General features: G+C 45.1%; 1 protein-coding gene across 1 annotated transcript; it reads left to right on the top strand.

Annotated features, from left to right (window-relative positions):
- Positions 1-23,638: 23,638 nt before the first annotated feature.
- On the top strand, positions 23,639-70,285 carry LOC135913383 (uncharacterized). Its single transcript, XM_065445980.2, has 5 exons — positions 23,639-23,843; positions 47,662-47,729; positions 51,310-51,391; positions 67,247-67,362; positions 69,948-70,285. Exons 1-5 carry the CDS (start codon positions 23,780-23,782, stop codon positions 69,996-69,998), a joined length of 381 nt encoding a protein of 126 aa, XP_065302052.1. The 5' UTR covers positions 23,639-23,779; the 3' UTR covers positions 69,999-70,285.
- The last annotated feature ends 1,804 nt before the right edge of the window (positions 70,286-72,089 follow it).

Below are 72,089 nucleotides of genomic sequence, written 5' to 3'. Positions count from 1 at the left end.
CCTGTTGGAAGAAAGTGTGCAACGTCACAAAAACAACCCAGCGAAATTACGTCTTCCTTCAGTGAACGCTAGAAGGTTGTACGTTATGCTGACTCACGACTCTTAGTTCTGCTGTGTCTGACAAATTATACCATATTGGAGCCATATGCTACATTTTCGGATAAAGCACTATGGTCGAAGTAATTTATAGTGGCACATGTTACATGACTTAAGTCCATCTTTCATATCTAGATTCGTGAAGTTCTGTGACTGTGAGTCATTGCGTGGGAGCCTACGTGGTTAGATCAAGGGGCCGGCCGGAATTGTCTAACCATGTTGTTTCCATGATACACAGACATATTGCATCAAGTTGGCTCACTTTCTAGCCTTTAAGGTATACACTAATCTTTGTGTCTTCATTACACGGCTAAACATTAGCTGATTTGAACACCAGTGAAGCTTGTCAGTAATAAACAAAGTATTAGTAAAATGTTAACTTGGAAGAACGTTTACTCTTTGAGTTAGAATGTCCCTCTCCATTACATCACGTGTTTCTGACTTCCACCCTAGATTAACATGCGCGTAAGACCTCTGTGTTCCAGTCACGAATCATATACATTTAGTAGCGCCGACTCACCGAGTAAAGCTACCTGTGACTTGAAGTGATCCCCAGGTTGGCAAATATTGGGGCTAATTGCCTGAGTTGCACACTCAGCGCGTAGTTTGATCAATTTTATGGCTATTTTTATAGCCCCTTGGCACCTGTACGAAGCCTGAATATCTGTTTTCGATCAGTCGTGGAAGTGCTGACAGCCGTTGTAAGTTCCTTTTTTTTTTGCAACTAGTTCTTCATACTCGGTAAATGCGTCAGTACTGTACGCTGTACATTGTTTTGTTTTCGATTGGTCGCTCGAGCGAGTTGTCTCCGTGAAGCGGTGAGACCCCGATCTACGCCGTGATGCAACAGGAACACGACGAAGCTGTCCGCGAACACGCTTTGGCACGCACGTTTTGGCCAGCCACATCACGCGTGAAAATTCCACGGTGCGTGCTCCGCGCAGACCCCGTGGTTGGGCTGGGCTGAGCCCGGACCCGTCGCCAGACGCATATGAGTCACACTGTGGCGGGGTCCGGCGGGGGCCCCGTGGCCGGGGTTGAAGGGGAGCCGCTGAGCCCGGAGAAAGAGAGATAGAGCCGGCTGATGGCGGAGGGCGTCAAACCCGGGGCCTTTCAAATGCGCCGGGGTTATAGGTGGGTGGTGGTGGTGGAGGGGTTCGGTTGGTCGAGCAGGGGTCAAAACACGGGCCGCGTGCGCGTACAGCCCAGAAGCGAATACACGGTGGGGTGGCCCCGGCTGCAAGAAAGAAAGAAAGATAACGAGGCGCACTGGGGGCCGGGGAGCCCCGGAAGAGCGAAGAGCATTGAAGAGAAGGGGGGGCGCACTGCACGTAGCTTGGGGCTCGCTGTCCGACCCCTCGGCTGCCTCGCCGCCGTCCGTCCGTCGCTCGGCGAACGTCGGGGGCGCCGTGGGAACGCGCCCGGCAGCAGCAGCACAGCGGCGGCAGGGGCGGCCCCATTCTGGGCCCAGGGGTGGAGAGATTTTCGGGGCGCCCTGGGGTTTGCGTCGCGGTGGTGGGGGCAGATGGGCGAGTTGCCGCGTAGACACGCTATAACCTCTCCCCCTTCTCTCTGCCCCGCTCCGTTTAGTATTTACTCCTTGGTTTTGTCAGCCGGGGGCTGGCGGGGGGGTGGGGGGGTTGTAGTGGGGGTAGGGGGGTGCGTGTCGGGGTCGGGTTTACGCATGCCATCTGCGGCGCCCGGGGGCGGCGGCGGCGTCGTCTTTCAGGCGGCGCTGCTCGCCGTCTACCGGCGGCGGCGGCCAGTCACAGCGTCTGTGTCTGCATCTGCGCTGTTTCGTGCCGTCCCTGACCATGCATGCATACATACGCGGTTTCGGGCAGCGGTCGAGAAGTGCTGCACTTTCTCTCGCCCTTGTGCGCAGCGAGTTTGTGGTTTCAGCCTCTCTTTTGCGGTTTTGTGGGAAAGCAGAGCCGGAGACAAGGTCAAGGTTTGATGCAATAAGCATCGGGACCGAAAAAAAAAATGCAGGGAAAGGAAATAAACGAGGAGCTCGACAGGCGTGCTGTATGAGGCGCAGGGACCATCCCCGCAAGGGTACTACAAGTGTGTATGTACGCATTCTGAGATGCTGAGCAGTCTTTGCAGCTTGGTCCTTTAAAAACTCCCCTAATGTACGGACAAGCGAGAGACCATCGATACTGTTACATTTCCAATAAAAAATAAATAAACAGAAAAACGTCCTTTTTTTCCGCATTTGCGCTTCCGAAGTTTTGTTTCCCCTATGAAGAGAAAATCAAGGAGGTGATGCTGAAGGAAGAATTTATTGACAGAGGCACGTGGACAAACACACGTACTCACCGTTGCCAGACAACAGGCGTCGCCCATCGGACACTCGTCTCAACGAGGGGATACGCTTCTTTCTGAATGCGTCCGATGTTAAGGTACGTTGCGTGAGGGTGGCCTCTGTCATTTCCTACGCCAATCGTATCCGTACGGCTTGAGTGGCACGTTCACGGAAGCTGGTAGTGGAACCTAACAAATTTATTTAAGAAATGCTCAATTCATTGCGGCAGCTAAAGTGGATGCAAGCCGCTCAAAAGGAACTCAGCATGGCTTTGGACGGGAAATCACGCAGAACCAATTAGCGCAATATATATGACGTTTGCCTTCAGTACTATTTTTATCTTGCAGTGGAAAGAGCGGGAGAAACGAGGGACGCAAAACGCAAGAGCTCTCTCGTGTGTGTGAGTCTCAGTCCTATGTTTTTCGCGCTATTTCAAACTGCAATATCCAGTGGCAACTTGCCCAGCGCCACGCCTTCTTTTTATTTTTTTTAGCTTAGGCTTGCAGCCGTATAGCCAACCGCAGATGTGGGGATGAGGGGATGCGATCTCGTGGTATTCGGGAGAGCAAGGAATGGGGGAACCTCGGTCAAGCGTATCTCTCTTCAACACGCATGATACACATTGGCATCATGCGCCGCGCGTTCGTGGGGTAACTCTACAGTCAATATAGTATTTTATCCTCCTCCAATCTCAACAAAGCCCGTGGATTTGCATGGACTGGCATGCTACGTATGAGAAATATGTTTTTTTTGCTATTCTTGTTTTGTTTACGTGCTCCTGTGGGAACACGTAAACAAAAGAAAGCGCCAATAAACAGAAACAAGCAGAAAGCGCAAATAAGCCGAATGCACCTGTAATGTCAATATACACTTCAAGGCTGGACCCGTATTATCATGCAGGGCAATGTTTACGATGACACTTTGCTTTTCCGTGAATTACGATAATTTAGTTTGCGGCGCCACCTGTGACACGAGCAAACATTCGTGTTCTATGGCACGACATCGCGCTGCGCGCTTGGCCTGCCGCTCGCGCTGCAAAATTTTGGAAGCCATGGCGTCCCTAAAGCGCTGAAAAATTCGAGGAGTGATTCCTGAAACAACACCCATTTGTCACTAGTACTTTGCTGCCGAATCATCACGACACAAATGTAACCCAAATAGAAGCATATTGAAAACAAATGGGCCGAACAGAAGGACGACGGCTTCATAAACCCGTAGCGGGCGGCTCTTGCCTCCAAAGTGCCAACATGTTTACCCTGATAAACCATCTTTGCTAGTATTAGCGCGTCATGCTAAATTCCATAAATAGCGCATGATGAGGAGCAGGGAAACAAGGAATGTCGCTTTAAGCCATCATTTCGACCCGAAGGACTTGTCTTTGCATGACCCTGACGAAGATAAGTCACATTGTCGAAACGTTGGCTTAAAGCTACATTCCTTGTTCCACCACTTCTCATCATTTCACGTTTCTATCTTTCTTTTGAACTTCCACAAATAGAAAATGCGTGAAACGCGCAAAGCTGTCTGAGCATTCTGCGGAAGCGCTGCCTGGCACCGCTATATTTTTAGTGTAGCGTGGTGCCACTTACGCTGTATATATTATAACTCGCACAGCCTCTGCGTACCCCTGGTCGCTACGAGGAGAGGACTGGGGAATGGGGCCGATACCAAATGTGGTGAAGTCTCTCAAGGCGCTAGCTGCCACGTACTAGGGTTGATTGGGAGATACTCTAACGCTCTCGGTTTTGCAAGCAACTTGTTACTATACGTGACACGACGTACGTGTCTTCCTAACGAAAGCGCTAGTTGGCGTTGACGCGTTATAAATATATCCGTGCGACAGTGGCCTTATGGGCATCCGGATGTTGTTCAGGGAAACCCAGTTTTGATCTTGTACTTTGGATACATTGATTTATTTAAGTGGAATTTTCTATAGGTGACCAATTCCGGACTTCGCGGACGATAGCTGCTGCTGCTGTGTTGCTGCCGGTGCTCCGGTGTTGCTTCGGTGCTGTGTTGTTCCCTTGCCAGGCTATTGAACATCATCTTTGTCTTCTGCATATTAATCGTAAACCCCACTCTCACACTTTCACTGTTAAGGTCCTTAATCATTTGTTGTAATTCATTCCCAGTGTTGCTGAACACGACAATGCCATCTGCAAAACGAAGGTTGCTGAGATATTCGCCGTTGATCCTCACTCCTAAGCTCTCCAAGTTTAATACCTTAATACTTCTTCTAAGCATGCAGTGAATTGCATTGGAGAGATTGTGTGTCCTTGCCTGACCCCTTTCTTGATAGGTAGGTTTGTGCTTGTGGAAAATCAACGTAGCTGTGGAATCTTTGTAGATATTTTTACAAGATACTCGCTCTGCCTCCTGTAATCCTTGATTGCATAATGCCTCTATGACTGCTCGTATGTCCACTGCATCAAATGACGTTTCATTATCTATGAAAGCGCTTTCTTCTCGACCCCCAAACTACACCAACGGCCGCATAGATTGTTGCCATTCGGGAGGCAATTCGTTATATCTCACTGGAGCCACATCAGATTTGAATTATACTTTGCGATCCAAGCCGGCATAGTTAGGCGAGGATATTACCATGTCCTTACTCAAGAGGTGATCGAATCACACGATGTCGCCCTAAAAAGGTGGCCATTGCATAAGGCTTCAGTGGATTCCGGGACACTGTGGCTTACATGAAAATGAGCTGTTCATCCCATTTTCACGACCGGGCTCTAGTGCACAGAAGTCTTCGCCAAGGCATCGCCGCCTTCACGAACTCGACCCAGAGATGAAAGTACGGATACAACCCACCATGAAAAGGTGCCATGCAAGCTTGCTCCACAGATTACGATTAGGTGCGGCCTTCAGCCGGCGCTACCTGCATCTCATCGGCCGGGCGGACAGTCCGAATTGTGAGGAATGTGATATCCCCGAGACGACAGAACACCTCTTGTGCATTTGCCCGCGATTTTACTTACAGAGAAAATAGCTGACAGGCATCTTGTTGAAATTTGTTGTTGCCCCATTGACTGAAAAGGTATCTGCTGGGACCTTCGCCTGATGCCCGTCATCAGCCTGATAGTCTGAAGTGTCTCAACAAATTTTTGTACGAGAGCGGACTGGACAAGAGACTTTAAAGAGAGTTGGACAGAGCAAGTTTCTCACCACCATCTTCATCCTCTAATCAACGTCTTCTTTATTATGTCTTTCTATACCCTTTGCCCTTCCCGCAACGCCGAGTAGCAGGTCAGCATATTGATTCAGGTGGACCTCTCAGCTTTTCTCTCATAAGAAATCTCTCGTTCTCTCTCAATAATATCTCATTATTTTGGTTTCAAAATAAATCTGACAATTCCAAGAAGAAGATATAATTTAGGGCAATACACGAAGTATTTAATTAATCGATGCTATCACCTTTTTTTTTTTACACGATAGGACCTATTTGCATGGCTCGACAAATGACGCCCATGAACCGTGGGCCTTGACAGAGACAGATGGAAGAACTCTGTGTCACAGTTTAGATGTTCATTGCATTCCTCGTTTCTGAGACAGACACGAAACCGACAGTATTGCAGAGGCCGAGGGGATTCCTTTGTGACGTGTGGCTCTTATGGCTAGACACATAATGTAGTTAATTTTCCTGGGCACGGGGTTTACATAGTGTCACTACATTCTGCCCGCCCTTCTGCTATGGGTTCCAGACATGTTTTTTAACCGCTCAAGACCTGTCAACTAGTGGTCGGCGCTACACATTGCAATGTAAACTGAGCCGCGCTCCGCTTTTCTGGCAATGAAACCGCCTAATAGTTGTGAATTTATAATATACTCTCCTAGAACGACACTTTTTATACGAAAAATGGATAATATTTGTACTGTACATGAGAGATTATCAGGTACACGTCGGATTTGGCACTGAGCCATGCAATGTTAACATGAACTTGTAGTTTTTTAGCACGTTTAGTTTTTTAGCGCCTCACCATCTAACACTGCTGGTCCGTCACTGCGACTATTGAGGCTTAGCCTCTGACTGGAAGGTTTGCCCGCGGTGCATAACTGAAACGTACATCCTTCCCGAGCAAGCGATCGCAGTACCGACAGGCGCGAAGTGCGTCACTTGCACTTTTGCACAGCAGATGACACATTTGCTACATTGCTTCTAGAGCACATAATAATGTATCACAGCGACTATTTATTTCCTTAGGAGCACTCTGTCATATTTCGACATTTTTTTCATAATCTACTGCTATTGTTCATTTCCGAACTTCGCATTGTTGTTTCATTGTTCTAATGCCCGTAACCGAAATGTCTTTTTTTCTTCTTTTTGCAGTGCTGTATTAATTTATTTACTTGCTATTTTGTAAACAGTTGGTACATTGCAGTGCGTTTAAAAATTGTGCTGTGAATATTTTTGATGTTTTCTCTTTATTGTTGTTGTATTTGGTTTTATCACTAATGATACCTTTAAACTGCTACTTCTGCTGCTCCAGTGAGGTGAAGGTCAGGAGGCTTACGCCTCCTTTTGTCTTACCTGGCTTGCGGGCAAACCTTGTATTTCTTTTGCCCAAATTTAAAAAAAAATTTGCCTTTGTAGTTTCATACATTGTTCAACTCTTTCTGCTTATTTTTCTTTTGTGTTTACCTTGCGCATTGTTGCGTGTACACTCGTCTTTTCATAATTGTTGTTTTCGTAATTGTTATCCGTATTCAGATTTCTTATTTTTATTTTTTTCCAGCTTTTGGTTTTTATTGTATGCATGCCCGGGGGGGGGGGGGTCGGCACTGAGATTTTAGGGTTGTTTCTGGGTACTTTTGATTAATTTGTTGATTGACTAAAGGATAGATCCATCGATAGATTATGAAAGCTGTGCAACACGTTAAGTCTGTTCCATGTCCGCGAGTAAACAGTGAAGGCATCGTTTCTCCGGCTCTCTACGAAACGTACAGTCATACGTAGCGCACTACGCAGCTCTTTTTGAATCCTGTGTTATAGCGCCAGGCATCACTGGAAGGCCACTAACTCTTACCCTCGTGCGGGCGCTAACCTCAACACACATTCACACACTACACACTCATATAAACACAAACATCCAAGGTTAAGCGCTCTAACGGTGCCATGTCGCAGTGAAGGGCCGAGTGAGCCTATACTCTATACGTAAGAACTGCAACTGGCACCTGATAGGGAAAGTGAAGCCAAGAACTTTGATTTCGTCTTTTCCACCAGGTTAAACTTGAGCAAGCCTACATGGATTATGACATATCTGTGATACTCTGAACATTACAGTACATATAGTTCATAATAGTTACAAACTGTTGACTATGAAACAATATATCACTTATTATGTAAGTAAAAACGAGTATCTTTCTGTTCTATATTCTTCAACGGTAAGAAAGTTCGTGGAATAAATGCCACCTGTGCTGCTGCTCGATTGCACAAAACATATCAAGAGGTCCAGTCCCACGGACCCAGCTACACGGCTGGTTACTCGAGCTGGACTCCGACAGCGACGACAGTGACGACAGCGACCGCGACAGCGACGAGTTGTAAATAAATAAAGTTGCCCTTTTTCTTCCTACTCGTGCTCATCGTCGAGTCATTTGTGGACAAAATACTCACTATAAGAACGCCTTGAAAAAGACAAGTCCACTCCCACTTTCACCTTGTCCTCGTTTTGCTCATCGTCTTGAATTTCCATCTCCAGCCTTCCCGCTGTTTAACAATCACAGCAACACATCAGCATTTTGGCACGCACTGTAATCAAAGCACCATGAACGGTATTTCTTATTCCACACCTTTCTTATGTAAACACCAAATTTCCCAGCAAACAATCCTTTTGATGTTTTTTTAGGTTAACCATTCCAAGCACCATTTAGCAGAAGATGAGTGATGAAGAGCTCCCTGGCGACATGAAACTCTAAAACGCCGCCTTAACCCGCCACCGCATACCATAATGGCAGCCAAGAATGCAGTAAGTTTGAAGCGAAGTTTCCGCACAGGGACGTTTGAAGAACTCTGATGGCCACGCAAGCATGCTTTGCAAGGAAGGGAAGCAGAAAGCCGAGCAACAGGGAAGGCCCAAGGTACCACGCGGACTCGCACGCATTCCTGCTGGACACGGCAGGGCAGCGTGGGTTCCTGTAGGTTCCTGCCGCCAAAAGTGACGGTTCTGCGGCACGACTAGCGAGCCAGCTTAGCGATGGCCACGGGAAACGTATGCGCATTGAGCGAATAACATTACCCGTACGCTATCTGGTTTCAGCTAAGCTGCTCAGCCACTCCCCCCCTCCTTCTCTTTTCCCCGTCGCAGCCCTCCCGCTTTCGCCTCCGCACGCAAATGCATGTGCACTGATGGCGGAGAGTGCACGTGATGACAAGTATAAGCAAATGTGGGGTGACTTCTTTTTTGTCTGCCCTTCATTTCGCAGCGGTTTTCTCTCATAAGCGATGGTAGAGGGGCCTAATGGAGATGAGGGGGCGACAGTTAACAGGCCGTGCTAACGCCGTGCGGCATAACAGCTGAAGCCATGCGGATGACTGGATCACATGAGGCGACTCTGGCCTGCAGCCCGTTGTCTACATTGCAGAATAGCAGAAGGACATCGCTGCGATAGCGTACCAGCGCACTTGTAAGCCGCAGCAATGTAAAAATACTCATTCCATCCGTTTCATACATAGATAAGGACACTCATGCATGTGCTTGGGAAGTTTCCCGAAGGGACCTCCTCCCCTTATTCAGTATACGCAGTGCCGTTTCAATAATTTGAGAAAGTATGATTTAATGCGAGACATCACGTTGCAACAGGTACGAATACTATGCGAGATGAGAGCCTAAATATAGCTAGGTTCCTGTCTCTCATCGTTTCGGACTTCTTCAGTGAAAAGAAATGGGTGATTGTCGCTGGGGTCGAACGTCTGACTTTTCAGCACAACTGTCTGATGTTGGTCGTTTCTTTTTTTTCTTCGTTGCACAATTCTCGATAAAAATACAGAGTTCACTTGCTTTTAACAGACAGTAGCAACACATCCATATAGGGTTGGTTCTTTGTTTTTCGGTTAAATCCGAAGATTCCGAATTTTTACATCCCGAACATACTTTGTGAAGATGGGGTTAAACGAGATTTCTCCCTGATGATGTTCCGTTCTTTCGCAAAAAAAAAACAAAAAAAATGAATGCAGGCGTTATAAAACTAATGAACAGTGCCCGTCATTCGTGAGTACGTGGACAAGTTATATCACATTATAATTAATATTCATGTATAAATGCGATGAATGCTTCCTTTTCGCTCCATGTTTAAGCGGAAACCGGCACATATATTCAGCGTATTTGGGCCTTGAGTGAAATAGTGCTTGTTACTCTTTCAGTAGCCGCGTTTACATGAATGCTGCCACTGGCCTTTAGCATCGCATTCACGGCGCATTTCAGATATTTATTTATTTTTATTTATTTATTTATTTATTTATTTATTTATTTATTTATTTGTTTGTTTGTTTGTTTACTTCGTACTGCCAGCCTGGATGCCACTCCTGAGGCAGGAGCGGGCATACATAGTTTTCTTTTTTCGTTGGCAAAATTATTGCGACACATAGCATCACCAATACACAGTGACATCAAAAATATAACTGAACGCAGAAAAACGCGCTGCATCATTTACAGTGAAATGCCTCATTATACAATCAGTACAATAGCAAAAAGAAAATAGGACCGGTTTCTGAGTGCTTTTAAATGATAAACTGTTTCACATACATGGGCTTATTTACGATTCTACTTACGGATTGTTCTGCAGAAAAATGAATTGTTGCACGTATCAGTGCGATTCATAGAATGTGCAACTTTCTTAGAGTAATGAGCTGCACTACATATTCAGATGCTGACGTTACATACAATGCCTTACTGATTCCAATTTTATCATGAAAAACTAAGTTAAAAAATTTCAGCCTTTCCGTACTTCTTCTTTGAAGCCCTTCAAGTTCTGGCTTTTGTAAGAGCAGTGAAGGTGACGTCTGCAGTTTTCTGCAAACATCCGAAATGCGGCAAAAAAGCGAACACAGTTATGGCATTGCTTTGCATTTCAAACAGTAGTAGTGACATTAAGATGACGTTTTCCGAACGTATGTTCATATGCGCAAGTCTATAGGAGGGATACACGAATCCTCAAAACTGAAATGGTAATGCATCTCAACAAGGACTCGTAAGAAGAAAAAAAGGATCACACCTTATGCAAATCATGTCTTGTGCACTACAATTGGTGCTCTTCTTTGCTGTGTTTGATAATCGCAAAGTAACCAAGACATCGCCAAACACTTGCTTTTCTATCCTTGTTTTCATACATGTGCTTTTTTAAATATAAAACTAATGTCTGTCGACGGGAATCGGTAAAAATAAGCTCGTGACATGACTTGCATGCAAGCAGCTCTGTTTATCGTTATACGTACATGTGAGTAATTTCGCTTTCTTAAAGAAAACGTTTGTTTCCGAAAGGAAACCCATTGCATGTGGTAATCGTTTGTGAAAGATACGAGGAAAATCTCGCACTTTGGTCTGCGAGACATCAAAGAGCACGATTCATCCCCTCGATTTATACACCCGATTTATACGCTTTGAACTAAAGAAGGCACATAAAACTTGAAAACGAACGCCACTGCACATACGTAACCTTTGCAAAAAAAAAAAAAAATGTTTGGAGATGTGAAAACTATTACCTACCTGAATGCCTGCGTTGATGACGATGACGATGATTATTATTATTACTTATTGGCATCCCTTTGAAACAGGGCTCTGACGAATAGTCACGTAGCCATGTTGAACTGCTGCAGCGCCACCTATTGGTGCTGGAAAAAAGTGAATGCGTGTCGGAAGACCTATGGTGCACATCGTTCGGTGCGCACAGGTAATCGGTTCGTGATTAATGCCGTGTGTGACTGCCTTCGTACGTTGCTACAGCAATATACACACATGAAAAGGACGAAACCAGACCAAAGGCGTTTATTGGGTGAAGTGGTCGCCAGTCTCAGCCAAAACAAAATCTGGGATGATGATGATTATATACAGATGAAAATGATTAGATGAGATAAAAGCGCTCGCACTCTTTCCCCCGCTCTCTTGTCGCGGCACACCTGGCTGCAAGTCAAAGGAGTGAGCGATAAGTAAACGGCTTGAGGCGGTACACGTGGGCGATCTTAGTGTTGCGACGACGGTGGTCATCCACAGATGGACCGGGGCGATGCGGTAATTCACAGCAGACCTTGGCTCTATGTAGAGTGCGCGGGACGGATGTAGCGATGTAGGAACTTCTCACAGAAGCCACTAGTTCGTATGGGGCTCCATAAAAGGACTGCGTCGCCTGAGCGGAACAATATACCACAGGCCGTTTCTCGTCAAATCGCAGTTTGCCATTTGCCTGGGAGGCGTCGGCGTTGGTGTGGGTGACACGATGGCAGTAGTCGACTCGCGAAACAAACTCTTCCGAAAAGGACGCTGTGCTAAACGGAGCAACTGAGAAGAAGGCAACGGTCAACACTGAAGTAGGATTCCTCTCATGGACGAGAAAAAAAAAAATGGGCTGTATTCGGTTGTGCGTTGAGCGGCGGCGTTGTAGGCAAACGTGACAGAAGGAAGAGGGATATCCCCGTTAATGTGAATGGGGCGTAACTGAAGGCCTACTATTCAGTGTGGACAACTTTTTTTTTATGACAGAGGCGTAAACTTTAATCGAGGGGCGAAAGAGCATCTACATGCCACGCTCTCCGATTAAACATTCAGAAATAAATCTCTTTTGCACGCCCTTCCAAATGAATTCAAGCATGAATTTTCACTTATGCTGCGTCACTAATCTACATGTGACTGAAGATGAGGCATTTCGCACATTTCTCAATGTTTACCCCTCTTCAACTCGGCTTCAATACTTTTTCGACAAATTTACTGCCAACTATACAGCCAGACGATGCAATTGAATTGTGCCTTTAAGTTGCAGAATTTTGTAAGGCAACATTCTAATCACTCTAAGAGGCATAATTTTTTCTCTTCCAAAAATAGTCTACCAGGGCAAATAGAGCATCAAAATGATTGACCACAATGTTTCGGAATAGAATTGGAGAGGTTCGAGCAGGATGTATGAGACATTTGGCGTGGAATGACCTATGTCTGTGCGAAACACTTAAGCACCGACTGAAACTGCGCCCGGGTATGGAAATGGCAAATTACTGACAAATAATCATATTCGGGTGTGGCGTAATGGTAAAGTTTTGGGCTTGATTATAGATATGTTGAAATATCATATCCTGGTGGTGACCAGCCTTCTTTGCTTTTTAATCTTTTTTATTACATTATGGTACAACCACGGAAGGAAGGCGAGAATGAAATGGGCGTCACTCGCAACTAACTTTACTCACAGAAAAGCAGCCTAATGTATAGGCGTTGCGCACATGTACAAACCACATGGCTCCAAATGCTAATCAAATGACACCAGATCAGGGGATTACGAGAACCTTTCTAATCTATAGTACGAATTGAGAAAGAAATCGCATTCGCCGCCACGCAAAGCCAAAGACGTGTCACTGACACGCATGCCTGTTTTCTTCTTAATATAGTATGCTTCCATTATCTCAAGTGCCATTTATTTTTTTATGGAACCGCAGTTTTATGCATTGAAACACATAAGGAACTGGAACAGCAATGCATTTCGACGGACACTTTGAAAATTGATATCTCCGAACTGGTGTTGTCCAGAGAATTCGTTCCAAGGGGCTACACCACGCGAATTCAGCGGAAATAACTCGTATGTGGAAATACATCGCGTAAAGCAATTAAAAAATTATTAACGTAATGGCGTTAATTATTCAATTGCAGACATTGATTGTTCATTGATGTATTGGCCGTCTCGTGGAATAAATGACATCACATCACGGGTTAGAATTGTGCTATCTGCCAAGGCAATCTAAAGAATGGAAATCTAAAGAATTTACTTACCTTGCCCCTCCCCTCTGCAATATACAACCGTACCTTGAGGGTATGATAAATAAATAAATAAATAAATAAATAAATAAATAAATAAATAAATAAATAAATAAATAAATAAATAAATAAAATGTGTTGAGCTAAAGAAACCATCCTTTATGGTGACAGTGCTCCATATCGCTTTCTATATATATATATAATATATATATATATATATATATATATATATATATATATATATATATATATATATATATATATATATATATATATATATATATATATATATATATATATATATATATATATATATATATATATATATATATATATATATATATATATATATATATATATATATATATATATATATATATATATATATATATATATATATATATATATATATATAGAGAGAGAGAGAGAGAGAGAGAGAGAGAGAAGAGAGAGAGAGGAGAGAGAGAGAGAGAGAGAGAGAGAGAGAGAGAGAGAGAGAGAGAGAGAGAGAAAGCGATATGGAGCACTGTCACCATAAAGGATGGTTTCTTTAGCTGCAACACATTTTATATATTTATTTATTTATTTATTTATTTATTTATATTTATTTTATATATATATATATATATATATAATATATATATATATATATATATATATATATATATATATATATATATATATATAGCACCCGCTTATTTCCCAATTTCATCGCCCCACCTAGTCTTCTGCCGTCTTCGACTGCGTTTCCTTCTCTCGGTACCCATTCTGTAACCCTAATGGTCCAACGGTTATTTAACCGGCGCATTACACGACCTGCCCAGCTTCATTTTTTTCTCTTGATATCAATTAGAATGGCGTCTACACCCGTTTGCTCTCTGATCCAAACCGCTCTCTTTCTCTCTCTTAACGTTATGCCTAGCAATCTTCGTTCCATCGCTCTTAGTCAGTCTCCAAGTCTGCCCCATATGTCAGCAAGGGTAAAATGCACTGATTGTACACCTTCCTTTTCAATGATAATGGTAAGCTTACAGTCAGGAGCTGGCAATGTCTGCCGTATGTGATCCGACTCATTTTTATTCTTTTATGAATGTCCTTCTCATGATCTGGGTTGCCTGTGGGTAATTAACCTAGGTAAACGTACTCCTTCACAGACTCTGGATGCTGACTGGCAATCCTGAACTCTTGTTTCTTTGCCGGGCTATCCATCATTATCTTTGTCTTATGCATATTAATCTTCATCTCCACTCTTACACTCTCTCTGTTAAGGTCCTCAATCATTTGTTGTAACTCGTCTGCATTGTTGCTGAATAGATCTATGTCATCAGCAAACCGAATGTTGCTAACATATTCGCCGTCGATCCTTACTCGTAAGCCTTTCCAGTTTAATAGCTTGAATACTTCTTCCAAGCATGCAGGAAATAGCATTGGAGAGATTGTGTCTCCCTGTCTGACCACTTTCTTTATAGGTATCTTCCTGTTTTTCTTGTGTAGAATTAAAATAGCTGTAGAACCACTGTATTTATTTTCCAAGGTATTTACTTAAGCGTTCTGTACTGCTTGATTGCGTAATGCCTCTATGACTGGCGGTATCTCTACTGAATCAAATGCCTTTTCGTAATCTATGAAAGCCTTATAGAGAGGCTTATTGTAATCTGCGGGTTTCTCGATAACCTGATCAATAGGATACTCTACCATGGATGTGATCCTTTGTAGAGTATCCCTTCCTGAAGCCAGCCTGTTCCCTTGGTTGACAAAAGTGCAGTGTTGCCCTTATTTTATTGGAGATTATTTTGGTATATATTTTGTATAATGCTTGGAGTTAGCTAATGGGCCTATAAATTTTCTATTCTATAACGTCTTTTTTTGTGGATTGGTATAATATTTGCATTCTTCCAATTTTCTGGGGCCCTTGCAGTCGATAGACACTTCGCATAAAGAGCCGCCAGTTTTCCAAGCATTATGTCTGCTCCATCTTTGATTAAATCGACTATTATTCCATCTCCTCCTGCCGCTCTTCCTCCTTTCATGTCTTGCAACCTTCTGACTTTATCACTAGTCATAGGAGGAGTTCTATATATATATATAATATATATATATATATATATATATATATATATATATATATATATATATATATATATATATATATATAAACGCAGGAATAATGCAAAATTTCTCTTTCTCGTGCGTGTGTTCTCAACCTACAAGTGCCTGTTAAACTACCAGGTCCTAGTACACTCTCACTTTATATATATATATATATATATATATATATATATATATATATATATATATATATATATATATATATATATATATATATTCTTTATTTTCTTATGATATAGCAATCACGGAGTGATAATTAGTAGGCATTGCAAGAAAGCGGTGACAACAGCTCCTGAAATTATTTTGATGTAATGGTATATTGGACTGGCCCTCGATCCTTCGAATCATAGTCGGGCCGATCCGGCGTTCTTCGAACACATACAGAGGCACTGGGCAAGCCCGCACGCCAAACCTGTGACTCCCTCTTGGAGGAGGAAATGACAAGAGGAGAAACCACGTGCCTACAGCAAACATCCAATATTGCCACCAGGGGAAAAAAGAAAGAAAGAATTCGCCGACGATTACACTTCTTGATAATGCGATCTTTGAGCGCAGCTGCAGCCCTATTTCAACAGGCAACCACATACAGAACACGCAGTGCTGAATGGAGGCGCTTCTGCGTTTCGGATTGGGCAGCACACACCGCGATCCGTCGCTATCGAGCCGGCACTCCGGTGATGCCCCATCGCGCAAGTTTATATTTTAGAGTGGGTCACCACCGCGGAGAGGAGGAGGGAATCAGCAATTATTATTTAATGTTTCTTCTGAGGTGGGATGAAGAAACGGGCGGAGGACACAGGTATTGTTTAGAGATCACACGCTCATTCACTCACAGACATGCCTCTATTTGGCCGCGCAAGGTTGGGGTGGCAAGTACAAGTAAGGGGACTGTCTTTCGAGTCGCCGCAACAGCACTGGGCCAGGTAAGGAGAGATATAGGGCAAAAGTGGAGGAGGGAGAAGGACAGCCAGGTGCAAGCACTGCCAGAGGCGGAAAATATAACTGAAGAACGTGCCCCGCAAATGAGGAAGCTAGAGACACGGCTGAGATCCGTACCGCCATGCGAGGCGGAGACGGAGGAGCGGAGAGCCGTGGATCACACGCGAGACGGCAAGGAGCGCCCGCCGCCGGCACCGCGGCAGTGCCGCGACAGAGTGAGAAGGGATTGCGAGGGTGGAGTGCACGGCAGCGGCAAGAGTCACCGCAACGGCGCTGCGCGGAGGAAGGGGGCGACACGATAGGCGAGAACACGTGATCCGGCTTTGGAGCACAAGGGGAGACGACTGGCGCCGCGCGCGAAAGATGGCAGCACTAGCACGCGTAGCTAGAGCAGCGCGTGACCTCACTTACGGGGAGACCGACGGCGAAGCGAAAGGCAGGAACGGGCGCCAAAGAGCTGCGCTCTAAAACACGGCGGACGCGCTGGCGGGATGTGCTTTCGTTGAGACACCAGCATACATCACGCTACGTTACGGTGGATCGTCGCTAGCAGCACCCGCCGTGGTTGCTCAGTGGCTATGGTGTTAGGCTGCTGAGCACGAGGTCGCGGGATCACATCCCAGCCATGGCCGCCACATGTCGATGGGGGCGAAATGCGAAAACACCCGTGTACTTAGATTTAGGTGCACTTTAAAGATCCCCAGGTGGGCGGAATTTCCGGAGTCCTCCACTACGGCATGCCTCATAATCAGAAAGTGGTTTTGGCACGTAAAATCTCATAATATAATTAAATTTTAATTTTTAATGTCGCTAGCAGCGGCGACGCAGTGTTGTGATGTGGTGGCGGGAAACGTTCTCTATCTCGACGACTGCTCCGACGACAGGGTTCGGAGCCCCCGGAGCGTTCGACGCGGCAGGAGAGCGATCGAAGAGAAGCAGCCGAGCGGAAGGCGTGCGCTCTCTTTCGACCACTCGAAGATGTCAGAAATTGTAACAAAACAAGCGCAATTAGTCATGTCCATCCGCCACTTTTTACCATTGCCTTAATTGCCACAGGAATTTGTGCCTAAATTAGGGGCGTAGCCGGGGGGGGGGAGGGGCTGAAGCCCCATAAGCCCCTCCCCCGGAAATTTTCTGCTGTCGTGCACCGCCGACCAAATCAACCCCCGGCGCCGGAAATCATTTTGGATTTTGTCTAGATTGTCATTTTTACGCTCGAAAAGACATTTCGGTGCAAACAATGTGAACTCGGGCTGCATTTCTTGGCAATGCCCATGTACCTAGAGTCATATAACGCAAGGATCACAAAATTGCAGGGGCGTTTTGATGGCGAGTGGGCTCGTCGCGGCAGCTAGCGGAGACCGCGGAATCTACGAAGCGTATGGATTTCAATTCCGGAACTTTATGGGTATAAAGTTCTCGTAAACTTTTGATGCGAAAGGCGCATTGATATATCCGAAGTCGTGCTCTAGATTTTCAATTCCGGAACTTTGTTGGTTTGACGTTCTTGTAAACAATTGACGCTTAAATTGGAGTGACTTTTCTGGAGTCCTACATCGGACCATACTACGAGACAAGCCAAATCAACACAATATCAGACAAGTTGACAAAGCACTCAGCGAGGTCCGATGAGACAAAGCGTTGTACCGTTTAATTTGTACCGTAATGTCACAGAAAAGAATATCAACATTTTTTTTCCCCATCGCCAAAGCATCCATGTCCAAGACCTTTCTTCTACAGCCAGAAATGCTAACTACGTTCTTATTTATTTTTTCTGTTTTGACTTTTATTCGGGAGGACCCATTGAGCTTTTTCAGTTTTCTTGTTCTCTCTACCCGCGAGCTGCCAGAGCCAACTAGAGCGCATGCGTTTTTCTTGTGTTGCCCCACCACAATCTTAAGCAAATGTGCACCCTTTGGGGTGTATATTTGCCACACAACCATAATCGTCATCTGTCTTGCTTGCACTTCCTTCCTTGAAAACGCTGCACTCGCTACTTTCCTGCCGAGAATTCTCTGTCATGCTGATAACGGGCATGCCGTTCGTGACTTGGAAGTACCGGGCTGGCCGCGTTAAAGAAAGAAAATTCGGACAGGACAGATGACGATTACTGTTGTCTGATAAAATGGTGTAATTTTGCTTAAGAGTGCACCGCGCGGCTCACCCACCCTTGTCAAGGATGGGTGAGCCTTAGGATTTGTGATCTGTGAATCTGTGATTGCGCAACATGTTTATTTGACTTATTTGACGCATTATATACAGCAACTTTTCTCATGTAATAATAATAATAATAATAATAATAATAATAATAATAATAATAATAATAATAATAATAATAATAATAATAATAATAATAATAATACCATTTTATGTCCACTGCAGGACGAAAGCTTCTCTCTGCGATCTCCAATGACCCCTGTCCTGCGCCAACCGTTTCCAACTATAGCGCCTGCGAATTTCTTAACTTCATAACCCGACCTAGTCTCCTGCAGTCCTCGACTGCGCTTTCCTTCTCTAGGAAAGCGCACGTTACGCCTAACATTCTTCGTTGCATCGCTCCTTGTACGGTCCTTAACTTGTTTTCGAGCTTCTTTGTTAGTCTCCAAGTTTCTGACCCATATGTCAGCACCGGTAGAATGCACTGATTGCACACTTTTCTTTAACGACGATGGTAAGCATCCAGTCGGGATCTCACAATGTCGGCCGAATGCGCTCCAACCCATTTTTGTTCTTCTGTAAGGTTGCTTCTCATGATCAGTGTCCCCTGTAATTAATTGACGTAGGTAAACCAACTCCTCCACAGACTCTAGAGGTTGACTGGCGATAATGAATACTTGTTGCCTTGCCCGGCTATCAAACGTTATCTTTGTCTTCTGCATATTGGTCTTCAACCGCACTCGTGTACTCTCTCCGTTAAGGTACTCAATAATTTGTTGTAACTTGTCCCCAGTGTTGCTGAAGAGGAAACTATCATCTGCAAATGGAAGGGCGCTGAGATATTTGCCCTTGATCCTTATTCCTAAGACTTCCCAGTTTAATAGCTTGAATACTTCTTCCAACCACGCAGCGAATAACATTGGAGAGATTTTGTCTCCTTGTTAACCCCTTTCTTTATAGGTACTTCGCTAATTTTCTTGTGCAGAATTAGGGTAGCTGTAAGATCTCTGTAAATACTTTCCAATGTAATTACGTAACCACCCGGTACTCCTAGATTACGTAATGCCACTATGACTACTGTTATTTGTACTGAATCAAATGCCTTTTCGCAATCAATGAAAACCACATAGAGAGGCCGATTGTACGCTGCGGATTTCTCGATTACCTGATTGATAACATGGGTGTGGTCCATTGTAGAGTATCCCTTCCTGAAGCGAGCCCGTTCCCTTGGTTGACTGAAGTACAGTGTTGCCCTTATTCTATTGGAGATTATATTGGTGAATATTTTATGTAATACTGGAATTAAGCTAACGGGCGTATAATTTTTCACTTACTTACTGTCTCCCTTTTTGTGGATTGGTATAATGTTGGCATTCTCCCAGTTCTCTGGAACTCGTGAAGTCCATAGACAGTTCGTATAAAGGGCCGCTAGTTTTTTAAGCATTATGTCTCCTGCGTCTTGGATTAAATCGACTGGTAGTCCACCTTCTGCTGCGGCTTTTTCCCGTTTATTTCCATAGGGTCCCCAACAATCGATGAGTCCGTGAAAGTCTATCTGTCGGAGTTTAATTCTTAGGTTGTAAAGGGACCATTTTTTTGTGAAGGGTAATACAGCTGACCTCATTTGCCGACAGATCCATGCCACTTGCACTAAATTAAAAAAAAAAACTGGTCGAGTTGCAGGACAAACCTTGGATTAAGAAGGAAATACGAAGAAAAGCACGGAGATCGGTTGCGCGTACTTTACTTCGAAATTACAGAATAAAAAGACTTTTTTTTTCCTGCGCCCTCTCTTTCGGTCAACGAGAGGGCGCAGGAGGAGAGCAATACTGACTCGCCATTTACCTGTAGGACGCATAAAAAGTATCAAAATCAAACTAACTCCATACGTGGTTAGGTCATTTCCCCCCCCCCTTTCTTTTTCTTTAAACGTTGCCCAACTGCACGCAGACACCGCAGCATATTACATATGGAAGACCAAGCGCCTTGCGCTTCGCAATAAACCTAATTTGGAGCTGTTTTTCTACCTAGCGTAATTTTAAGAGCATCGACTGAACCAACCTTCCCTCGTAATCTGCCACAAGGAGCACGAAGTCTGAATTCGTTACAACACATGAGTCATTGCAAAAGCCCAGTGCACAGTTTCACAACACTGATTAAATCTGCTGCAGCACGGCAGCGCGTTGAACGTATTTCGATATCGGCTATAACAATGCCAAGGTCGAATTTCTTCACCATCCAAAGTGTAGAACGAAGGAGTGCTTGCTCAAAAAGAGGCTACAATGAACATCGTCTCCGTTTTTCATCTTTTCTCTGGCCCTTCAAAATCGAAAGCCGGCTCGAAGCGATGGCCGCACACGCTACAAAAGAAGAGAATGATCGGAGGAAGCAAAATGCTAATGGCGAGCCGAGGTCGTTGCCCCTTCTATTTCGGAGTTTAGGCCCAAGGACCTTTGACGCAGCGAGTGCAGAGGGGTACGACAGGGAAGGCTTGCAGCCTGTACCGATGCGGGCTGGGATCACGACAGAACCATTTGCTGGCAGAAAAATCGCTGCGCACGTCTGCAACGACGACGACGTTGTTTGCTGTTGTCTTCCTCGTTTGTCACCGCTCAATGGAGGGGAGGGGGGGGGGTGCTGAATAGTAGCAGTAGAGATGGCGGGTAGTGTGCAGCCACTTGCGACAATGCGCGCTCGCGACTGCCTGCCTTACAAGTGCAATATCGTGAGAACGTTCTTATTTCTTTGGTTGACATATTTTTTTAAACACTGTTTGGTGCCGATGCCTCATTTCACTGTTTCATGCTTTGGAAATGTCAAATTTATCTGTAATGATTATGTTTTCTTCCAAAGCCTTATCTGCTTTCTTATACCGTTGTTCTGACAATGTCAAGAACTTGGCGTACAGCCCAACTCTGTTACAGTTGTGTTTCAGCTTATACTTGTCTTGGTAATAGGTAAATAAATAAATAAATAAATAAATAAATAAATAAATAAATAAATAAATTAATTAATTTGTAGCGTAGCCTCGCGTTTCTCGGTCTCGCGTTGTGTGCTTGAGCGTGCCTGCGCGTGCCCAAACAAGAATAGAAAGACTGTGATTGAACGCGAATAAAATAAACGCCGCATTCGAGTGAAACTAACTTAACTCTTCAGATGTCATGATAAAAGTCATGTTTGACGACAATCTCTGATGTAAAGTTGCCTCGTTTATCACAGCTTGTGCAGTTTCGTCTTCGTCGATGCAACAAATTCTGCCAGAATAAAATATTTAAGTCGTCTTTGCGATACGAGTGACATCATATTAAAACGAAATTCTTGAAGATTCACAAATAATTCAATATCTTCAAAATTCACAAATGGCACTATTTTTGGGGCTTGTCGGTTATGCCACTGCTTTTGGATGCAATTTTATCGACTTTGTGTGGTGGCTTCAACTGCACCTTAATCCATGGATAAGTCCTACAATGTATTGCAAGTTCTTGGCATGTTGATGAATAAGCAAGCTTGTTTTTTTTTTTTTCTCTAGGAACAAAACATTACGTCCTCTGAGCTCAAAGACATGTCATGCGGAACGTCGCCAGCAACGTCACTTTCAACGGTATGCGGCTTACGACGCTGATTATGCATTTCTCCTGGTCACTTTGAGCGTTTATGGCCCATGGTAAAACTTTAAACCACCCTGCGCCGAAGGTCGTAATGGGCACTTTGTGAGCAGCGCCTGTAAGCAAAGCAGGTAGGAATACCTTCGTTCATGCAAACGTTTATTGAAGCAAGGCCATAACAAGCGCCCTTAACGCCAATGTCGTAACTGACGCAGAGGCACGTGAAGATATTTACGTCCACACTGCAGGTGCATCTGCAGTGGAGCTCAAGTAGACACCTTGGACGACCTACAGTCATGTGTTTTACGGGCAGCTTGAGACGATAAGAGAAGTTCCACAGCAGTCTGACGTGCACTCCAGTGATGGGAGGAACGGCGCAGTGCAAGGGGACGTGCCCATTTGTCAGGTATGGCTGTTCACAAGAGACACGGAGGAACGGCGCAGTGCAAGGCCACGCGCCCATTTGTCAGGTGTGGCTGTTCACAAGAGATCACTGTTTACGCAAAACCGCCTAGCCAAAGGTCTTCCAGCTTCTTGCGTGACTTCAGCTGCTGTCAAAGATTGTAACATTTGATTGATGCCATTGAAGCAATCACGCAGTAATCCGATTGAGTTGCACGCACACGCAGAATGAAAATTTGGCTTGTGAAGGAGCAGAAGGATCGTTGACAGACGTGCGCCGATTCACGTGACGCCTCTTCTCACCGTCTGCCGCCGTATACTGGACCGCGCCACATTTCTGCCACTCAGGATGAATCGCGGCGACGGCCTCGCCTTGAAAGCCGGCGCTTTCCGCGAATGCTAACTGCGCCGGAAGAAGTGTACAGACGCCTATACGACGCCTATACGACTGCTCGCTTGCTGCGAAAAAGCATCGCACCGTTCGGCCCTCTCCGACTCTTCGATAGCTGACGATGACGACTTCCGGCAGAGTCGAGAGAAGATGGCGGGAAAAGTAATAGGAGGTGCATCAAAAGCTCGAGGGGGGAGGGAGGTTCGGGGGAGAAAGTCAGGCCTGGCACGGTCCACTTGTGCGCACGCCCCCACGTACACCTGCGTATCCGACTCTACACCTACAATTAATCGCATTGAAACGGCCTCTGGTCATCAAGACCCGGCGCCGAGACGAACCCACGCCCAGCTGATGCGTCGCGGCCAGCCGTCATCATCGCCGTTTGCACGGGGCGCCCTTACGCCAGAGGAGTGGGCGAGCGTGGAAGAGCGTTATGGATGCGGTCGGAGAAGCGATAGGTAAAAAAATGAGAAAGCAAAGGAAAAAGAAGTAAACAATACGCGCGGGGGCCATTCTTCTTTCTCGGGTTTTGACTGTCTCTCTCTCGGGCCGCACATGTCCAGGTGCCCGGGCGTTCTCGCGACGTGGCCGACGAAAGGGGTGAGGAGGGCCAACAACGCTGGCGAGAGAACAGAGGAGGTGTGCACGGCGAGAGAGGGAGAAAGCGAGAAAAGAAGCGGCGACCTGTTTGAGAGTTTGCCGAATGGTCGCCCAGTGCTATATAGGGGAGGCCCAACCCAGTTAGCCTAGACTCACGAAGCAAGGTTGCCCAGGCTATCCACCACCGCCTTAGCAGACGAGCGTCCAACCGCCGACCATGACGCAGCGCCCGACGACCCCGCTCTGCTTTCTGCTGCTCGCTGCCACGGCCGCTGCGATCGGTGAGTGAGCGCCGATGTGGGGACACGCCTCGGCACGGCCCGCACGCTAGCCTACGTGACTTCGCGCAGCATCGCCGATTCAACAGACGAGCAACGGGACTTTCGTTCCGCGATGCAGGCAGAATTGCGACCTTTGAAGAGAAATTTTCGTTCACCCGCAGCGACTTTCACCATCTGAGGGGACACTGTTTCTGAACAAGATGCTGTCATGGTGCATCTCGTGAGCCTATTGGATTAATGATGTGAAACGAAGGAAGAGAGCAATGGGGGGTGGGGGGAGCGAAGCCTTCAGACTATCGACTTAATTAATAAACGAAGTACTGAGTGCAGAGGGCATATCATGAAGCTGAGACGGGGTCAGAATTTGCATAAGAACGTGAAAGGAAGGCCTTTTTTATAAAACAGCTTGTTAAACTTAATCAGCTGGTTAGGCTTAATTTTTACATAACTAAGCTATAAATAATTACATCTTTGTCGATGTGGGACTTGCTTGATTTTCTGACGAAGGATACCGTTATGGACGATGATGGTCGGTGATAGCTGTGTTGCGAGTTGGCCAAGGGTATTGGGTAATCACAGAGTGGCATGGTCTGCGGCATGGTTTATGCAATGGTCTATGGCTCTGGTGATTTGCTCCGGAGCAGGAAGTCCCAGGTTAGGTTCGTTGCAGTGGAGGCCGCTATTTAAAGGGCAGATGAATACAAAAGCCCTTGTGCTCAGAAATCAAAACGCACGTTAAAAGACCACTAGTACAGGTGACTATTGAGGTGAATGGGTTGTTGAGGCATCTGCAATAGCACCATAGCCTGACAGTTACCCTTGGTCTGAGCGAAGGCTTTGTAAGTCAGAAAAGATATACAGCCTTTCATGAAAAGCTTCCCAGATTGTATCCTCGTAAAACATCATTTAATTAACTTGAAAACTAATCACTCTGAGTATTATCAAAGTAGTCCCCCTCGGCTTAATACGTGCAGTTACGAGTGTTTCTCGGGGTGAAAAAAACATGTAAGTACAGCTTCTTCCGGGATGCTCTTCAGCACATTAGTCACAGCAGTTTGGTTTGCCGCAATGTTTTCGCGATGGCTTCCTTTCGGCGGGGATTTCAGAAGGCGAAACAAAAAGGAAATTGGTCTGGTGAATATAAGTGATGTGGTGACGTCGGACTTTCGTATTTAAGATATTTCTGGGCTGGCGTAGAGCCTCGTCTTGTGAAGCAACAAGGACTGCTGGTGAGGTAACGACAAATCAGGAAGGCGCGGTCAAATCTCTTTGCGCAGATATCTGGGCAATCAACATGAAAGTTAAGAACTATTGTTTGTCCTTCAGGAACATACTTATGCTGCACAAGCCTCTATAGCACAAAAAACGCAATCAACATCGTCTTTGTTATGCAGGGTGGTCGCCGGACTTTCTTTGAGGAAAGTGAGCCATGGCCCCACCACTTAGTCATATGACACGCACACGCATTCTGGTTCACATATAAATGTCAGTCTCCTAACGAAATCCTTGTAGTAGACAGCAAGTTCTGGTCCTGTGTTTACAAGTTGTCTTTGCTCCTGCACAATTTCCTGACATTGAATCCACCTCAAATGGCCCAGTTTGCCATAATGTACAACTTTGATCTCCGGCAGTGACGCTTACCACAAAGGTGGGATGACTTCTCGGCCTTCGTAAACTCTCAGCAGCAAATGTTTGTCTGGTGTCTTTCTGTTCTTCTGTCAGTGTGGTGCGAGGGACAAATTTGGCGCTCAGCTTTCATTTGCCTAAATTGTTGCGCGAGATGTGATGCCACGCATCCCTGTTCAATTTCAGATCTTCTGATATCATTCGCAGAGTAACATGAAAATTTTCGTACACTAACTGCCTCACAAGTTCCACATTTGAGGCGGAATTTGGCGTTGACAGATAACCGACTCTGGTTTAGCCTTGCGTCGTGTGTCTGCCCTACCGAAGACTTTGGTACCGTTCAAACACATGTATTGTCAATAATGCTTCATCACCATTCACTTGGTTAAACATGTTCCCTGTCTCACTAAGTGTTTTCACCTAGACTAACGCATACATGATGTTAATTCTCTCTGCTCGCAGTTTGCATCGATCAGGTGACTCGCCTTATATGTGATTAAATGGGCCATGAAGCCGAACAGTGCGTTGCCAAACACAGCCATGTCACCTTCTGCGTGTACATAGAATTTCTTCTAAGGCTATGTCTGTCCTGAGCATACGTAACTACACTCAATAACATCTATTTCTTCAGTTTTAATGCCATAAAAATAGAAATGAAGACCAGTTTTGGAAGTTTTATAACAGGGGGTATATTTTAAAGTAAAGACTAGTGACGACGCCGCCCTGAACTTTAGCATCATCCTGCCGTGAGGTCCCAGATTTTGACAGAATGTATTCGAGCCTAGTTTATTCATTGTCGGCAAGAACTCAAGGGACAAAAGACAGAACACAGCCAGGTTACAATAAAAGTGCGGCGCTCTAAATGGATCAGGCGATCGTCTTTTGCGCGCGGAATTTGGACCAGGCAAATATAACCCGCCCCACGGGAGCGCGCTATGTGGGGGTGGTTTACTATGTGGGCCATGCCGAATGTGCCATTAGTGTTGATCTTTACATCCAAAATATGAAACCTGAGGTGGTCAAAATCACTCCGTGGTCAACCACTACGATGTCGCTGAAAGTCGAAGCTGTGCCTTTGGCAAGTGAAACGCTGGTAGTAATAGTGATAAAAAAAAGATGTTGAAGGTCGAATTCACATGTTGGAATGAGAGAAGTGAAACTTTGATTATTGGCGATTATTGGTTGATTATGACGATTTTTGATGCTATATAAAGACTGCTTTGGTTTTGTTTGGTTTAGTGCGTTTGAGGTGTGAACTGTAGTGGGACATGTTCATTCCCGAGGATCGGCCAAGGGCGGGCAAACACCCACGGATACATATTGAGCGGCTCAATCAGATAAAATAAAATAGATCAAAGAATACATTCAATATATTTCAGCATTCCATTGACAGGTTGGATTTAGGTATGCCTCTGAGTCGACATTATGGGTTAAGTTTTTATGCAGCAAGCTATGTTTTGCTTACGCCAAACATTGGTGGGCAAACATGGTCAGCATACAAGGGTCCCATCTTGGGAACTTTTCAACATTTGCTTACGTTGGACGCAAAAAAATTGTGTGGCCCAGATGAAATACCGACGGCATTTCTTCAACGGTACGCTGAATGGATGTCGTTATTATTGCAGCTTTTATTCGAAAAATTTTTTCGGGATCATTCAGTACCTCAGGACTGGCGCGATGCCACCGTCATTCCGATAATTAAAGGTGGCAATAGGCTATCTGCAAACAACTATAGACCAGTCTCGCTCACTTCTGTGTGCTGTAAAGTCCTAGAGCATGCAATAGCTAGACATATTCTGTATTTCTTAGAAAAAAACGATTTATCATGCCCAGTTCAGCGCGGTTTCCGATCTGGCCTTTCGACAGTGACACAGTTAATCGAAACTGTACATGACCTTTGTAAAGCTATAGATGAATGCCAACAGATAGATGTTGTATGTATAGACTTTACGAAGGCATTTGATAAAGTTGCACATCATAAACTGCTTTCCAAATTGAGAAGCCTAGGAATTAGTGAAAATATAGTATTATGGATTCAGGCATATTTAACAAACCGTTATCAAATGGTCAGAATCGGGAAAAATGAATCGGGGAAGTGTGAAGTTGTGTCTGGAGTGCCGCAGGGGACTGTTTTAGGTCCGCTATTGTTTTTATTGTATATTAATGATATTCCTTCTAATGTTGATCCGCCTGTAAAAACTGAACTATTTGCCGATGATTGTTTAATTTACACGCGTGTAACCTGCGCGGAAGATCAGATTAAACTAAACAGCTGCCTGCAATCATTGAACTCGTGGTGCCAAAGTTGCGGCATGGTAATAAATTTTAAAAAATCTACATACACTCACGTAAGTAAAAAACAGAACTTTATCAGATTTGAATATAATATAGGAGAAAATGCCTTGGTCGAGGTACAGAGTTTCCGATATTTAGGGGTGACAGTGACGCATAATCTAGACTGGCGTATTCACATTGAGAATATCTGTTCGAAGGCTTACCAAAAGCTCTGCTTCCTTAGGAGAACGCTTCCAGATGCGGCTAAAAAAATTAAATTGGTCGCCTACAAAACGTTTATACGACCAGTTCTGGAATATGCGAATGCTGTGTGGAGCCCCCACCAAAAATGCTTAAAGAAGAAGGTGGAAAGGATTCAGCGGATTTCAGCACGCTTTATGTGCTCCAAGTATCGCCGTACTGACTCGGTTACAGAGATGATACAGCAGTGTGAATTAGAAACGCTGGAAATGAGAAGAATAAAACATCGACTCAAGCTTTTTTTTCCAAATAATGCGAGGGGCATTAAAGATAAATAAAGAACATTATGTGAAAGCGCCTCTAAAACGTGGTTCACGAAATAACCACAGCAGGGTACTACAACCTATTAACACACGTACGGATGTATATCGGTATTCCTTTTGTCCTGATGTAATTGAACTATGGAACAAACTGCCAAGTGATGTTGTGTAGAGAGTGAACGTGCAACAATTTGAGCTGGGTGTCGATATGTTTTTGAGAAATGGTGTACAAATTTTGAATTCTGATTCATGATTGCTCATTGAAATGTTTATGAAATGCATATGTTCTTCTTCCCTCCCTCTAACGACCCTCACTTGGGGGTTAACAGTATGACCAAATAAATAAATAAATATACCTCTTTTATATATATCCACAAATATATTCCCCGAGACGAAGACCAACCCAACAGCCAGGCAGCCATGCCATACATACAAAAGTAGGCAAAATAAGTTTCAAATTAATAAGTACATTGAGCGGCCTGAAATAATCCGATAATGTAACACTGCCCCAGTGACTCAACGACTATGCCGTCTCACCGAGCAAAAGGTCCCGGGTTCAATTCGTGGTCGCGGCAGCTCGCATGTATATACTAATAAGAGCGGAATGCAAAAACGTTTGTTTAAAAAGAACAACAGGAAATAAACTTTAATTCAATGCCGTCTATCCCTCCACCACTCCGATGCGTCACCTACCGGCAGACTGCTGAACTACGTAGCCTTTCTTTCTTCAGGTTAAATATAGATACAGTAATACAAAAAAGAGATAATGATCTAAATTAACACTTGCAAATCTATAGCCGCTTCTTCAGGTAGAAATTCCATCTCTGACGTTTTTTCTGTGAAGAAGATTTATCTCGACTACTGTAGATAAGAATCCGTTCATTTCATATCCTTCTTCTGGCGCTGACGACCCGTAGGATACCAACGGTAGAGAGAAACACACCAATAGGGTTCATTTAGTCTATGCGAACGCTTTACGTAAAGCTACAGCGTATAGGCTCTTGCAAAAAAAAAAAGATACGCAGAAATAACCCAACCTTGCCCTCTAGTTCAGACTTCTTGCATCAGATAACTACGATTTCTCTTTGACCCATATAAAAGCCGTTGGGCTGCTTACAACGACAAAACAGCAAACCGAAGGCGCGCATCTTCCGTTTCTCCATCCTTTCAGTTTTTGCTGCATAGCGTAAGAATATTAGCTCAAGGAGGCGGGTTTACGACGACTTCGGCGGGTTATCTCTCTGGCGTTGAGCTGAAACAGCTGTTTTTCCCATTGCGCGTTCATCCTGCAATATCCCAGTCGTTCGGCATAATGGACGAGATTGCAGTTTGGCCTATCCCGCGGAACCAGTCTCGCGGGCGCAACTTACCCTGGCTGATAAGTCGAAGCACTACAGCAGGCATGCTGCGTGCGTCCGCCTTTTTGTTGTTCGTTGCGCGACCAGCTCATTCTCGACTTTGACCCCGCTCACTGCAACTCGACCGTATTGTCTGTGTTCTCCGCCCTGACCTTATCTTACTTCCTTCAAAACCCAATTTTCACTGCGTCCTCTGGAGCGAAGAGTTCGTTTATTTGGGACTCACCATTGACCAGAACGCTGCGCACTGCCTTGTATTTTGTATCATACGTTTTTCTTCATGGGGAGCACAAATGTGTGCGCAATTGTTTTTTTACTTGTGGAGGTGCCCGTCATGGCTGTAATGTTTCTTTAGCTGTGGCAGCATCATTACGCGGGAAAATGAAGAAGGGCTGGTGAGGTTGATGGGAAGGTAGAGGACGTCTCTGAGAGTATACAAGACAATTGAAAACTATTTCGTGATTATCATCTGGTCCGTGCAATACTACTTTCTGCGATTTTTCGTCGTTACTTGTGTTTTCGGGGTCTGTGCGCAGTTCGTGTTGTCCAAAAAAAAAAAAACAGTAATTGTGGGCGTCGCTCGATACATTCGCCTCGAGACCTCAGCGGGGCACGGTGAAAGCCCTAACTTTTTTTTTTTTTTTGCATGAGAGGAGACACTCCGCGCATATAACGTGACTGCAGGTGCACACAGCCGAGCAGCTTATGTCTTTTTTCTATTCTGCATTTTTTGGCTATTAGAGATGATAGTCGATGTGCGAGCGTCACGCACCTTTCGTGTACATATATGCAGGAACAGTGGTGGTATTAGGGATATCAGTGGGAATTAGATTATTGCCTGTCAACGTTTCGCTGTTTCTTTCTGTCCAAGTCACCAAGTGACTTCTGACAACAGTTTCAACCGCAGGCAAAGCGCGCTTTCTTCAGAAATAGAGCAACGGGTACTCGATTCTTGTTATGAATGTTACGTAACTTATATTTTGTCTATGAATGCTTTTAATGCGTGCATTAGGAGTGGCGAAGTGTAAAACAGTGTATGTGTGCAAAGTGAGTGAAGCTGGTCAGGTGGTAAAGGTAGAGAGGGGATGCGAAAGCTTAGAAGAGTGTCAGCGCTCTAGAAACCAGTCAGAGCTGGGAAGGAGGGAGAGAGCTCTGCTGCGAATGGGCGCTCGAGAGAGGGCAGGGGCGGCAGCGCTGATATTTTTTTCTTTCTTTCATCTGTTCAGAAAATAAGATTGAGGAGTAGCTTCCACAGCCTTCTTTCCCAAGCGAATAGGATGTACGACTACTCTGAGCACTGATGGCAGTCTCGCTCAAACAGTGCGGCAGGGCTCGATTTCTCCTTTTCAAGGTTATCTTACACACGCTCTACTTGCGTGCGCTGACATCCTGCCAAAAACATAAACAACCTCTCGTTGATGACGCGGCATTTCGTATGTTGATCATTTGCCGCCTGGTGCCGCGTGACCCTCATTCAACGGCACTTATATGGTTGCTACTTTAGTTATGGCCCTATTTCACTGTATATGAGTGCCTATACAGCCACACTGTCTTTAAGAAGAGTGAAAGCTCTTTTTTTTTCACATTCTTTTCCGGCCAAGAAATACCAGTACCCCGACTAAATAAGTTTTCCAGTGAAGCTGTATAAGAGCTGCGCCAGTCTCGCCAACGTCGATGTTTCGTTCACTTAGAAGTTGGACCGAGCAGCCCTTGGTGACGGTTACAAAGCATTCAAATCGAGAAAGTGATCTCTTTTTGGCATGGCTTGCATCCGCTATCCTTATCAAGAGCAAAGAAGAACTGTAAAGATAAGTATGCGGAATCGAATGAGAAATAGGACAGCTTCTTAGCGTGCAGCAAAGACCATTCCGTGGTACCTCTACCTCTACGGAAGTCAGGTATATTCTTCGCCTCACATATCTAAAAGAGCCTCGCAATTCTAAGCGCTATAATGTCTTCAAAATGTAGCGGCTGATGTTGCATGTTCTTCTCTGTTTATCTTTATGCTTGTTTGCCTAAGTTACGAATTCGGGACTGTGTGGCTCGTCTTGTCTCACGTGCATCTTTTTTTCGCACTGAATATTCCGTACCAACGTAGCCAGTAGCTGTAGTTTTTGTTGTCTCCCTTCCTTTTAGGGCAGTATTTGTTGCAGTGAGCACAATATTCTTCTTCATAACTATGAAGAAACTAGCACGTTGGTTCTCCAAGATGAAAAGGGATCCGGAAAACACGTTCGTGGAAATCTAAAAGAAATTGGAAAAATGAAACTACGAGCTTATTTTAGGCGTCTGTTAGGAAATAACAGACGCCTGATCAAGCGGAACAAATAACCACATGAAATGTTTAATCAGTCATCGGAACTGAACTATGCTAGTTATGATACTACATTGATAATTATGTGAGAAATAAGTATGAACCATAAGTGTTGCACTTGAGTACGTCCGACATGCTTAAACGTGGTTCCATATACAGGTGTGAAAGAGCATTCCACATAAAAGCTGCAAATATGTGGAACACTGTTGCGGATAACACTGGCTGTTGCACTGTAACACCATTCCACATATTTACTGTAATATCTATATAGAAAGTAAAAAATAATTAGTGTAAAACTTTATTCAATTAGGTAAGTAACAAATATTTGCAAAAATGTTCCAGTTACACTTGCAACCTAAATGGAACCTAAGTGGAAGCGTTCAGCGTAACAGAAAAGACAGACAAAGACAACACGGCGTCGAGCTTTTGCCTACTGCTTCAGCTTTGCGGTAATTTGCGTAATGAGAGTGGAGCAACAGAGCCAGCACTTTCTGAAAACACCTGTCGAAATCATCGTCATAAAAAGAACGAAGCTCGCAAACATCAGTAGTCAGTACCTTGGAGGCTGCAGGAGGCCTTATGTAATGCGAAAACAAAAGTTAAAATGTTCCATTTTTAAATGGAACGGAGGAGGAAATATTCATATTCACCATAAAAACTAAGTCTCCAGTCCTGGCATGTTTGGTAGCATCAGGTTTCCTGGCACGGCATACGGATATAAGATGGTCGTTATACAGATGGTATTTAGTTGCTGAAGCTCAGCTGAGCGTGCTGGAAATTGAAGAAGCTTTAGCTTGGGGCCCACTCGGATTTCCTCATTGAAATACATGTAAAACGGAGAAATGCTTTCATGAGAGTTGAATAAAGTTTGCTGCATTTGAGACAGAAAGTTTATTTCTAGTGACTTTAGCGAGCGCAATTTGAACACAGGGCTTGTAACTTTTGACAATAAATCGGAAAATTGGAGAGTTTCGTAACATTGAAGAAGGTTAGAAACCTGTAACTCTGTACCGAAACCTGATATGGTAGTTCTGTAAACTGCATCTGTTAGAGAATCCTGAGATTATAGCAGTGCGAACTAAAACATGTGCACGCTTTTAATGCAACAAGCCACATTAAAAATTGGGCAGTGGTTGCCGAGGAAAATCATTTCTTCGCTCACATGTAATTAGATAGCAGCGGCCGAGCTGGAGCTTACTGTGAAGCGAAACGCATATAGCAGTAACGTCGCCTATTTCCCATGCAACTTCGCCTCAGCATCTATATTTCCCATCGGGGGGCGTGATATAGAAGGCAGAGAATAGGATAGTTATGTTCGCGACATAAAATCGAGGCATTTCAGCTTCTCGCAGTCGTCGTACATGTAGCGTAAGCGGTCGTTATTATTATAAGCGCCACTCTTCTTTATGGTGACGTTTGATTACTGGATGTATGGGTGTTATTTTGTTTAAATTTAAAAACGCTAGCCTACAGCGCCGTTAGCGCACTAGACAGGGTCAGATTAGTGCACATAGTGAAATAGCACAAGGTGTTGTAAACTGCTAATGCGAAACAGATGACCACACTGAGCAATAAAACTCACATTATAAAACATAACACAAATGAAAACAAAACACAAGGAAAATAAACGAGTCGTTAAGTGTTAGTCTGTACTTAATTGTTGCCTACCATAAAGAAGTATAAGATAGTCTTTTATTGAGAACTAAAAATAACGCATATATATAACTTTGTCACGTGACATGTACTAATATGAGTGCAGAGAATCGGTTGTGGTGATGAAATGAAATTTTCAAGCGCAAGTTGGAATTAGCCAGTGCAAGACGGGAAAAGTAGATACTACTGGGAGAGGTCTCCGTCCAGCAGTGGACAAAAAAAATGATGATGATGATGATGATGATGATGATTCACTAGCTGTGTAGAAGAAGTAAACATAAGTTCGCTAATGGGATAATGGTATTGTTATAATCATGCGCCTTGGAGATAAAATTTCGGTCGTTAAGAAGGTTGGACCTACCAGCGACGGATCCACATTTGCACATATGTTACGAAATGTTAGCCTTAATGTAGTCATTCGTAAAATTAACTCATCCACCTGTTCATCGATTTAGCACACCTGACCACCCTATTGCAGCGAAATTAACGTTTTCATTAGCAGGCTTTCGTGAATTCGTGTACTTTTTATGAAAACACACACACAAAAGAAAGAAAAGAAAAAACACTTTGCCACCATTTACGAAAGTTGCTGCGTTCTGCTATTCCTTAATTATTCATTGAAGTTCTCGTAATATACTTTCTCGTCGTGAGGTCTGTACTACCTCTTTTTGAAGGGATGAATTTGTGTTGTAGAGGTACCAAAAATATATCATTTTGCCTCGCGTGAGCAACTTTATTTGTGCTGTTGAAGAGTTTTGAAAACTGCAGGAAGAAATAATAAATCAAAATGTTAACAGAGGGAACTTCGCATGCAGGAAGTTGATGAAAGGATCGACTTTTCGTGCGGAACATCAGTGTGAGCTATATTTCGTCGTTGGCTATAAACATATAGTTTCTGGCGCAATACTATGCTACATTACCGCTGGTTGTTATCTTGCTAGGGAGGAGTTCCCTTATTACCGTCATATGAAGCGGCGGAGTTCGGTATTGACTATTTCCGCTGTATCTGGAAGTCGAATTAGAGCGGTGTTTCATATTTTATGGTTTACAGTGGAGCCAAGTGATAAAGCTGTGCGATGCAGCAGAACGTCCGAGGAATCCGATAACACATGTAGAGTAGTCATAGCTTCGACGGATTCATATCTAACTGCGAGAAGAACTGCACAACATCTGGAGCAGAATAAATTCGGCTTTAAAAATCCAATGCGATGGTGGATATGAAGCACACAGAACAACTGAACAAGCACAACTTAAGAAGAACACTTTTTGTTTCGAACTGAAATTTCATAAATGAGAACGTAGAAATGAAGCTTGTGATGCTATGTTTACCGGACTGAGGCATAAGAATAAATGTTTCGTTTATCCTTTTATTCGACCGCTATTTTTCTACTAAACACTCTTTAGGCGAAAACTTTTTTATTTATCCAACAGATGTTAGTGATAAGAGGGTAGTCCGCAGAGCAGGCAGCCTATTGTTTTATCACAAGTTAGGCCCAAGTGTGACACCCCTGTGGCGCGATGGGAAACATAATTACAATTTCGTGAAGGCTTTTAAAATTATTGTCAATTGTCATGAATGTACATTAGCCATTCATCTTTGCTTACGATGAAGTGTGGGTACACTGTTCTGTGCTAAAATTTACTTTCGTACAAGAGTGACGGCAAATATTTTTCAATTTTAGCTCGACCATTAAAAAGAATACCTGTGATAGCTCCCAACAAAATGAGCACGTCTACTGAAGGACAAAGACGGCAAGGTTTCGCATGGCTCATCTTAGTTCAGTGGGACATGACTAGAATTCAAGCCTTCATTTACATATAACGGGCGTTTACCTGAGGCACTTACTTTATCATCGTGAAATATAAAGCGCTCCACCTAGCTTGAAGACCGAAGTCAGCATTGTCGTTCTCTGCCACCACACCGCGGAACGAGCCCAAGTTTTTTTTTTTTGCTATTATAGTCTTCAGTCAAGTCACTGTAGTCTTCCAAGGCTTCCATGTTGTACTTGACAACCTCGAGGACGTTGACATCTCTGCTGAAGATGTGCTGAGAAGCCCAGCAACATATCAGTTCTGTTTAACACAAAGAACTTCTTCCGCTCTTCAAACGAGTTTGCCTGATACTGTTTTCGACCGGAACGAATACAATGATGATTGTAGTAACACTAGGAAGACGGAGTTAGTGTCAAAACCTTTAACCCTCGGAAGGGCACAAGCAGATAAGTTTCAAGGCCCTTAAATTGTACAACAGGGCATATGTGCTTTACTAGCCTTTATTACGACATAATGAAGTCAGATTAAACGTACAGGCCAGAGATTGTAGCCGGAATGACAGATTCTTGAAGTTTCGTAAGAGAGTAAGGAAGTGTGACCGAAGTAATTGAATGGAAGTACTGCTTCCAAGGATTATTTCGACCTCTGTTGGGATTAGCTATCCTGACCTCTGGTTGCGCTCACTTCTGGGAATAAGTGATGGCTAGCTTAATCTGTACCAGTTGCCAACGTAGACGACATCTTCCAGTGAAAAGTGCAAATTCAAATTTCATTGTAGTTTAAGGCTTTGGGTACATATTTCATCAGTCACCCTCGAAGGTATCTGATGTCATCCTAGAATACGCGAACATGGAGCCATCTTGCCGACGACTTGTGTAAAGTCGACTAGATTTTTTTTTTTTATCTTTGGAGCCTGCGTGGTTCGACGCGACAAAAAGTCTGATAAAAAAAAAAAAGTCGTAGAAGGGAATATGTCTCCGGCTTGTGCGTTCTGTGCTACCACAGGTATTTCTGTTGAGCGTTAAGAGCCGTATGAGGACTCGGACTCAGACTATCACGAACAGTGGGAGGACCTTTTTGGCCGCCTAAATGCCTCAGGTAAACGCCCGTTATATGTAAATGAAGGCTTGAATTCTAGTCATGTCCCACTGAACTAAGACGAGCTCTGAAAGCGTTGGAAATTTTTTAGGTGATGGGGATCACATTATTGCGTTCATAAAACTGCGGAAAGCGCTTGGCGGCTATCGGTGGAGGGGCCGATGAGGTCAGCGGCCACGACGGTCACTTTCAACCACTAAGCTGCTTAGGTTTGGTTGCGTAAGCGGATTGGCAGTGGTCCTGAAGTTTGGGAGGGCCATAGCGTCGCACTCGTTTCTGCACCCCTTTTAAATACTGGATTTCTTGAATGACACTGATATTTGGGCGCGAAACTATAGATATTTGGGCTTGCGTAGCACACTATTGTGAATACAAGGCTTTTGTTGCAATTCATGGTCATCTTTTTATCCTGATGAACGCAGGATAACTCAAAGTTCTGCCTGTGGATGCACTCTCGCATGTTTTCTTGCGTGTGGATGGGTTGGGACATGTGTTGGTTTGCCTTTTTAACACTTTTCGTTCCGGCGTGTTCTTGATTGAAGTACTTAGTATGCCTAGGTTTAGGAGGAAAATATTTCCTTACCTTCTCTCCTCTTTTTTTTTGTCTATAAATGACTTTTTTTAAGTGGCTTTGCGAATATTTGCCTTCTAGTTCCTTGTCCCTCGCATTCAATAGTTTTGTGTTCTTGAGTAAATCTGGCTTTATTATAGCTACAGTTCTCACACTTTTTCTGCTAATATATCGCAACAGAACTTCAGTGCTAGCCCAGAGCAGATCCCATGTGAGGAATTTTGGTGAGGTTTTTGCAACTCTCTGTCGCTGACTGAACCCACTGAAGACTGAAGTGATTGCAGGATATTCGCTCCGCGCCAGAGACTGTATGACATTCGAAGGAATCAGCATGGCTTTTAAAGATTACTGATTGTATCTTGATGGTAATATAAAAAAAAGAAAGAGCGATGGCACGTATCTTCCCCGGCAAGAACTGGAAGAGTTGGTTCGTTTGCTTCAGCCGCAGCTACGAAATCCCCAAGGAATGAAAAAAGCCCTAAACCAAATATTCTAAAACGGTAGAGCATCAGCCTTCTAAATCGTCGTCTGCAACACGTGTAGCGAAGACTGACAGCAATATTGTTTCGGAACAGTATTTGCGGTCACGAAAAGGCGAGCAGTGTGAAGACGACGACGACGATGAGAGGCTAGCGCGGGCTGTTGCCTCTTGGCCAAGTGCGTCGTGCTTCCTTGTAAATATACTTGTGCATAGCTTTTCCTCTGCGTCTTCCTACGTAACATAGCTGGTGGAGGTGGACGTTCCCTGTACCTGGTCACGGAGCTTCGCAGTGGACGGTACGTCGAGCCTTCCTTCATGGCTCCCGGTGACGACAACTCGACTCCGCCGGCTCCGACACCTACTGCCACTTCGACGACCTACATCGCTCTCCCCGCTCCCCGTGATCATGGCGTATTCTCGGACAAAGATGGGGAAGACGTCGATGACTAGATCAGCCTGTACAAACACGTCAGCCGCAATAACCGGTGGGACCCTACTATCATGCTCGCCAACGTAGTCTTTTACCTCGATTTCCCACCTAGAGTATGCTTTCGGACGCACGAAGATGAGCTCACCAGTTGGGATTCACTTAAGCAAAAGCTTCGAGACTTGTTCGGCAACCCCTACGGTCACCAACTTGCCGCGCAGAAGGCGCTTTCCGGCCGTGTGCAGACGTCAACAGAACCCTATGTCACGTACATTCAGGACGTCTTGGCTCTGTGCCGCAAAGTTGACCTACACATGACTGAGTCAGACAAGGTTTCCCACATCCTCAAAGGCATTGCCGATGACGCTTTCAACTTGCTCGTTTGCAACAAGATGACAAGAGGTGAACTAGTAAAGAAGGCTTGACACTCAATAACCGCATAGGTTCAAGTGACGATGCGGATATGGCACGAACCGTTTACAGCGTATTAATAATCGCAGCCTATTTGAAGTCAAACATCAAGAATAAACATCTTTCCAGTGTCAAGGAATTGACATTGACCTACACTCCGGTAAATCTGCTCGTCTTGTGCTCCCTCTTTCGAAATCCAATGGCTGTGTTTCGTTCATGTCATTAAGGCGTACAGTTCTCGGACAGTTCTATTTTAAAGACGCACAAAAGTACGACGCCACCACACCGTGCACGAAGAGATTGGGGGCGTACGCGTGGTCACATGTGTCCTTCGCGGAACTGACCGACCAGTCTCGCCTACCGAGGAAAGAAAAGAGCGTCTGCGAGGAAAAAAGGCCAAGGACTCAAAAACATACAACAGCAACGCGGCTCGCGGAAAGACGGCGGTGAAACGGAATATGCGGGGAAAAGCGGACCCGGTCACGCGCCGTCGCGTCATTGTCCGTGATCTTCGTGCTCGTGTGGGAAATGCGACTCCCTTCCCAAATGACCAGGTTTAAAAGGAACAAGAGCCAAAGCTGAGGGTACGCACGCGCGCGTCCACCTGTCCTGTAGAGCAGTCGTTTCTAAAGGGTGAATATAAGGTGAATATAACTTAGCTAAGGTGAATATAACTTAGCTGTGGCTACTCAAGGAACCGAAGTTGTGTGTCTCTGGGAATATAATTTGATGCTTCGTGAGAAGTTGAACCACAAAGGTACACTTGGCCATCAGGGTTGCAGGAATCACTGAAGAGCGACTTCATAAGCTCGAGGACCACCGCTGGGGAAGGAATGAGGCACCGGGCAACTTAAGAAGGCTTCGATAAGGTGGTGCAGCGTTCCTAGGATGATTGGCTCGTTTTTAACTGAGCGACTGCAGTACTAAGCACCTGAATATAGAAGTAGTATCTACTTACACGGTACTTACTTACACTAGTACCTACGGTACACGAGTGGTTTTGCTTTTCGCCCCAATCCAAACGCGGCCACCGCGGCAGGGATTTGATCGCATCCAACACCAAAGTTACTATGGCACCACGACTGGTACTTCAAATATTAGAATTACATATAAAATTTCGACATAAAATAGATTATTTGCATGATTCACCCTTCTGTGAGCAAACTCTTGACCATTGTGGGAGAAACAGCGACGTTTCGAAAAGCCTTTCCGTCTCTGAAATTCGCTGCTTTGCGCCGCGTCAGATTTTATTATTACTTTTCTTTTTTCGAGGTGGTGGGTATATGAAAACGCCGCATATCAGTGTTCGCGCATGAATGAAAACACATTCCCGTTATTCATTATGCCGAAGACAAAGTATAGAAGTGCTATAATTAAACATTTTCTAAGGCATGCTTTTAACAAATAAAGGCAGAGAGAGCAGTCTATTTCATCATGTCTGCGCGGTTTGTAGCGTTCTTTTACGGGCCACTCCTTTATCGCAGAGGTTTGCAGCGTATACAAAAACGCAGTATTTTGAACGAACGCTGACAACTGCGCAAAGAAAAGTGTTCAGACGATGCGCACACGCGTGTGGTGGCGGCGGTGATAGTTGTGGTTCTGCAGCAGGCGGCGTTAGCCTGGTGTGTTTGGCTGGCAGTCTCTCCCCTCGAGCGTCTCTTACGATATTAGCGCCAATGCTTCGCAGAATGTCCATTGACTTGGTGTCTCGGCGAACGGCAATAAACAGGCGTAGGAGCGCTTTCCTGATTACACCACGTCCTTCCGGTGACGCACTACGTCTTGAAAGCCCACGTGCGGAAGACCCCTCATCTGTACATCACGAAGTAATCTCTTGCGCGTCGTACACAGTTGGTTGCGGCATTTCAAGCAGTCGAGCTCAGGCAAACTAGCCCTACGATTTGCGTCGTAGTCTATGCTATAACGGGACAGACTCTCACGCAATGTCAAACACTTTGTGCACCTTTGTTCGGTCGGGAAGATTTTCTGCTTACGCCCCGTCGCGTTCGAAAACAGCGGCCGACGTTCTCCAAAAGGGCATCAGGGAGGTGACGGTCCAAGCATCAGGCGAGACGGCTTTCGATAGAGCGCCGTATGAAACATTTGGCAGCGGACCGTGCCTCTAATGAGGTGACCTTCACGCCCGCGAACGCGTGGGCAGTTGCGAGCGGCGCTTGCGGAGTCGACTGCAGCCGCGCCTTCGTCGCGGAACGGACCTCGTATCAGCGGCGGTGGTAGCACGTGCAGTGTGGAACGTGACGCATGGGCGTAATGCGCTGGCTGAATAGCAAGGGTGCCAACCACGTCGGTTTCGCTTTGACAACGACTGTGGCGGCTGACGCCCGGTTCTTGACAGGATAGCGCGCCTTCTCAAAACAACGACGGCCGTAAGAAGGTGTCTTGAGTGCGGAGCTGTCGGAGTGTCGCCACACGCGTACAGAGGTATGCGATCGCGCTGACGCAGCTAGGCCAGATGCGCCGGCGCAAGGTCAGAGTTCCGGTGAGGTGTGAGTTACGACGGCAACCAATCATGTCGTGTCAGGAGACACGCGCTCCTTGTCTACTACCGGAATGCATGCGATGGTAGAAAAAGGAACATGGAGAAAAAAAAAGAAGAAATAGAAACGCGTGTTACGGTGAGAGAGTTACTCAAGCTCCCCACCTGGGAGCCGCTCCCCTGACCTTCACGTACGTGGCGGCTAATGGAAAATGCAAATTTGGTGAAGCGTTTCGGTTACTGGTCGGTAAGTAATGATCCGCCGCACCCAATTCCGAGGATCTGTTGACGGTTCCACCGCAGCGCTGTATGCATAACTATACCTGGGGATGTTCTACAGTTCTGAGTGTGTTACAATATGGCCAGGTGCTCAAGCGGCGCGAGCAGGTGTACTATGAGCGTATACCGCCATATCCAGTAAGTTGGAACTTTGGCATTGCAGGACCTACCCTAACGACATCTTAGGTTAAGAGAGAGTAAATTCCAGTATTGAAAGCAGAAAGGAATGGCTTGCGGCCTTAAAACCGAGGAGCTGTTGCCAGTCTTGCAGGGAAAGAATAAAAGAGAAGAGCCCACCTACAAACGTCACATGCACGCTTCCCTAAATTAAGAAATGGCCTAGAATAGGCACACGGCCATTCAGAGTTTGATGTCTGATGCTCAAGGACGCATTGAAACCAAATACACAATAACTTAACGGAAGATAAATCATGGTCTGTACAGGATATGATGATGTGATGATAAAATGAATGCGTAGATCGTTATGGGATCGTGCGAATTATCCATAAAGGCGTTTTGTGTTCTAATAAACTTCCTATTTTTTCCCACAAGCGTCTTTAAGGTCCGCCGCGGCCGAGGAAGCCTGCAGGAGAGAGCGAAAACTTTATTGTCGCCCAGCTGATTAGTGAGCAGATGACCTTAGCCCGGGCCGCCTATGACATCGTACTTGATCGCGGATGAGATGCAGTCGTTACGGGACGGGGCTAGTCACGGGACGGGGCTAGTCGCGGCCGGGACTCGAGGAAGGACCACTGGGCGTGCTTTATCATGTTATGCCGTTTTATGTTCCCAGCATAACGAAAGCATCGCTTATACTCACTCCTCCAGTGCGTGGGAGCTGCATGATGTTTTTGTAAGCGACGACGCAAAGTATTACGGCCGATTTGTAAATAACATGGCGGCTCTACAGATACATCCGCTGTTTGTCAGGCTCGTTAACTTGACCAGTAGTTTACGTGGTTGTAGCAAGAATGGCTATAGCTATAGCGAATAAAGGCAGTGCCGTTGAGCGAAAAACCATTCCGAAGCCGTGCCATCAAATTTTGTTTTGCTCTTTCTATGCACCATTCCTCTTCCTCCCTCTATGTTTCGTAGTTGAAAGAGGAAGCGGTGTTATCGATGGCTCTCAACGACATCACCGAGACTGAACTATGTAATATCAGGCCTTGGTGACTGTTTAGTGATAATCAAATAAGAGCGCGTGAAGTGAGGGACGGACATAGAAGAAACATACGCCCATGTTCGTCCCTCGTTTTGCGCGCTCTAATTAGGTCATCATAAGTAACCAACTAGCCCGAATCTTCGCTCAGGTATCCATTCAGCAAAAAAACAATTCGGTCCAGGTCTCCTTTCCTATTCAAAATACACACAATTATCGGAACGCTGACATCCGAGGAACCTTCCAGGTGGTAGACACTGCGGCTGCAGTTGAAGTGGGAAGAAGGTATGACTTGGCACTACAGTGAGAATGAACCAGAGCTGAATGAACAGGAAAGTAATGAATGCCTAATATATTTAGAGGCGGGAGGTTCGGTTGGGAAAAAAATGGCATGATATTGTAGCAAAAAGATGGCGATGCCTTGAGATCGAGCAAAGCGCGGATAATTGATAAGATGAAGTACCAAGGAGCTCCTAGAAAACAAAGAGCCCACCTAGGGAAACATGGTACGTCTAACACAAGATGACGAGTTATTGATTCGATCGACGTCTTTTAACGTCCAAATGCCTAACATGGATTAAGTGAGGAATGCCGTGTAAACGGCTGGTATACTTTAACGTGCGCTGAAGTGTAAAAGTAAACGAGAGTTTTTAGCATTCTGCTCCGTTCTTTAAGCGGCCTCCGCTATAGGGACTCGTGCCCGCCACCTCGTTCTCCGCAGTCATGCGTCGCGGCAGGTCGAAAAAGAAAATAGCAGTGTCCGCAGTAGAACGGTAGCAGCATATATGATGATGGCAGTCATTCCTTGTATATGTATAACAACTCTATTTACTGCGACAGCAGTTAGCTGCTTGAGATTAGGTGTGCCTTATCCGCCCATTCAGTTACATTGATCACGACCTTTGCCGTGATTGTCGATACATAATGACGACTTGTGTCATCGGTAACGCCGCCTCGTCAGCCATAGCACCGCCATTGCCACCGCGTGAAGAAATGAAAAGTTGTCCAGAACCACACCTACTGGGACTTTAACCCATGTCGGGGATAGAGAGCGTAAACTTTTATTTCAAATCAGCAAGGTTTGAGTCCGGCGTCTTTTAGTGGGTCTGGGCACCCGCCGCGGACGCGGTTCCGAAACCTTGTCTCGAAGCGGCTTCCTCGGCTCGCTGGACAGCCCAGAGTTGTGCTGTCAGGTCAGAGCTGAGCAGTGCGGTCATCCAGCGTGACTGGAGGCTGGCGGTGGAAGAGACGGAGGGGTCGGCACTGCCCGACTTGTTTGTTAGGTCCCGACACTCCCATAAGATGTGATTTAGTGTGGCAACCTCGCCACACGATGTGCATCTGTTTGTAGTGTACATGTCCGGATACATGGCGTGCATGAGTCTGGGGTTTCTGTAAGAGTCTGTTTGTAATTGTCTGAAGTGTACTGCTTGCGTCCTGTCTAACCTAGCGTGAGGGAATGGGTATATGCGCCTTTGTAATTGGTAGTGTGCCGTGATGTCATGAAAAGTGGTCATACGATCCTCCCATGCCCAGACGTTTGCAGTACCCCGCGGAGGCTCTTCTTCCGATGCTGCTCGGTGAGTCAGGCCTCGAGCAACGCCGTGAGCCGCTTCGTTTGGGGTGCTCATTCCAGTGTGTGCCGGGATCCATAGCAAATGCCTTCGGTTATCAACGTCGGCCATGCCGGGGAAGCCATGCGCATTTGGGATGCGAGCGCCCTAACCACTCCGCTACCGCGCAACAACAGCGCTGGGCAATTAGTGCAAGGCATTACGCTTGCCACAAAGACTCTGAGAACAGTGGCGGTTGTGCATGTATTTCGGAGGGCAGAACGAGCAGTATGCTTAGTACACAATGATCACATTATGTGCATCACATAGGAATTGTTGTTGAAATGACGGCGCGTGTGACAATGATGATGATAATCCTCAATATAGTACATACCGACTACATATATAGGGTGTGCCGAGAATAAGGTGGTCGATGAATAACAACATCGAAAGCATCTACAACATTAACACCAACAGCAATGACGCATCGACAACGCCACATTGTTTACACAGTAGTTCACAGGATTCACAGTCGCCAAGTGCCCTATAAGCAGCGCTGCAAATGTACAGAGAAAAATGAAATCGCTCAAGTCTAGTTGATGGCACTGCATTATTTCGCTCGTGGCATCACCTCCAGTAGTTGTCTTGGCCTAAAATTTGATTATCCCCGAAGAGGAACATTGAAATGAGTCATCGAGCCCAAAAAGCGTGCGCCCTTAACACAGCAACTGCCTCTTCACCTGCAGTCTAAATATTGACTTAAACATAAAAAGAAAGAAACTAGATTTTAAAATTGTGTAAGGAAACCAAGTTGGCACGTCATCTCGAATGACATGCTGCTGCCACTTTAGACGTTTTCCTAGTGAACAATGAAAAGAAAGAAATGTGACTGCTTCACAGAAAACAGACGAAACTAAACGCGATATGCCAAGATTTTCTGAATCAAATATGTTAAAATTGTGAAATGTACAACTGCCTCAAAAAAGAAAACACATAGTAAGTGTCTTGCCAAGTTGCTGCAAACCGAATGTTCCATAGAGTTATGCGTTTGTAAGGAAGAAATGTGGCTTCCTTAAGCAAAGGCAGTCTGAGAGTGGCTAAAGTCTGTCCTTGTGTGTAATTAGATTATACAGCGGTCATTAGCTATGCTACACAAAAAGAAAGTTGCGTACAAAAAACTTTTCATCTCATGCACAATATTCCTTCTTTAACATGGCTTAATTATATTACTGTTTAAATATTATATTACATCTTTCGAATTAAATAATAAGTTCTCATATGCCGCATCCCCCCCTCCCCCCCCGCCCCCCCCCCCCCTAGAAGCACGTTATAGACACGATGTTCCTGTCCAGTTCTCTGTAGTGAGTGAACCCAACTATTTGAAGAAGAAGCAGACAACGTAAAATAATATGTTGATCTTCGCATATGTAAAATCTGCCCGACTGTTTGCCAGTCTCCGTGAGTGGGTATGTGCCTAAGACTTTAATTGAATCATCATCATTTCCTTCACTGTAGGGGAACGTTGCTGCCATGGTAAATGAGTCACGAGCCGTAGGAATCGCTGAAATCTGCTGTCATAATTAAAGTATGGGGTTTTATGCGCCAAAACCCCTTCCTGATTATGAGGCGCACCCTAGTGGAGGACTCCAGAAATTTCGACCACCTGGTGTTCCTTAACGTGCACCTAATCTGAATACACGCCCCCATCGAAATGCTGGCGCAGTGGCCGGAATTCGATCCCGCGACCTCGTGCTCCGTAGCCAAACACCAAAGCCACTGAGCAATCACGGCGAATAACTCTGCTCTCTTCTCACACACTTAATTGTAGTTGGCTGTGGGTTGATGCGATCGCACACACGCCTCAGATTTCCTTTTTTGGCTGTCACTTTGCAAAAAGCAAGCGGTATATTTTTTTACCGCATTGCTTGGCTTATCTCCTCGATTTAGTCGTTTCTTTCATATACTTGGGGTAACCCCGCGTGCATGAGACTTGTTTCGCTTTTCCAGGCACATATATAGATCCTATCTGAAGCACATCCACCTGCAAACAGGCTGGAACAATGTTGGATCTTTGTCGATAGCCTGAACATTAGCTATTATACAGCCGAGCATTTCGGCAGCTGTGTTTGCTACGCGCAACTGAAGCGCGGTGTAAACCTTGGAGGTTAATTCTTCGCAACATTTGCTTATAGGGGCAGGTCTGGCCACGTATACCGGGCAGGACAGGTTACTGCTACAGCGCTACGCTATGTCTCGTTGCGTTACGCCAATGCTTTTCCTCTTCGAAGGGCAGACCAGATCGTTGCCGAGTTGCACAAAGCCGCGCTAACACAAGGGGAAAAAAAGCGCGGTACACATTTGGTGATCCCATTAATGATACCGACTTGAAGTGCGGACCATGCGGAAGCTTACGAAATGACTCGACCTTGATTCTTTGAAGGCTACGCGTCGTAAGGTTGCGCTGCAGCGCAGGCATGGAATACAAGTCGTAATTACCAGGTTACCTGTGTTGCTATATGTACAATATCGGTGGGATATTTCTGGAGACCTTTTCTATGACTTCTTTTCAATCTAATGATAGTTTTTGTATTTTAGCTATACTCGCAGAACACTTTTTGTGGCTATGAAGGGAAAGCCAATCGAAAAGCGACAGAACATATATCCAGGCATTTCCAGCGAAAAATTTTGTTTCTAATTTGGCTGAAAAAATGCAATTTTTCTAAATAATTTTAATTTTTGCTGCTAAGTAAAAAAAATAGGTAGTTGTTGTCTTAAGGCGGAAAAGCATCCTTTGCTTAATTTATTTACAGCAAAGCGAAGGAATAAACGCACTAACTGTTTTGAACTAACGTCGACATGAACTTACTGATAGAACATCGCTTTTTGGTTCTCAGTCACATTTCTTTTTTTCACGCTTAGTACTGATACGAATTTCAATGTTTGATTGTGTGCAGAGCAAGCTTGAACAATGTACAGAACCAAACTTGTGAATTTTAAAGATATACGGTTTAGTTCTGGAAAACAAGTGAAAGAGTTGTTATCTTGAGAACGCATGTTGGGACACGTCGATAGTTAACTGATGCACTAAATTAGTTGAATATATACGCAGACGCGCACATACGCTGTTGAGACACGAAGAGATATCAAAACGCGATTGCTTGACGCTGGTCGTTTTATCGCGTTTTGATATCTCTTCGTGTCTCAACAGCGTATGTGCCCATCCGCGTGGCCGTTAAGGCCGTGAAGACTCACCGTCCTCAACGCGCGGGGACTGCTTCGTCCTCCCCCCCTACCTACGTGTAGGTTAAGAGGCGGGCACCCCAGCTCGGTGGAATAATAAAGTTTTCAATAAATCAATCAATCAAAACGCGATGATGAATAGTTCGTTATTTTCATTTAAGAAATAGTTACTGAATGCGGCTAGCCACATCGCCGATGGAATTCCGACATCATCCAAGTAGTGAGACTGGCAGAGCGGTCAGTCTTGACTTTATGGAGACAAGCCATCTTGTCAAGACATTGCCGCCGGACAAGAACTTGTTCTTTAGTTAATACGGCTGCATGGTGTTGAACAACTTTCAATATTCCCATGGATTTTATTGACTGAACTCTCGTTCCCAAAGAGACTTCTATGAAAACTCAATTTAGAAGTTCGTTCACGTTATGCTCACATTGCGAGGCATAACGACATTTAACGTACTATGCGAACGGGACGAAAATGCACGTAGCGAACGAAACATTGTTAGCACGACGTCATCTTAAGCTCACAGATAGCCAAAGGATTTCAGTGATATTAACGTGGTATTTTATTTTTTGCTTGCAGTGGCCATTGCAAGTGCACAGACCGTTGACGACAACAAAATCTTGGTATCAGCCGCATGGCTATGCGAGGTAAGCAAGGTCGCAAGCTGGCAAGTTTCTGTGTCAGCTAGCTGGTTACGTGTGCTAGAACCCCTTAATGCCACAAGCAGGGCGCTTTGCCAAAATGACCACAAGTGCTTGAAAACGTTCGCTCCATGTGATAGCTTTTATTCATTGGGGCAATGACGTTAACTCTGCTGCCCATGCTTCCAGGAGGAAAGACTATTCAGAGTGCACATAGCGTTGAGTGGATGAATCAATCAGATCTAAGATAATACTTCCCGCTTCCTCCTCACGTGAATTTGGTCATTTGGTTATATAGGTTTGCGAGTAAGAGCAGTGATTAGGCTTTTAGGGCTGTATTTCTGAACATTTTATTATATGACATTCCCATGGCGCCAGTTTTGTGGGGTGCAAAAAAGCGAACCTAAAGCGTTAGTTCAACGGTTGTAAAGTACATATGATTGCAGCGCTACCAGGAAATCGCATAGCGTCCTGCAGTGGTTGACAGTGCAACTTTGTAAAATTATTTTTGTTATTGATGAACTTCGCTATTTTCGCGAGATTTCAATGCACCAAATGTGGTACGAAGAAAGAAAACTTTGGTACAGATGCTTCCGTGCCTTTTTTTTGTTTGTCTTCATTGCATTGCGAATGCGAACGGGCAAAGGAAAAAAGAAACGCGCTTGCTTGTGCAAATAAAAGTCGTTTTTATTAAACACGTGTAGCTTTTTGAGGCCGTGATCAGTACGATCTAGTCACTTTAGTAATAAGCCTTCGCACGCCTAAATTTCACATTTTTTTTTGCGCCCTCACGATAACAGAAACGCCAAGACGCATAAAACTAACGGACACTGAAGCGCGCAAGTTAATTGCTGATCAAAGAAAATTAACAGAATTATAAAAACCAGCGTGTTTTGTGTACGTCTTGTCGTTGATTTTGTGTGCAGCTTCTGGCGCCTTTCCTTTTTTTTTTGCTACCGGAAAAATCTTGCGGTTATTGATGAACCGGGGCCAATTCTTAGCTCATTTGTCCACGACAAAATTGTACTGCAAGGATGCTTAATCACACGTGGCAGCATTGAGGGACATGTTTTAAGTTTCCGCAGGTTAGGCTGGGCTAGATTTAGGTTTTTTTGGTGACACTTATTAGAGTGGATGGTTACCGTTTAGCTAAGAGAGAGAGAGAGAGAGAAAGAGAGGAAACGACAGGCAATGAGGCGTTACGACGCCGGTTACTCGTTCTTCGTTGTTTGCGATCCGGCGTTACTTAAATTGTAGTGGCCCTAGCTAGAGGGGCCATGGGCATCAATAAACCAGGCGAATGGACAGAAATGAGGAAATTGAGTGTTAAAAACTTTAACGATTTGTATAGAGCATGGTGATGAATTTAGATGGGAAGAAAGAGCAAGACGATACATGGCAGGCTTCTTAATAACCCCGATGGAGCAATACAAGCAGCCCTCGCACTTCAGGCACGAAATGAAGCACTGTATTCCTTCTGATTGGTCACCGTGGCGGACGTGCCGAGCCTCTTCACGTCACAACTCATTTCCCTGCAAAAAGGTCATTCCCTTGTCCCAGGCGGGCACAAGATTTGTTCAGCGTAAAACTTCACTTCTCGTAAGAAACAGTAAGTGATGTCAGCATCGCTTCCCGCTATCGCTTCGTTTCACGATGCTTGAAGGAGCGGCGCACACTTCTACCTTACGTCTAGTCTTGTCACCTCCAAAGATAAACTTGTCTAAAGGAAGTCAGTCGACAGGAAGTCAAAGACCATCGCAGAGCCCAGTAGTCTTTAGAAAGTGGAGAAGAGTCTTTGCGACTCGAATAACAGATGACGGCCGCGACCATGCACTTAGTATTTTTGCATCTGTGAATGCCCTGTCGTCCACTCGGCTCAAATGTTCATGCAGTGTTTTGCTTTCATGGGTGAAAAATGGATAGTATGCCAGGATGTGTTGCATGGTTTCGTCGCAATCACAAAGGCAGCACGAATTGCTGTCTATGGAATTCATCGGAATGTGACAATTAGCGTCTGCACTTCCTTTGACCCTTCACTGCGCCTTCAACTACCGCCTACTCTACATCAATGAAGCGCAAAGTTATTGTGTCGCTTGTTATTAGGCATCGCTTTTACGAACGCCTGCTGTTTCCACATAGGCTGATTAGCTAAGCATCTTTGTCTGCGTTGACGGTAACTTGAAGCTATCAGCAGACAGCTTTCTGTTTCACTTGCCCTTAACATGAATGGTGGAACAATATACTGAATATATGCTGTATTGCTGTTCAGTGTATGCCACAAGAAAGCGGAAATATAACTGATAATTCATGTAGTGAATGCATCTAAAATCCTAAACTGCTAGCTTCGTTTACCACATTTTTCTGTTCGCGTACCACCTACTGCCCATCAACTTTCATCAGTTGGGAACTCAAGGTAACATAAATTATATGTCTAAAGAAAAAAAAACCAATGGCATGAGTACGGATCTCCTTGAAATGCTGTCCTCGACTAGGTTTTTAATGATGCATTCGTACGTCTTTCAGTTTCTTTCTTCGTAGTTTTCAGTACGCATTCGTACAGCAAGCCGAGTCTATATGCAGTTTCCTCACGTGCCTCTTTTACGAAACGAAAAAGTATGTTCATCAATTTGCTACTACCAAGTAGTATATACTCTTGGCTTCCGGAAATATCAGACAATGCTCAAGGCATTGTTTTCTATAGTGGGTGCTTCACAGATTGTACATGTTAACTTTGGACATTTCTAGCGAATTTCGGTGTAACTGGAGGAGTGTTCACACAGGTCTAAACGTCCACTGGACGCCCGTCGTTATAATTTCGAGTTTCATACCAGTGGAATATTTGTGATAGTAAGAACCAGCGTAAAAGTGTCCTGTATACAGACGAGAGGAAAAGTTATTGTATTCAATCGAGATTTCTTCTCATAGACGAATGCATGAAGCCTTTTTATGAATGGCTCTGTGGCACTTCCTGAAATAAAGTGGGGTAGCCTAATGGTGTTACTATCATAAAAACTGCTTTGAAACATGAAAGATCCTGAACGCTCCACGGGAACTTCTTGGTAAGACCTAGCGCTGCGAATTCCCTGATTGCAAGAGTATAAAAGTTATTCGCTGAATGACAACTGCACGCAGTAGCGTTAATAATTCAAGAGGGGTAAGTTCAATAGTAAACTGAAGTTGCAATTGAAGTGATCGACAGAGATCGACAAATCCATAAAGATGAGTGGCTCACTGGCTCTGCGCAGCGAAACCACATGTTTTAATGACCGTAACTGCGAAACTTCAAGCAGAAAACAGACATATAAAATACACATTTACAAAGATGAGATCACGGCTGATTGGAAATAAATAGTGATTTCTTTCTTATTTCTGTCTATAACTGATTGTTTGTTATCTGACATATATAATGTCACGAAGGTGGGCCGAAAATTTGTGTAGATGCCTCATTCTGTGGCAACGTGCCATGTACTCGGATATATGGATAATATATACAGGGTATTCTGCATTTCACAGATACCACTTGTCTACTTGGTTAAGTTGTTGGCTGGAATAGAACTTATCACACCTGTGTCTTATGTAATTGCAGGGCCTGGAGTGCCCCGAAGGCAAAGAGTGCACACTGGAACAGCCCCAGTGCACATCAGAAGACTGCTCCCTCAAACCATCATGTAAGTTTGATTGCTTTCTTCATCATACTTTTCGGGACTTGTATAGCATACTGTTATCTGTTTTAGTACTTTAGATCTTACAAACACGAAAATACATGGCATGTATCGTCGTTTGGCAGATAACCACAAGGAATGAGTCACTTTTGTACTCTTCGACGAAGCGGGATTCCACTTTTTAGCATAACTTGTGTGCCCGTACGCGCCTTGTTCGAGTAACCGTAAAATAATTTACTCAGACCCGTGCAAGCATTTAGTAAGCCACACAGCTACAACTCTATCTCAGTAGTTCCTTGCAGTGCTGTGGAAGCTGCAGAGCTCGTTAGCCAATAGGACAAGCAAAAGCCCTTCAAGATCTGTTCATCCCCGCCGCGTTATCTGCTCCTCATCTGTCCGACGTCTCTGTGCCGTCTGCTCGCCTGCTTTGTCGGCACTTGCTCCAAGCAGTTAATACGAATTGTTGAATACGCCTGAAATGTAAGGAAACTACAAGGCTAATAACTTCTCACCGAGCGAGACGAAGAGAGTCTAGAGTAACGTGTTGCAGGAGTCGCGAACCACGCATGGTTAGATGCTACAACTCAACTCAAGTTATTAAGCACCAGTTATTGTGCTGCTGGAACTCGCTTGATACATGAAGCCCTACAGCTTAATTTTCGCTTGTCTGGTACAGTTTGTGGGTGCCACAATGTATGACGTACTGTGTGTGCACAGAGTTTAAGAACAATAAAGAATAAACAAATATGTTTTTCAAGGCAGAATCACGTTCTAGAGCTTAATGCCTAAAGTTTGGGAAGTCGTTGATCTCCCAAGTTTTCCTCGTCTATACTGGCCTCCTCGTGAAATGTTGTTGTGTCCCCCCCCCCCTCCACGATTGACAACGACGGGTTGTTGGCTGTCGACAGTGTCACCAATGATGTCCTACACTTGTCTCATCTTGTCTTCTTCCTGAATCACATGTTTAACATAGTTCTTCCCCTTCTGTGAACTTGCTTGTGCTATGGCATCTGCAACATGCTCCTTCAGCTCTTGCATTTTGAATACACGGTTCGCAGAAGCCACAAAACGCTTCTTGTCACTCCGCACCAGCTCTACGGGGTTGGCAGTGATATGGTGTTAACCTTAAAACGAGGTATCCAGCTGCAGCACCAATACTGTATACACGATGAGTGTTGCCATCAACTTTCACAGTCTCAAAAAATTTCATCAACTCGACCTTTGCCATATCATCACTACAGGGAACCGTCTTTTGTGCAAGTCACTCCTACATTTCCTTTTCACGGCTGCTCATGCGTGGAACGTTTTCTTGCATCACCGAGTGGTATGGCGCGTTGTCCAGAACTATTACACTGCCCCTCACAAATTCCTGTCGAAACTCCAACAGAGCACGTGGCGGCAATTACAGGCCCACACTTTCCTCTCTCCTGCCCGACTTACCCTTATTCAGCCTGGTGCCTTCTCACCCGAATACACAATCTGCAGACACCCACGAGCAGTCCGTGCTCAGATTCTGTATTCATGGCCGAAACACTCTCCCCCTGCCTCTTGGCATACATTTAGTCCGCAGCGGTGGGAGGCTGCTTTGGCAAGCCCGGAGCCGTATCTCCAGCTACGGCTAACGATCCGGGCAGCGGAAGTCACCGCCAGGCTTGATCTAGTGGCCACGACCACCCACGACCGGAAGGCCACCCACGGAACCACGGCATCTTAATTTTCTTTTCATTTTTTGGGGCCTTCACTAAATAAAGTTTGTACCACCACCACCACCACCACCACTGTCCGGGGTAGGGTGCTTCGAACCACCTTTCATAGTGGGGCCCGTCTATCTCAAGGGGTCTCCTGTGTTCTTCTTCGCTTGAAATATTTCTCCGGCACCTTGCACAAAGCCATTCTCGTTTTCGCTGTGCGTCACAATCAATCGTACCCCCTTACCACTTGGGTGTTGCAGGCCAATGGAGAGTTCATTTCGGGCCATTTTACGCACAAGCGTAAACGGCCAGCTCATGAAATCGGCGTTGTGTGAAGCTGCGAAGCGAGTGAACAAGGAAGGCGTCTGGACCTCCGTGCTGGCTCCGGTATGACTGCAAATTTCGTCTGCACATTTAATTAGTACTGTGGGCAACGGCAACGCAGAAATTTGATGATAAAAATCATTAAACGTACTTCATACTCTTTAAACTAACACTTTGAACACAAAGTCTAACATGCATATGTTTGAAATTGCGCTTTTCAAACGTTCGCAATGAATAAATAACGAAAAACATAATGAAGAACCAACCCCAATTACTATTCAATAATACGTTCATCACGCACTTGGAGGTGGTTATTTGCTGCACTATATTGGACTCTACTATGGGAGTTGCTGCTCTCTACCACCGTGCCTTACCCCCGTACGCGGAAGCCAATCGGTATACTTTGAGCGCCACTTCCTCAAGCAACGCGTTCGGAACCCTGTGCAGCGCCTGCCACCGCCTCTGATCGCAGACGCTGCGACTAGAGGCGCAACACCTTAATGACAGCGTCTGAAAGCGCTAGCTGTCACGAGGGAAGTATCTGAGAACGCTCCCATTACCAACGTACCACCATGCGGTAAAGAACGGTACTACCCAGCCAGCGGCATTACACTGTCCCACGGCGTGTTCACGCGTGGTCGCGCGGGCTTTGTCTTGAAAGTGATCTGCTTCGGGGCCACAGTCTAGATGGGCCAACGGCTCGTAGCTTTGCATGCGCTGTGTTGTCACCCCACAGTTTGCGTTGAAGCGTCACTTTGCTAGCTGCTGCTGCCGCGATCCCTCACGCCAGCATTTCGACATCGAACGCCCGCGTTCATCGAGTGGGAAGTGTTCGTGCTTGCCTGTGCGCGCTGACACTGTGCTAGATAATTTAGTTAATACGAGAATGTTTACAAGTGGGCGCTCTACTCCGACGGCTGCTGCGTGTGGCGCGGCCGCCTGTGGTGAATGAGATCTGCGATGCGGACAGTGTAGGCATTTAGGCGCACCGAAGGCCGATAGCGTCGTGTGCGCTGTAGCACCCATACGCGTGCGCCCCACCCGCGTTCACGAAGTAAAACGCCACGGTAATATTTTTATACAAAAGGCTAGCGACGTCACTCACCACGTCACCAGCTGCCATCGCCGCGACAGCTTGCACAACGGTAATATATACAAGAAAACGCATGCTGGGAGCGGTACGTGCCTCGCATTGTTATCAGGAGCCCCTTATCATCAATTATGTGGTTTGAATGCTTGTTTTATGCTTGTTCTTTATTGGAACGAATGCTGCGCGCTATATGTTGTATGCCTGCTTCCAAAGAATGCATGTGCTTTTCGCTTCGCTTTTTGAGCGCTTGAAGCCTGCTTCACTCTCATCGCGGGTCGGCCCCGTATTGCACTACATCCGGTATCGGTCCACATTTTTGCCTACGGACATAGGAGACCAAAATGCCCGCGAACGAGGAGCTCAAAGCTTCGCCGTAAAATACCTCCTTGGTTGCACCCTACGGTGGCCCAAGGATACGCGTGGTTTAGCGTGAAAGGCACCCTTCTATGAAATAGTTACCGAAGCGCATAATCACAAGTACTGTGTCTCCTCTTTCATCATTTAGACAGTCAAGATATTAGGATAGAAACCATCCACGTGAAATAAAAATTAAAAAGAAACACGTCTTCCGAATCCTGATAATTGCAATGACCGAGAAGTAATAAGTATAAAGTTATATTAAAGACTTGAGCTGCTATGAAGGTCGCACTTCAATTACTCGGATCTGGTATGTTACAACAAGGCGTTTAACGGTAAGCTATCGTTGTCGAAGACTTCTGTAGATTTTCTGTATGTTTTTATAAGCCTTCCTTTTTTTTCTGACGTAGGCTAGAGGCACATGCTTTTCTTGTTACAAGGACGTCCAAGTGGGATGCGTTTCTTTCTTCTAAATAAAGAATTCTGAAAGGGCATAGACTGCACTTTCAATCCAGACACTCACGTCGTTGCTGCCAACTTGCTCCTGAATACCTTCGACTCTCGTTAATTCGACCCTGATTACTTCTACCTTTGGCTTAATTAGAACGCAGTGGGAAGTCCCGGAGAGAAACCATATATGTCTGTTGAAGGAGAACTCGTTTAATTCGAACGCTGAAAGCATGCAGCTTTGGTCAATTCAACACTAACTGGTGCCCTTTCATGCACGTAGCGGACAGACACTGAAGGTTTGAAAAGACAAGAATTTCAACAGATGGCGCTACTGATTGACTAGGCGACGACGGTTGCGGCAGCAACCTGCCCTGCAGTGGTGATTACGTCATGCGCTGGGCTCCGGGGTATGTCTCTATAGGACCCGCCGTGGTTGCTTAATGGCTATGCTGTTGGGCTGCTAAGCACGAGGTTGTGGGAGGGAATCCCGGCCACGGCGGCCACATTTCGATGGGAGTGAAATGCGAAAACACCTGAGTACTTAGGTTTAGGTGCATGTTAAAGAACCCCCAGGTGGTCCAGATTTCCGAAGTACACCCTATGTCGTGCCTCATAATCAGATCTTGGTTTCGGCACGTAAAACCCCAACGTTTAATTTAATTTAATGCCTTTTTAAGAGTTTTTCAGCGTCGACGAAAGTGTTCAAGTCTACGGCCCCTCTCTTCAACGATCACATGTAATTTTTATTGTACAACTGCATTGAAGTGGTTTGTCGACGACGACAGGCTACTTCAAAGAATGAAAATATTTAGATATGTTCATTTTTTCACTGCTCGTTAAGTTGACCTTTTGGATAACGATACCGAATGTTGCGGTGCCGCATGGATTGAATTAACCGGAGTCGACCATAACAGGAAAATGTAGTTCTTGATTACATGTGCATCAAATGGTTCGCTAGCCAACATGTTTTGCAAAGACACTCGTTCTTTTTCGATCGATTCATTTCCGCGTGCTCTGATTGGAGAATTTCACGTTGGTCTCGACACCGCCCGCGACGTTAGACGTCGATGGATGGTATAAGAACAACTGGCAGACCAAATTGCTTCAAGGATGGTAAGGATAGTAAGGACAGTAAATTCACCAGCTTCTTAAATGCTACACTTCAGACCGACAGAAACGAGCAGTGATGGATGTTGTCGCGTTCTGTAGCCAGTCAGTAATCTCTGGGATACCACAAGGCTCAGGTATTGGACCCATTCTTCTTTCACTGCATGTTAACGATTTTCCCTCCATCTTATCATTTCTATTTTATTTCTTTAGTTTTTTATTGATACTGCAATCCCACTTTGGGGATTTTTGCAGGAGGTTACAAATGTTGAAGACATCACAAAAAAGGCAACCGACAAATACATAGATATATAAGAGTATTATACTCCGAAGTATTATACATCCATTATACTACGAAGCTTTAATGTACGCCGACGATACGGCACTAAGCTTTGTTGGTGACAGTTCAAATAATATCGAAGATGAAATCAACGAGGAAATACACAGAGTTCAATCATGGTTTACACGAAACCACCTAAATATTAATACAGACAAAACTAAATACATGTTGTTTCGCTCCAGAAAGAAACAGCTCGATTTTGGTAGGTTTAATTTACTTTCAGAGACTGCACTGCTGCAGCGTGTAGCCTCGTTTAAATATTTAGGGGTCATGTTTGATTCAGATATGAACTGGCAATCGTATAAGTAAGACATATTCACAGCTAGCGTATAGTTGCCGCTCGTTACTAAAAGCCAGTGAAGGTTTTGACACAACGGTTTTGCGCATCTTATACTTCGATATTGTGCATAGTCATCTTAGGTATTGCATGTTATTGTGGGACAGCACATAAAAAATGTGCTCTAAATCTATTAGCCACTTATCAAATACGGCAATAAGAACTATTACATTTTCAAACAGAACGGATACCCCAAAACAAATGTTCCAACTGGTTCGTGTACATCCGCTGGAGTCTGTTCACGTATTAAAAGTTGCTGACAGAAAACATGATGATCCTCTCTACAAACAGACTCTTACAGAAACCCCAGACTCATGCACGCCATGTATCCAGACATGTACACTACAAACAGATGCACATCGTGTGGCGAGGTTGCCACACTAAATCACATGCTATGGGAGTGTCGAGACCTAACAAACAAGTAGGGCAGTGCCGACCCCTCCGTCTCTTCCACCGCCAGCCTCCAGTCACGCTGGATGACCGCACTGCTCAGCTCTGACCTGACAGCACAACTCTGGGCCGTCCAGCGAGCCGAGGAAGCCGCTTCGAGACAAGGTCTCGGAACCGCGTCCGCGGCGGGTGCCCAGACCCACTAAAAGACGCCGGACTCAAATCTTGCTGATTTGAAATTAAAGTTTGCGCTCTCTCTCTCATTAAGTTCCGTTACGCTACTTGCGCGTTGTACAAGAACTGCAGCGAACAACTGCTTTAATTTACCGGTTGCTAGCAATGCCTACGGCCGAAGGCGAATAGAATTTCACGGCGCTCTCATTTGGAATGCCATGCCGACTGACGTGAAAGCAGCAAACAATTTTTCCGCGGCACCGAAGCGTTTCATGCTCAGTGGATAAGTGGTATAATTGGACAAATGGAAAACTTGTTTACTGTTATTCTCTGTATTATTTAATCAAATGTTTTCTTATATCTGTATGTAGTTTTGTTTTTCGTTTGTCACTGTAGTAACCGCTTGCTCAATTATATAGGCACTTCGAACAATTGCTCCCGTTACTACCCAGGCAGGCTATGGGACGAAACAAGTTTTGCGAATTCTTCTGTAATGTGAAGATCAAAGCGACAATAAAAAATGTGGCTTAGATAGAGCGCGTGTCACCGAAAGTCTTCAACCAAATTTAGAAGTGTGCAAGGTTGTCCAATTCACCGGTGCAATTCCGCAAAGTAATGATCGTAATTCAACGGTTATAATTCACCGATGCAATAAGTTGGTTGTCGTTGAGTTAGCTGAGCAACCACCAATTAAGGAAAAGCGCTTGCAGCTTTTGTCATGTGAATGGTGCCATTCTTCACTACACTCAATGCTCTCTGAGAATGGAACGAGAGGCGGCGTCCGCCATTACAGAGGCAGGACAGATTGACGCAGGCGTTAACCACTCTTCATACGTCGGTCAATCCCGAAGACAGTGCAATGCCGAACGCAGTGCAACATATATATATATATATATATATATATATATATATATATATATATATATATATATATATATATATTTATTTATTTATTTATTGCACTTGAAGGAACTTCGCGTGACCTCGTCGAGTGGTTCACGAAAGTGACTGCCTTATATGAAAATTTACAAGACCTCATAGTAGGAGACAGTTCAATTTCACACCAAAGTCCTCTACCACCACCAAGAATCTGGCGTCCCTCGGTGGTGTAATCTACCTTCGTGTAATTGTCGGATACTTTGCTATCACTAATCTTGTTTCGCTTTTTCGGCGAAGCTGCGGCCTCTCCCTGTCTTTTCTTTTTCTGTGAGTCTGAGTATAAGCGCTCCTGCGCATGACTACTGTTGATTCTGATCTCGAGTGGATCTGGCTTGGCCTCATTTCGGTTACTTAATGAACTATACAAGGTGCCCCAACTATCATGCGCCAAGACTCATAGGCGGAATGTTATCATTTTTCCAGGGCGGGTGTGTATATATATATATATATATATATATATATATATATATATATATATATATATATATATATATATATATATATATATATATATATATATATATATATATATATATATATACCTCATAGTAGGAGACAGTTCAATTTCACAGCCTGAGTCCTCTCGGTGGTGTAATATTCGTTCGCGTAATTGTCGCATACTTGGCAATCACTAATGCTGCTTCTCCTTTCCGGCGAAACTGTTGGCTCTCTTTCTTTCTTTTTCTGTTTTCTTCCTTCCGTGGTTTTCTTCCTTGCATGAAGTTAGCCTGTTATGGACCCTATTCTCGTACAGCTTGCCTGCGCATGATGTGAAAGATACGGGTCGCACTTTTCCTATTCCTGGTGGCTTGATTGGCTGCGGGATCGGGATGACCTCAGCGAGAACATCGAGGCCCATAAAATAAATTACAGCGTTCTGCTGACACAAAGGTCTCCAGGTTGGTTGAATAGCCACTTCTGCCTGGAAAAGACACGGGGGATTTCATATATGCCCAAGGAACAGGTAATAATAAGAGTTATAGCGGTGTCGCAAGCACACTTATGATCGTGATCGGGGCCTATCCGAATTGAGCTTGATTCAAATAGAGTGCGCTGCACGATCATTTACGATCGCGGTTTTGCCGGATCCTGATCGGGACATACGCGATCCGTGAATCACAATCAGGCCTCTTGATTACGTTTTCAGGCAGGCGTCTGCGCCCTTTAGTGCAGTTTTCTGAAAGCACTACAAACAAAACAGGAAGACAACTCAATAAGAAAAAATAAGCATATAAAGACCTTTTTATCCGCAATAGTAAGCTGTAATATAAAAATATTGTCCATAGCTAACCTGCTATCTAGTAATTCCTCTCACCACATAACCAAGACCGGAGTTCTTAATGCAGTGTTTGACTATGGAACCTCCCTTTGTACTTTATATCTATAAACACATGAAACCAAATGTAACCAAATATTTCGAAAATATGAATTTGTAGCCCAAGTATTATGCATGTTTGTGTTATCGACGATCAGCAGACGATAACTCGATCGGGATCGTTGAATTGTGTAGCAGCGACCATTGTTGATCGCGATCAAGAAATCTTACCTGTATTGGCCCTGATTGAAATGCGAAGTGTACGTGTGACGCCGGAATGATATGGGCTCCACGCGTCGAGGAAGCGTTGAAAGAAGATGGAAGTATTGCGACAAAATCAAAGGAAGGGAAGGACACAACTGGATTTACGGAAATTACACTACGCTACGGATCTCCACGTTTCTGCTATTAGAAAAAAAAACGCATGTTATTTTAGAGACATTCTTTATTAACTGCTGAGTGCGTGTTATGTCATGGTGCAGCATCGTTCATCGCTGGACAAATTAGTCGAGTGCATAATTGACCATATTAGCGGCCGTCAGTCATTCACCGAATGACTGCGCAGCTCTTGTCAGGTACGAGCACTAGCGCCACTTACATCATGGAGAGAACAGCGCTGCGGAGAAGAGTCGAATTACCGCATTTTACGTGCGGAAGAGCCCTCATGGCAGGCGAGATCGCTCTGAGGAAAATTCAGCGGTCGGGCTTTGACGCAAGCGTAAGGCTGACTATTGTGAGCGTGATTCTTGTACTGTGCCAACTCTTTGCATTTCTTCCATATTTTAGTGTAAAGAACATATGCTCCAAATGCATTTTCTTGCATCCTCTATAGATAGGCATGATTCTTTGAAATGCCCAAACAGCGGTCAGCTAAAAGCCTTGCAAGTGGGCAGAGTATAAACGGGGGTTATGGAACAATAGGTTGTAATGAACAAACTTGTCCAACTGGCTCTTTAGAAAAGCGCTCTGTTGAATGGTGAATCTTTGTATGTGGGCCCCTTAATGGCGAACTGCACCTCCGCCGCGGGCCGGCCCGCCATTTCAGTTTCTTCGTGATCGGCGCACGTATGGGGAAGCCTGATTCACCTGCGGCACGGGTCCGCCTAGGTCCGCCCGGTATTGCAATATCTTTGCGATGGGGCCACGTATGGTGATTGCTTAACGCCTGATTCACCTCTGCCGCGGGTCGCCCTGGCATTGCACTATCTTCGGGATCGATCCACGTATGGGGAGCTTTGTGTCTACACACGGAAATGATTCTGGGGGAACTAGCCCATAACAGCTTCGCTGTAATACTTTTCCTGCCATTCGTACTGAGGGACAACTATGACGAGAAAGACGAAGAGTTATGATGATGCCCCGGCATGTTTGACGTCAGGGACGTCCACCTCTCACGTCATGGCGCCTGAGGCCCAAGTCTTCGATGTTGTTCCGACGGGGAATGGTCCCGAGACCGTCGTCGGCGCAACGGCCTCAATAGTTGGCCTCTCTGATGTCTACTGCATTCAGAACATGGGAGGCCTCAAATTCCAAGTCACCTTCAAGAGCATGGCTTCGATGACTAAGCCTCGATGCTGGCTGCCTTCTCATCGGTGGCGAGCGTTGTCCTGTCTTTCCCGTCGGCCCGCAGGTCACCAACGTAACTTGCCTCTTCTTGCCGTCCTTCGTTCCGAACGAAGACCTTGTCCAGGCACTATCACCGTACGGCAAGGTTCTGTCTGTCAACACTGGTCTTATGAGTGGGCGACGTGGTATGCTCACGGGCACCCATTTTGTTCGGATGGAAATGAGCACCACAACCCCTGTTCTCAATGTCCTGCGAGTCTCAGGTCATCGTGTGACGTGTGACTAGCGCGGCTTGCAATGCGTGTGTCGTCGGTGCGGCTCCAGCGACCACTACCGTGCACAGTGCACCGCAGCATTCTGTCGCCGTTGTGGTATCCATGGCCACGAAAGCGACGGACGTGACTGTCCTTGTCGGCATTGCGGAGATAGTCACTATACGGTCGTGTGCCCTGTGTGGCGTTCATACTCAGACACTGCGGCTGGAGCCTTTCCACGCTTACCGCCGGTACAGCTGCGGCCGCAACTGCACGTGACACCGCAATCAAAGAAACTGCCCTAGCACCGCATCAACGAGCATCGGAAAATGACGAAGAAGCAGGATGCAGCTTGGGCAGTCATGACACACTATGTTCGCTGGCCTCCTCGACCGGAAAAAAAAAAGACTGCTATTGATGACGTGACCAATCGCAACATGCCATGTCCACTGGCCTCCCAAGCAGCGAAGGACAAGCATGCTGCGGCCGATAGTGCCTCCACTTTGGCTGCTACCATCAGTCCTCCTGATTGCACTGAGATTTTAAACACGGCTAAAGCACCTGGGCTTGCGATTTCTGCGCTCGATACACCCACGAAATCTGCTGTGGCTTCATCCTCCTCAATAGCGTCGCTTACAACGCCGCATCCGGTTTGTGGCTTTTCTGCAAGACCCATTGGACCGTTGCATCTGAATGAGTCCCCGGCGGCCGAAGTTGTCGGCGGCTATGAAATTGATCCCGCAGCCCAATTACTACCGACATCATCATTATCAGAAAACAACCCCAGCCTCCGAGTTTATAGTAGCGCTGGACTCTCGCGAAGCCTGGATGGACTCGACGTAGAAATGGCTGTCACACGAGGCGTAAAGTGTGCCCCCGCGTCAGCCCCTGGTTCGGACAGCGACCCGGATCGCCTTGCCGAGTTACAGCGTCCAAAGAAGCCTTGGCCTTTTTCGAGAGGGTGGAAGAAGTGACGTGTGTCCCCTGGACTTGTTCCCAGGGCACCGACCTGAACGACAAGACCAGGTCAGTTCGGTGACGCTTTCATAATTAAACATGGCTGACACCCTGAATATTATTTTATTAAATATACAGGGGTTCTGAAGTCCTATAAAGGAAGCTGAAATTATCAGCTTGGCCCATGCTAAAGATTGTGACATTCTGTGTTCGCAACAAACAAATTTTTTCAACATTGCAGATGTTCTTGCTTTCAAACGCGCTTTCACCCTAGATTGTACTTTACTCTTTCTCGACATCACGCTCTAGTGGAGTCGGTATTATGATTACAGCGAAGCTGCTGATTAAGGGCTAGTTCTTGCAGGATCGTGTCCGTGTGTAGACGCAAAACTCCCCATACCTGGGCCGATACCGAACATAGTGCAATGCCGGGCGGACCCCTGGCGGAGGTGACGCAAGCGTTAAACACTCCTCATACGTCGGCCGATCATGAAGTTAGAGCGAGGCGGGGATGACCAGCGCGGATGTCAACCAGGCGTTAAGCACTCCCCATACATGGGCGAATCCGGAAGATGGTGCAATGCCAGGCTGACCCACGGCCCGAGGTGCAGTTTGCCACTAAGGGGCCTACACAGCTTCGCTGGTCATACTTCCCACAGAGTGGAATGGCACCGAGTTTTTATTTTTTCAATAGAGCTCGCTTGCAAGTTCATCCTGTCATTTTTATGATGGGAAAGGGTGGATATTGGCATTTGATTGTGTGCTATCTTCATTTAGGTTACGTATTTTGTGCAACTATGGACTCGCGCAGGCCACTAAGTCCAATTATCTCGTTCCTGACCTGGACGTGTATTTCCTGGATGGTTGTCACGTGGTGCTTGTGGATCTTAATTGTGTTTTAGACACGCGAGCAGATGTGCAAGGCCCTAGCTTGGGTCGACCTGACTGAAACGCGCAGGAGTGGCGGCGTCGCCTCGTTTAGCACTTTTCGTTGCTGGATTAATATCGACTTTTTCATGGTTCTTCATTTCTCTGGGCGTGGCGACGCGGCGCGTCGGCAAGCAGGTTAAACCATGTCTATGCCCCATCCAATTTAGCTCCGTATGTTTCCCAATGTTATGTGATAACTTTGCCTTCATAACCTGTTTACGTTTCCCATCACAGACCAGTTATGCTTAAGTTTCCTTCCTCATCAGTAAAACCTTGGCGTCTCGACATCCACGCACTTCATGACGCGCGCTCGCGCTCTAGTTTGTCAAGAGCCTTGCGCGCATTTTTTTCTAGATCTTTCTCACAGTCATGGGATGCGCTCAAGGTGCAGTGGCGTCTGCATTGTACAGTTGAAGGACGTGCACTCAGACGACGCAGGCCAGAAGAACTGGCAGATGTTGCCACGAAGCTCCGTATTACCATTGAGATCAATCGACTGACTCCACTGATGCAGTTATGGCAGTGTGAGCTACGGAGACGTTTTCAACGCCTCATCGCAGCGTCGTCTTTGTCAGCTGCTGCTTGGCGATGCAGGCGTAATCCGTGTGTACATACACCCTCAAGTTCTGCTCTTTGCAAGAAACTTTATTTTTATACAGCCGAATACATTCGGTTCTGCGTACCCAAGAGCACTTCCTGTTATGTGGCCTCCCGCGCGTTATTATGTGCTATTTGTATCGCATTTCGGAAATGTGGCGCGTACGGCTATGCAAATGGATCATGGTAACGTAGGAGTGCTTAGTGGGCTGTCTCAGGTTCCACCTGATGTCAGTGATCTTTATTCTGTACGACCGTCAGCTGACGAGGAAGCCTGACTCAGCCTCTTGGCCCGATGGGCTTCCTATTGAGTTTTATCTAACATTCTGGGAAGATATTGGTGCCAGTTTCGTGTCTGTTATCAGCCGCTGCTATGAGAACTTTGACTTCTCGGCTAGTTTTCGCGATGGTCGTATTGTGCCAATCTAAGCACGATCCATGATCAGTTCGTCTAGATGATTGGAGGCCAATCACGCTTGTCAACGTCGAATATCATACCTTCACAGCTTGTGTCACTGGACGCTTAGGAAGCCTGATGCCTTCCTTAGTAGGACACAATCAGGCATGCTCAGTTCCTAGCAGAGAGATACACAGTCTCTGGTTCGTTACGCGTGACATAACGACGTACACGCTGACCAGGTCAGCACGTGGTCTCTTAGTTTCAGTATATCAAGAAAAGGCATTCGATCGCCGTGAACGTAGCTACAAATTTAATGTACTAACCTCATTCGGCTTTTTGAGAAATTTTGTTGAAGTTATTAGGAATGCCTATTCAAATATCTAAAATATATTGTTTCTTGGTGGTCATGAAAGTGCAAGATTTCCTGTTACTCGTGTTCGTCCAGGGTGCCCTCATTCCCGAGAACTCTTTGTGCTCAGCCTTGAGCCATTTCTGCTCTCGGTACTGAGAAAGCCTTACATGCGAGGTCTCCCACTGCCTGGTAGCGGTGTTGTGGCGGTAACAGTCTTCGCCGATGACATCTCATTGTATCTTAGGACTGAAGATAGCTTATCCTTTAGTCTTCAGTTTTCACTGAGTACGGAAATGTTTCACGTGCTACGCTAAATCTTTCAAAATGCCGTTATTTGTCCAATGGTTCACCACAGACAGGCCTAAGTCCCCTTGTCCGTCTTCTAAGGAGCGATTCTATTCGGCTTTGATTACACCTATGATGGCATATCAGTCTCTGTGTGGCTCTCAATTCTTGAATATGTAAGGCGAAATAATCAATATGTTCAAGGGTGTGATTTACCCTTATTAAAAAGAATGTACTTAGCAGAGTGTATATTTTGTATACACTGGTGTATACACTGGTGTATACACTGGTGTATACACTGGTGTATACACTGGTGTATACACTGGTATACAGCTGGTCGCTGCTCCCGTGGCCTCTTGTCTGTGGCTTAACCAGTGCGAGGCATTTGCCGCGGGACATCGTCGCCGCGCTCTGTTTCCACTTCAGGAGAGGCTATACTCTGAGCTACTGTCTGTCATTTCTGCCAGAGAAGTTCTTCTTTAGGGAAGAGGAGTTCCTTCGACAGTGGTCCTACCGTTTCCTGTCAATGGCTGATGGACGCGTCTGGCTTAATTTTTGAACAGCCTGGTTTTTGTAGCCAGGCCATCAAAAGTATACCTTGAATGTACATAGAATATAGGTGCCCGTGATTTCTGTACGGGTGTGCTCTCGTATACATGATAATTTTTGTATATAGGCACCTGATAGCATCACCACAAAATTATGTAAAGTCTCTCTGTCACGTCATCATTGTACATAACCCTTATGTACACTGTACACATTGAACATCATTTTATTTAGCGTCAGAACTCGTTTATGTGTAACTGCATTTCCGTGTGTCTATGTGGTTATTTGTTAGCGAGTGAGGGCTCGGACACTTTTTTGAAAACGTGCCGTGTATGCAATGCTTGGCAATTTGCATATGTTATCCTCTTGGTGGAATTGTGGCGTGATTGTGACTCCATATTCATATCGTCTCTTGTTGCAATAAACTTTTTCTAAAAACATCTGTGGATGTCGTTATGCACCTCCGTTCATTATTTTTATTAATTGTACATATTGCAAATCAACGTTTGGTAAAGATGCTTTGAGATATAGTCCGCGCACATGCTGAAAGCACTGTAAGAATATGACAGTATTGCTACAGAATCACAGGAAGTGGAAGAAATTTATCGCATGCATTTCGCTTGCTTATACTGCGCAATGTCATTTACCACAAAGGGTTATTTTGACGCAAAAGGTTGTTTTGTATCAAGTAGACGCCATGGCTGTGCTTTGAGTAGCTGATCTTTGGTTGGTCTTTGAGTAGGGCCAAGTATGGACCCGTATTGGAGAAGGAGCAGTTCAGAGGCCAAGAGCGAAGTGACAGAGGGGGCAGCATACATTAAGCTCGAGGCCCAAGAGTGCGCCCGAATGTTACACGCAAGACACGTTGAGTTACTTCCCCCGAATGATGGCAGAAACTCTCACGACACTCGTCGACAACTTCGTCCGGGCAAACAAGATGGCGGAAGTAAAAACGGAGTTTCCGCAGCTACCAGCAAAGTCGCCAAGCTCATGGCTCTCTGAATAAACAACCTGTACCACAGCACTGGCTCCTAGACAAGTGATTGCCAAAGCTGTTTCAGGACGAAGATTATGCTGGCAGTTTGTTACTGCTTTGCTGGAGGAGCGCCTTGACAGGAATCTTGACCGCTGACAGACATAATGAGCCCTCAGTCGAGGGCTGAGGGCTCATATAGCTGTTTTTTGTCTAGCTGTTTATTTGCTTTGCACCACTGCTCTCGACTGGTCTAGTTCAGCAGGGCGACGTGAGAAGGTTATGTGGAGCTCGCGATGGGACATTGCTATAGAGTAGTCTTCCCGTAATCAAGGTGATTGCTAGCACGCATCTTGGACGCTTTAATGGTGGTCATTGCTGAAATTCCATTACGCAACAGCCGTTTTGCGAGCACGGGATTCCAGTGGCGTTGTCGCGAGAATACGCGAATGCTTTGGGCACTGACTTGCATGGCTTGTTTACGCAGGTTCCCCTAGACTCGAGAATTGCAAACCGTGCAATCCTGGATGCGCCCACGCCATCTTGAACAAAGGTGCCAGCTCGGGCTGCCACCCCTGCCTCTGCGAAATTGCCGTTGTGCGGGTGAGTGAACACACCGTACAGCGTTCCTCTAGATGATTGAATGCTAACTGATATACACTTAACAATATTGTTTTCCGTGTTGTGGATTCACCCAATATTACGATCTGCTCAAGCTTACAGGCGCTTGCTCACTTCAATCTACAGCTGGAAATTGCCAGTTGAGTGGCATGGAATACGCAGCCGGGAGATATTTCATTTTCGCTCACAATACCTACAATTCCCAGGTGGAAAATTATTTCAGAGCTGAGAGATTCACAGCTGGAACGAGTAGACCTTCGAGCTGGAAATAGCCAACAATATTCCAACTGGAATGTCTACTCGTCGCAGCTGGGGACATAAAATTTTCCTGCTAGATTCACAGCTTTAGACAAAAACCACACTTTTTGTTTGTGAGTAATGTCCGGGGGAAATTTCAGGTGAATATTCATATGTAGGCATGATTAAAGCTAGCCATAGCTCGCATGTACCTTAGTTGAAATGTAGAAACATTCTTGGTTCTTACGGGGTGAAACCACGATCTGATTTTACGAGGCACGCGTTAACACGTTGGGGACTACGGATTCATTTTCACTATCTAGGGATTCTTTAAAGTGCAACGAAAGCACGGTACAAAAAGCGTTCTTGCATTCCGCTATTATCAAAAAGCGAGCGCCCCGTCTGGAATCGAACCCATGACCTAGTGCTCAGAAGCGCTACGCCATAGCCACTGAGCTACCACGGTAGGTAATAGAAACTACGACGACAGAAAAATGCGAACAGGAAGAAAGGATGACATGGCAGGAGAGAACCAATGAAATTCTTATTAAAAGTATGTCGCTTCTGTACGGGCCCCAATTTCCGCTGTATCTTAAGATGAAATGTACAATCTACGAAACTATTTCGCCAATGGATGGCATTTTGAAAAAGCGAATATATCTTCGGCACTCATTGACTCAAACTCCGCCAGGGAATAAGCAATATGCTTATAGTAGCAGTACGAACCTCTGAAGCAAGGTTTCACCCAAATGTAATACAATGTTCCCTAATATTTTAGATACATGCAAGATATAGCTTTTTGTCGAGTTGGTCACCTTATTATTATGCGATATATGGAGGTGACTTATCGCTCATTTTACGCAATGTAACTCCCGATGTTGTCACTTATTCTTTTTTTTTCTTTTTTTGTGTGTTTTAAAACTCTAAGATTATGCCCTCGCTGTATTGAAATTTACCTGACGTGACATCTTAAAGTATAGTTATACTTGAAACGTTATTCTTAAAACAGAGTACGATACACGCGATTTGTACAGCGCGCACTATGCAGCGCAGTTAACTGGTTGAATATTCTCGTCGAACGTCTACGAAAGGAATAGTGCCAACAAGGAGGCCAAAGCTCGTTCTGCAATTCATGTGACGGGTGAAATGGAGCATTCCCACGTGCAAAATTTGAGAAAAAGAGTTTTCCTGCGCATTTTTAGTGCTGATTATACTGGGCGCTTGTTAGATCTCAAAAGTGAGACCTGTAGCGTAAAAAAAAAAATACTATGCCACATTGTCGTGCATAGTATTCGTTGTTTCGACGCGGTTGCCAATCAACCGCCTCATTCTTGGCACATCCTCCATTGTGGGTATGTGGCATGCTTTAGGCAAAGTGGGCGCACAGCGCGAAACCTTGCACGAATTGCCTTGCACTGTTCTTGCGCGATAGCGCAGTGTTTAGCGTGCCCTGTCTTAGTGGCACTATGCTGCAATTACAAGTCTTCGAATCTCAGTGGCATCGTTCAGCTTTCTTTCTTATCGCCCTGTGACGCGTTGGTGTAGTTCAGGACGAGAAGCCTACCAAATGGCGACTTGCGTCGTCGTCAGCGTAACGGAATGTACGAATGTTCGACGTACATGGCAAAACCCAGTTTCGAGCGTTCGAACGTTGTAGCAGTAAAATATGCAGACGGATACGTAATTAGACTATGACGCTAACTATTTATTGGCTAATGACAGCCGAGGAAACTGACAACCTCGGCGCGAAATTTAAAGGCACTTACGTTTTCATGCCTAAAGTTATTAAAGCTAACCACATTTGGGAAAACATTGATAAGCGTGGAAGTGGTGGTGCTTGCAGTTGCCGTTTTGCCAGCGCTTCTGTTCTCAAAGGAAGAGACCTCTCGATAGCATGAGAAGAAGCTGGTTTCTTCAAGAAAATGCGGAACAGTTAGTTTTTCCGGAAGGACGGCAGTTAGCGCTCAGGGAACTGTTGCGCATTTCACTGACATTTCTGCCCAGAGAATGATCTGAAGACTCAGGGTGATAGATATTTATGACGTGGATAGAGACGCTCAGGCGTACAAATTGCCGGACCTAGCCTGCCAAGCGAACTCCGCCCGAAGCAACGTCACCAAAGCTCAAAGGTAGTGCAGTGACAACACGTTGAAGGTGCGGCGACAGTCATTGCTGTTCTGCGTTGAAACACGGTTTATTTCACAGAATGCAATAAGTCAAATGCAGGAGCCATTGCGTGCCTAAGTAAAAGAAAACGAACAGTGTTCTTCCTAATTTCAATGCACCTCACATTGCTCTCTCTCCCTTTCTCTTTTTTAATTTTTCTGCAGAAACCGGAAAAACTGACGGAGGAAGAACCATCCGGGAGCGGCAATCAATGAAACAAGCTTGAACAAAACCGCACGAGAACTACCCGCCGCTCAGCCCAACACCGACAAAGCACACGCAGGAGTGTCCTGCCGAGTTTCCACTGTCAAGTCATTTTATATGCACCAGCTTTTACCATGAGCTTTGATAGCAGAACATGATCTTTATTTTTTTAATGTCATTATTTTTATTTGTGAACGTTAGCGAACTTAGAGAGATCTGAATACGCAGAAAATCACTCCTATATTTACACTGTAAAAAGAGAAAATAAACACGTTGGCGTTTGTTTGTTGCACAATAATGGTTCTTATTATAACTACTACAGAAGTCTACAATGTCGCAAGGCGCTTTGCAATGCCAAAAAGCATCAGTGCGTCACGTCCTCGCAGGTTGCCTAGCAGACCATCACCATCGGCATGCATCAAATCTTCGGGCTACGGCATCCGAGATCTTCAGACCTCGCGGCTCCTGCGCCTCCCAATCACGGAGGCCATTTGTGTTATGTTCTAGTCAACAAAGGGAAATCAGGTGCTTCAGACATCTTGGAAACGATGCGAATTGTATAAATTTTGCTAGACTTTCCTTCTTTCTTTCTGTCTTCTTTCTACATTACCTTCCCTGAAGTTAATGTAAAAGTCACCCCAAATTTTTTTCCCGTTCATTATTCACTAAACCTTGATCAAAAATAATGTACAGCGCAAAGGACAAGGACAGTGATAGACGACATACACAGCGCTGTGTATGTCGTCTATCACTGTCCTTGTCCTTTGCGCTGTACATTATTTTTGATCATGAATTACCAACTAGCCCAAGCAACCACCCTAGTTCACTAAACCTATAACTTGAATAACTGAGGTCCGTTAAAATGTGTCATGAAGAATAATTATTTAAAATATGATAAATATTATACCCATAATGAGTGCCGGTGTCAAATGTCGCCTAGGCGTGCGAACATCCACACTCGTAGCTGTTGTGACTTCTTCATTAACTGGAAATTTCAAGATGGAATCAGTTAGGTCTCAACACAAAGGACTTTAAATCAACGTTTCAAAGCGAAATAATATTGAGAACTTGCTCACGGTTCAGTGCAGATATCGTGATACTGGCAGATGACGAAGCAAGGGTGGGGTGAGAATGATCTCGTTCGCAGTCTTTCAATAGGTCTATTTAGCATCCAGGAAATTTTAGATGGTGAAATAATTGATTGTATAGCTCCCATCACCATCCTGCCAGATGATGGGAAGCTCGAGATTCAGCTGCTCCAGTAATAATGCTTCAGAGATCAATAACAATATTTAATTAGAGCAAATGTGTTGATATATAGCGCACATAATTTTACAAATGACTCCTTACTCAATGCTATGTGACGCTTGTCAGCATGACAGCGTTTCTCACAGGAAAGTAGCGAGTAAAGAATGTGAAATAAATGCTTAAGGTTGATGACCTATATTATTGAGGGTGAAGAAAACTTAAAGGGTGCGAAAATTGTTTTTAGTTCGGAAGCAGACAGAGGAGAGTGCGAGGCTGGGCATCGGATAAGCTATATACATTGTGAGATTCACAGCCATAGTTCTAGTGGGGCGCAATATTAAGTACTTGACATACATCAACTCTATAACTCATGCCTTATTGATTCGCCCATCAACTTACTTCGTGCGGCGACTCAACTTACTCAACTTACTTCAACTTCAATCACTTACTTCAACGCCCATCAACTTACTTCGGCAGAAATCCAGCTGGTGGAGGAAGATTCATGAAAATAGAGAGAGAGATTTTATTGACAGGAAAGACAGAGAGGTCGACCTGAGCTGTTGCGCTCCTGTATGCTACTTTGCACTGGGGAAGAGGGAAGAAAATTGAAAGTATTGGGATGGATTATGAGGAAGACAGGAGAAGCAGAGTGGTGGCTTATGTATATAAGACGCCGGTCCTATTAAAGCATCTCGTCAAGTTGCATGTCATGCAGGAACTTCAACAACCAGTTTGTTGTGCGCATTGCAGTCGCAGAATCGTGCGACGGGCCTAGAATATCTTGCTCGTACCGTGGTTTCCTACCAGCGCTAGCTGGGAAATTGCGCAACGTCCGTCAATCCAGCGATCACATA

Source organism: Dermacentor albipictus, chromosome 3 (genome assembly GCF_038994185.2).
Source record: "Dermacentor albipictus isolate Rhodes 1998 colony chromosome 3, USDA_Dalb.pri_finalv2, whole genome shotgun sequence".
NCBI classification, from domain to species: Eukaryota; Metazoa; Arthropoda; class Arachnida; order Ixodida; family Ixodidae; genus Dermacentor; species Dermacentor albipictus.
Note: the sequence above shows the minus strand (reverse complement) of the source record. Positions and strands in the feature narration are given on the sequence as shown.

What these genes read in the sequence shown, in the direction of transcription:
- LOC135913383 (XM_065445980.2), top strand. Translation starts at nt 23,780, where the DNA reads ATGACGCAGCGCCCGACGACCCCGCTCTGCTTTCTGCTGCTCGCTGCC. An exon ending in CAGCCGCATGGCTATGCGAG is followed by an intron (nt 47,730 to 51,309) that starts GTAAGCAAGGTC and finishes ATGTAATTGCAG; the next exon opens with GGCCTGGAGTGCCCCGAAGG. An exon ending in GCGAAATTGCCGTTGTGCGG is followed by an intron (nt 67,363 to 69,947) that starts GTGAGTGAACAC and finishes ATTTTTCTGCAG; the next exon opens with AAACCGGAAAAACTGACGGA.